This window comes from Oncorhynchus mykiss, chromosome 4 (assembly GCF_057628025.1).
Source record: "Oncorhynchus mykiss isolate SJ-2025 chromosome 4, ASM5762802v1, whole genome shotgun sequence".
In the NCBI taxonomy this organism is placed as follows: Eukaryota; Metazoa; Chordata; class Actinopteri; order Salmoniformes; family Salmonidae; genus Oncorhynchus; species Oncorhynchus mykiss.
Window position 1 is genome coordinate 55,682,307 of NC_143025.1, and position 72,089 is coordinate 55,754,395.

Consider the following 72,089-nt stretch of genomic DNA (forward strand, 5'->3'; position numbering starts at 1 on the left):
GGTCCAGGGCCACCTCTCTTCCTCCACACCGGTCGTATGATTGTAGTATTGATCTCCTTCCGGGAACCACCCCCCCCCCGGGGTAGACTATACTCTCTGTCGGCTCCCGAACGTAAGGCTCTCGAGGATTATTTGTCTGTAGCTCTTGACGCCGGTACCATAGTCCCCTCCTCCTCTCCCGCCGGAGCGGGGTTTTTTTTTGTCAAGAAGAAGGACGGGTCTCTGCGCCCCTGCATAGATTATCGAGGGCTGAATGACATAACAGTGAAGAATCGTTATCCGCTTCCTCTTATGTCTTCAGCCTTCGAGATCCTGCAGGGAGCCAGGTTTTTCACTAAGTTGGACCTTCGTAACGCTTACCATCTCGTGCGCATCAGGGAGGGGGACGAGTGGAAGACGGCGTTTAACACTCCGTTAGGGCACTTTGAATACCGGGTTCTTCCTTTCGGCCTCGCTAACGCTCCAGCTGTCTTTCAGGCATTAGTCAATGATGTCCTGAGAGACATGCTGAACATCTTTGTTTTCGTTTACCTTGACGATATCCTGATTTTTTCACCGTCACTCCAGATTCATGTTCAGCACGTTCGACGTGTCCTCCAGCGCCTTTTAGAGAATTGTCTTTTTGTGAAGGCTGAGAAGTGCACTTTTCATGCCTCCTCCGTCACATTTCTCGGTTCTGTTATTTCCGCTGAAGGCATTAAGATGGATCCCGCTAAGGTCCAAGCTGTCATTGATTGGCCCGTCCCTAAGTCACGCGTCGAGCTGCAGCGCTTTCTCGGCTTCGCGAACTTCTATCGTCGTTTCATCCGTAATTTCGGTCAGGTGGCAGCTCCTCTCACAGCCCTTACTTCTGTCAAGACGTGCTTTAAGTGGTCCGTTTCCGCCCAGGGAGCTTTTGATCTCCTCAAGAATCGTTTTACATCCGCTCCTATCCTTGTTACACCTGACGTCTCTAGACAGTTCGTTGTCGAGGTTGACGCGTCAGAGGTGGGAGTGGGAGCCATCCTTTCTCAGCGCTCCCTCTCTGACGACAAGGTCCACCCATGCGCGTATTTTTCTCATCGCCTGTCGCCGTCGGAGCGTAACTATGATGTGGGTAACCGCGAACTGCTCGCCATCCGGTTAGCCCTAGGCGAATGGCGACAGTGGTTGGAGGGGGCGACCGTTCCTTTTGTCGTTTGGACTGACCATAGGAACCTTGAGTACATCCGTTCTGCCAAACGACTTAATGCGCGTCAGGCGCGTTGGGCGCTGTTTTTCGCTCGTTTCGAGTTCGTGATTTCTTATCGTCCGGGCTCTAAGAACACCAAGCCTGATGCTTTGTCTCGTCTCTTCAGTTCTTCAGTAGCCTCCACTGACCCCGAGGGGATTCTCCCTGAGGGGCGTGATGTCGGGTTGACTGTCTGGGGAATTGAGAGGCAGGTAAAGCAAGCACTCACTCAAACTCCGTCGCCGCGCGCTTGTCCTAGGAACCTTCTTTTCGTTCCCGTTCCTACTCGTCTGGCCGTTCTTCAGTGGGCTCACTCTGCCAAGTTAGCCGGCCACCCTGGCGTTCGGGGTACGCTTGCTTCCATTCGCCAGCGTTTCTGGTGGCCCACCCGGGAGCATGACACGCGTCGTTTCGTGGCTGCTTGCTCGGTCTGCGCGCAGACTAAGTCCGGTAACTCTCCTCCTGCCGGCCGTCTCAGGCCGCTTCCTATTCCCTCTCGACCGTGGTCTCACATCGCCTTAGATTTTGTCACCGGACTGCCTTCGTCAGCGGGGAAGACTGTTATTCTTACGGTTGTCGATAGGTTCTCTAAGGCGGCTCATTTCATTCCCCTTGCTAAGCTTCCTTCTGCTAAAGAGACGGCACAAATCATCATCGAGAATGTTTTCAGAATTCATGGCCTTCCGTCAGACGTCGTTTCGGACAGAGGTCCGCAATTCACGTCTCAATTTTGGAGGGAGTTTTGCCGTTTGATTGGGGCTTCCGTCAGTCTCTCTTCCGGCTTTCACCCCCAGTCTAACGGTCAAGCAGAACGGGCCAATCAGACTATTGGTCGCATCTTACGCAGTCTTTCTTTTCGCAACCCTGCGTCTTGGTCAGAACAGCTCCCCTGGGCAGAATACGCCCACAACTCGCTTCCTTCGTCTGCGACCGGGCTATCTCCTTTTCAGAGTAGCCTCGGGTACCAGCCTCCGTTGTTCTCATCTCAGTTCGCCGAGTCCAGCGTCCCCTCCGCTCAGGCTTTTGTCCAACGTTGCGAGCGCACCTGGAAGAGGGTCAGGTCTGCACTTTGCCGTTATAGGGCGCAGACTGTGAGAGCTGCTAATAAGCGTAGAACTAAGAGCCCTAGATATTGTCGCGGTCAGAGAGTTTGGCTCTCCACTCAGAACCTTCCCCTTAAGACGGCTTCTCGCAAGTTGACCCCGCGGTTCATTGGTCCATTCCGTATCTCTCAGGTCATTAATCCTGTCGCAGTGCGACTTCTTCTTCCGCGATATCTTCGTCGCGTCCACCCGGTCTTCCATGTCTCCTGTGTTAAGCCCGTTCTTCGCGCCCCCGCTCGTCTTCCCCCCCCCCCCCCCATCCTTGTCGAGGGCGCACCTATCTACAGGGTCCGTAAAATCTTGGACATGCGTCCTCGGGGCCGTGGTCATCAGTACCTAGTTGACTGGGAGGGGTACGGTCCTGAGGAGAGGAGTTGGGTTCCCTCTCGGGACGTGCTGGACCGTGCGCTGATTGATGATTTCCTCCGTTGCCGCCAGGTTTCCTCCTCGAGTGCGCCAGGAGGCGCTCGGTGAGTGGGGGGGTACTGTCATGTACTGTCATGTTGTCTTGTCTCTGTCCTTTCCCTTCACCCTGTCTCCCTCTGCTGGTCGTGTTAGGTTACCTTTTCTCCCCCGCTTTCCCCCAGCTGTCCCTTGTCTCCTCTAACTACCCATTCACCCCGTTCCCCACCTGTTCCCTTTTTTCCCTCTGATTAGGTCCCAATATCTCTCTCTGTTTCTGCTCCTGTCCTTGTCGGATTCTTGTTTGTTTGTGTCATTCATGCCTGAACCAGACTGTCGTCATGTTTGCTGTAACCTTGTCCTGTCCTGTCGGAATCTGCCGGTCCATCTGAGCCTACCTATGTTTGGTAATTAAAGAAGCTCTGTTTAAGTTGATTCGCTTTTGGGTCCTCATTCACGCACCGTAACAGTGTCTGACAGCTTGTGCAGAAATTATTCAGTTGTGCAAATCCACAGTTTCATCAGTTGTCCGCATGGCTCGTCTCAGATGATCCCACAGGTGAAGAAGCCAGATGTGGGCTGGCATGTTTACAGGTGGTCTGCAGTTGTGATGCCGGTTGGACGTACTGCCAAATTCTCTAGAACAATGTTGGATATGGAAATAAGCATTCAATTCTCTAGCAACAGCTCTGGTGGCTATTTCTGCAGTCTGCAAGCCAATTGCACGCTCCCTCAAAACTTCAGACATCTGTGACATTGTGTTTTGTGACAAAACTGCACATTTTAGAGTGGCCTTTTATTGTCCCCAGCACAATGTGCACCTGTTTAATGATCATGCTGTTTAATCAGCTTCTTCATATTCCACACCTGTCAGGTGGATGGATTATCTTGTCAAACAAGAAACGCTCACTAAAAGGGATGTAAACAAATTTGTGAACACAATTTGAGAGAAATAAGCTTTTTGTACATATGGAAAACACTTTACATGTTGTGTTTATATTTTTATTCAGCATAGTTGTGTGTTCAGTGATTATGGTTAGTAGTTGTGTGGTTGTGGACAGTAGTCGTGGTCAGTAGTGGTCTATAGTTGTGGTCAGTAGTTGTGCGGGTGTGGTCAGTAGTTGTGGTCAGTAGTTATTGTTACTGGTTGTGTGGCTGTGGTCAGTGGTTCTGGTCAGTAGTTGTGGTCAGTAGTTGTGGTCAGTAGTGACCTTTATTTGTTTTCAGTAGTTGCATGGTTGTGGTCAGTAGTTGTGGTCCGTAGTGGTCTGTAGTTGTGTGTCAGTATTAGTGTGGCTGTGGTCAGTAGTTGTGTGGTTGTGGCCTGTAGTTGTGGTCAGTAGTGGTCTGTAGTTGTGTGTCAGTATTTGTGTGGCTGTGGTCAGTAGTTGTGGTCAAATCAAATCAGTAGTGGTCTGTTGTTGTGGTCAGTATTTGTGTGGCTGTGGTCAGAAGTTGTATGGTTGTGGTCAGTAGTTGTGGTCCGTAGTGGTCTGTAGTTGTGGTCAGTATTTGTGTGGTTGTGGTCAGTAGTTGTGCGTTTGTGGTCTGTTGTTGTGGTCAGTAGTGGTCTGTAGTTGTGTGTCAGTATTTGTGTGGCTGTGGTCAGTAGTTGTGGTCAAATCAAATCAATAGTGGTCTGTAGTTTTGGTCAGTATTTGTGTGGTTGTGGTCAGTAGTTGTGCGGTTGTGGCCTGTAGTTGTGGTCAGTAGTGGTCTGTAGTTGTGGTCAGTATTTGTGTGGCTGTGGTCAGTAGTTGCATGGTTGTGGTCAGTGGTTGTGGTCCGTAGTGGTCTGAAGTTGTGGTCAGTATTTGTGTGGTTGTGGTCAGTAGTTGTGCGGTTGTGGCCTGTAGTTGTGGTCAGTAGTGGTCTGTAGTTGTGGTCAGTATTTGTGTAGTTGTAGTCAGTAGTTGTGGTCAAATCAAATCAAAATCACATTTTATTTGTCACATGATGTTAATGCGAGTGTAGCTAAATGCTTGTTGTGGTGTGTAGTCAGTAGTGGTCTGTAGTTGTGGTCAGTCGTGGTCTGTAATTGTGGTCAGTAGTGTCCTTTATTTGTGGTCAGTAGTTGTGGTCAGTAGCTGTGTGGTTGTGGCCAGTAGGTGTGTGGTTGTGGTCATTAGTTGTGGTCAGTAGTGGTCTCTAGTTGTGGTCAGCAGTTGCATGGTTATGGTCAGTAGTTGTGGTAAGTAGTGGCTTTTTAGTTGTGGTCAGTAGTTGTGAGGTTGTGGTCAGTAGTTGTGGTCAGTAGTGGCATTTTAGTTGTGGTCAGTAGTTGTGTGGTTGTGGTTTCTCTCAGTAGCTGATTATGATCAAGGAATGTTCATGAGAATGGAATTCTAAATGCAAATGTTGAATTACTTTGTAAAATGAATGGATTCACATAGTACATGGCATGAAGCTTAATTAAAAGGCAATACTGACACTAACAAAGCATTATTCTAAGCATGATACGAGAGAGAGAGAGAGAGAGCGAAAGAATACATGGCTTGTGCCGTGGCCCATAGCTCATGGGAGAGAGAAAGAAAATCTCACCACAGCAGGTCAGGAACATAAAGAGAACGAGACAATGAATGTAAGACCCTTTATAACATCCGAGTTGTATGGATTCAAAATCTGAGTTGCTGACCAATAGTATTACTGTAAAGTTAACCTCCAATCAGATATCAGACCCACATGATGTTATCACAACAGAACCTCTGCTTCTTAGAGGTTTGACAATGGGGGGTTGGAGGGATAATACTGAGAATCCTGAATTCCTAAGACAACACAGAGGAATTTCTTGCATACAGTTGATAAGAAGAGTCACTTCGGGGGCTGGGTCGCCCTTCACAGCAGTTGTGGTTAGTAGTTATGTGGTTCAGTAGTTGTGTGGTCAGTAGTTGTGTAGTTGTGGTCAGTAGTTGTGTGGTTGTGGTCAGTAGTTGTGTGGTTGTGGTTAGGGCAGTTTTATGGTGACCGTATTACTATCACACCGGCGGTCACGAGTCATGACATCAGTCAAATTCCATGTGACCGTTTAGTCATGGTAATTAGACATTTCCAAGCTCTGATACTGCTGATGGTCATTAGTATTCTACCAAACGTGCTAACTGTCTGGTATTCAGCACTCTATTGTCCCTCTAATCACTCTGACATCAATGCAAATGTAATTGAAATCCTAATTAAACACATCATGAAAGCCCATAAGCTCATGTTGCGCAACATTTCTATAGGCTATGCAATTGCGTGAGAAAAAGGAGGGATGGCCTCTATTAAAAAGAGGAGGATCCCAACAGCTTTCTATAGGCTAGGCCTACTATATTTATTCTCAACTTCCCTAATGTTAATCACAATACTTCTCCTTACAACAGGAGTACAGCCTACCTGGCTGGCATGAAAACTAACAAAGAGAAAAGCGTCCTCCATTCGCAATTTAAGTGCATAGATGACTTGTATTTTTTTCCCCTGCCCCTGTTTCGAGACAGGTGCATGATAATGGTCCATTCTAAATCAATACAAATTTCACACATACAGTGCATTCGAAAAGCATTCAGACCTCTTCCCTTTTTCCACATTTTATTACGTTACAGCCTTATTCTAAAATGGATTCAATAAGAAAAATCCTCTTCAATCTACACACAATACTCCATAATGACAAAGGGAAAATAGGTTTCTATAAATATTTGCTTATGTATTCGGCCCCCTTGAACTTTGCGACCTTTTGCCACATTTCAGGCTTCAAACATAAAGATATAAAACTGTATTATTTTGTGAAGAATCAACAACTAGTGGGACACAATCATGAAGTGGAACGACATTTATTGGATATCTCAAACTTTTTTAACAAATCAAAAACTGAAAAATTGGGCGTGCAAAATTATTCAGCCCCCTTAAGTTAATACTTTGTAGCGCCACCTTTTGCTGCGATTACAGCTGTAAGTCGCTTGGGGTATGTCTCTATCAGTTTTGCACATCGAGAGACTGACATTTTTTCCCATTCCTCCTTGCAAAACAGCTCGAGCTCAGTGAGGTTGGATGGAGAGCATTTGTGAACAGCAGTTTTCAGTTCTTTCCACAGATTCTCGATTGGATTCAGGTCTGGAATTTGACTTGGCCATTCTAACACCTGGATATGTTTATTTTTGAACCATTCCATTGTAGATTTTGCTTTATGTTTTGGATCATTGTCTTGTTGGAAGACAAATCTCCGTCCCAGTCTCAGGTCTTTTGCAGACTCCATCAGGTTTTCTTCCATAATGGTCCTGTATTTGGCTCCATCCATCTTCCCATCAATTTTAAACATCTTCCCTGTCCCTGCTGAAGAAAAGCAGGCCCAAACCATGATGCTGCCACCACCATGTTTGACAGTGGGGATGGTGTGTTCAGCTGTGTTGCTTTTACGCCAAACATAACGTTTTGCATTGTTGCCAAAAAGTTCAATTTTGGTTTCATCTGACCAGAGCACCTTCTTCCACATGTTTGGTGTGTCTCCCAGGTGGCTTGTGGCAAACTTTAAACAACACTTTTTATGGATATCTTTAAGAAATGGCTTTCTTCTTGCCACTCTTCCATAAAGGCCAGATTTGTGCAATATACAACTGATTGTTGTCCTATGGACAGAGTCTCCCACCTCAGCTGTAGATCTATGCAGTTCATCCAGAGTGATCATTGGCCTCTTGGCTGCATCTCTGATCAGTCTTCTCCTTGTATGAGCTGAAAGTTTAGAGGGACGGCCAGGTCTTGGTAGATTTGCAGTGGTCTGATACTCCTTCCATTTCAATATTATCGCTTGCACAGTGCTCCTTGGGATGTTTAAAGCTTGGGAAATCTTTTTGTATCCAAATCCGGCTTTAAACTTCTTCACAACAGTATCTCGGACCTGCCTGGTGTGTTCCTTGTTCTTCATGATGCTCTCTGCGCTTTTAACGGACCTCTGAGACTATCACAGTGCAGGTGCATTTATACGGAGACTTGATTACACACAGGTGGATTGTATTTATCATCATTAGTCATTTAGGTCAACATTGGATCATTCAGAGATCCTCACTGAACTTCTGGAGAGAGTTTGCTGCACTGAAAGTAAAGGGGCTGAATAATTTTGCACGCCCAATTTTTCAGTTTTTGATTTGTTAAAAAAGTTTGAAATATCCAATAAATGTCGTTCCACTTCATTATTGTGTCCCACTTGTTGTTGATTCTTCACAAAAAAATACAGTTTTATATCTTTATATTTGAAGCCTGAAATGTGGCAAAAGGTAGCAAAGTTCAAAGGTGCCGAATACTTTCGCAAGGCACTGTAAATTTAGCTTAGGTGCCTCTGATTTCCATTGATCATCCTTGAGATGATTCTAGAACTTGATTGGAGTCCACCTGTGGTAAATTAAATGGATTGGACATGATTAGGAAAGGAATATGACTTTCCCAAAGTGGATCCTTTGTTCACACCACCCAGGGTAATTGAAATGATTCCAGAGGCCGACTCAAAACAACGGTGGCAGAAAAGAGGTACTTGGAGCTGTCTTCTAGTCCGACTTAGAAGGTGCGCACACCACACACCGTTTCTGAGTATATTACTTGTAAATGATCAGTCCCTGGATAACAAAGTTGACGAGATCAAGGCAAGGGTTCCTTTCCAGAAAGACAACAGGAATTGTAACAGAAACATGGCTTTCTCGGGATATACTGTCAGAGTCTGTCCAACCATCTGGATTCTCAGTTCATTGCGCCGGGAAGAAGAAGGGCAGGGGTGTTTGTTTCATGATTAACGACTCATGGTGTAATTGTGATATCATACAGGAACTCAAGTCCTTCTGTTCACCCGACCTAGAATACCTCACAATCAAATGCCAACCGTATTATCTCCCAACTTACTATAGTCACGGCAGTGTACACTCCTCCCCCCCCCCCCCCCCCGCAAGGCAATCAAACAGCCAAAACGTCAGTATAGAGACAAAGTGAAGTCGTAATTCAACAGCTCAGACACGAGACGTATGTGGCAGGGTCTACAGAAAATCATGGACTACAAAAGGAAAACCAGCCAAGTCGCGGAGACCGACGTCTTGCTTCCGGACAAGATTAACACGTTCTTTGCCCACTTTGAGGATAGCACAGTGCCACTGACGTGGCCCGCTACCAAGGACTGTGGGCACTCCTTCTCCATGACCGACGTGAGTAAGACATTTAAACGTGTTGACCCTGGCAAGGCTGCCGGCCCAGATGGCATCCTTAGCCACGTCCTCACAGCATGCGCAGACCAGCTGGCTGGCCTGTTTACGAACATATTCCATCTCTCCCTATCCCAGTCTGCTGTCCCCAAATGCTTAAAGATGGCCTCCATGTTCCTGTACCCAAGAATGCAAAGGTAACTGAACTAATAGACTATTGCCCTGTAGCATTCACCTCTGTCATCATGAAGAGCTTTGAGAGACTAGTCAAGGATCCACAGGCGATGCAATTGCCATCACACTGCACACTGCCCTATCCCATCTGGACAAGAGGACTACCTACTGTATGGGGCATACAACAGTCTCAGCTCTGTATATTTTGCTGTGAAGAGACAGAATCAATAGATCATTTATTCTGGTGTTGCCCCTATGTAGCTTGTTTCTGGTGACAGGTTCAGGAATAGCAAAAAAATCACCAGATGCAACTACAATTAACCTTACAAATAGCAGTGTTGGGCGATTTGGAAAGCCATAGTCAGTCAATAAATAATACTCATAGGAAAGGTTGTCATATTTAGCTCACAATCTGTGGAAATGTATAAAAATAATAAAAAATACATCTGCTAAACACTTTTATGCGACCAATAAAATTTGATTTGATGCCATCTGATTCACTCTCTGACAATCCTCCAGAGCCAACCAGGGACACTATATTATCCTAGGAATCTGGATGAGAAATCGGAATGATCCTCGCTCGGCTTGGATGACACCCCTATCAACTGCCAACACCACTACTGCTTTCTCCCAGCCTCAGACAACACCATTCCCCAGGTCACTCCACCAGAAGACCCTTCGCCAGCAGCCCCAATCTTTCTCAAAAAGTTAGCCTGACTCCCAATGGAAGTTGATCCCAGCCATTGACAATGGTCACACGAACTGGTCTGAGCCAAAGCCTACTGAGCGTGTTTCCACCCCAGACAAACAGGACAGCACTTGAGTATCTTTAATTTTCATTGTGAAACCATATGCCCTAGAGCACGGTACAAACTCGACTGGTTAGCCTTTTTTAACTTCCTCTTACCACTGGCCATCTTACTCAAGCAAGGAAGCACTGGCTATACAAGCAGTCAGAAAGTAGTGGGTTTTTAGCAAACACAAATCTTACCCATGCAAGGAAACATTAGCTACACAAGCAGAGCAGAAAGTAGTTAGCTTTTAGCAAACACAAAAACTGATACCAAGACCCAAAACCCTCAAAATCTAGGGGGACAAGTACTCTTTCGTAGTCTTCGTGAGCTTGAAAGGTTTGTAAATTGCGTGACACATTCTTTCTTCAGACGAGGGGGATTCCGAGGGCGGGCTCGGCATCCATTGGCACATTGAGCGTGATTTCTGTTTTATTCAGGTGAATATGATTGGTCATTGACTCCCCATAGTATGTTATACCAGGTGACCCACTGAAAGGGAACCACTTAGACTGCTGAGATCTACTCTGGGTTTCCCCTCCTGCCAACACCTGATTAAGCAACTGTGTATGCCAACAGACTTCTCCTTCCATACACTCTCTTCCAAGTTATATTTCTCTCTTTCAGAATGTAAACACTTCAAAGGCTATCAGTGTTGAGGTATGCCTCTGCGCTTCAGCAAAGAAAGGTAAAGGAGGGGTGCGCAACAACAATGACAGAAATCTTGAGAAGGGCTTACCAAGAAAAACTTCCAAAAGGAGTTACAGCACTCTCTACAAAAAAAGTAGAGATTCATATATTTTAGTTCACTTTATATATTTTTGTTCACTGTACAGGATGCGAAAATGTGACTGACATTTCGTCAAGTCACCTGTTCGCATTTTGGGTCTCTTTCTCTGGATTTAGACACTCAAATATCACCTATTTTATTATATATATTTTTTTTACATTGTTTTGTCTCATTACTTTTGTATAGGCTATAAATAAGAGCTAAGTGCAATGGTCAGGTCAGTCTGAGGAAGACGTCAGCTTGACGTCAAAACGTCAGTCACCTGTTCGCATCCTGTACAATAAATCAATCTCTACTTTTTTTTGTTGAGCGCTCCGACTCGTTTCTACATCAAATGAGTCCGTTTGGAAGTTTTTATTGGTAAGCCCTTCTCACACTTTTTCATTTTAAGTTTTACAGTTATTCAAGCTTTGTTCAAGCCGTGCATCTACTGGCACAAGTTGTATTTTAAAAGGTTTGCTTGATTTCACACACACTAAGCCCTGCGACTGAGTGCCCGGCATACCATTGAAGCTCTAGGTTGATACATGGGCTGCACAAGGAAATAATTAATAACGCAGCTGCACAATAACACTTGTCTTGTTTCTTAACATACAACTTTAAGCTAATGTTTGAATACCCTTTTTAGAAACTACGATATGTCAGGCCACACGCTACACCCCCATAACCTCCCTTCCCCCCTTCTCTCCATTGGAGTGCTCTCTCCTCTGTGGATGAGCACCGGCCGGTCCAACTGATAATGACAGGGGGAGTTGAAAAAGGAGTAACTTGCCATGTCCCCCCTCTCTGATTCATTAATCCGATTTCCACTGAGCTCTGTCCCACCTTCTACACCTTTCACACATTTATTCCCCTAAACTTAATTGATTGAATGGATATGCTCGTTAGGATGTGGAGAAATTGGGAGAAATTAACACCGCTGAAGCGACACGACATGGAGAGAGTTTCTGGTGAAACAATAGTCCTCCTACCTTACTCTTCCTACCTCCTCCCCAAATCCCCTACCCTGTCCACCCAAATATTCAACCCTCCACCCCCCTCCCACATGCAGGCCTTGTCCATTGAGATTTGTATTGTACACAGCTGCACTGATGCCTGGGCAAATGAATGAATGGACAGATTTGGGGGCTGAGGGGTCAGGGGAGATGTGGGTGGAGAGATGGATAGAGGGGGCAGGGGTAGAGGTATTAGAATGGGTGGAAGTAGATTGTATGCAATGGAGTTTGATATAATTAGTGCGACCCTTCTCCTTGTCCGTTCATATCCACCTAGAAGGACTTGCCCCCAATCTCTTATCCCCTTCAGTCCCGCCCATTTCTAACATATACCCGGAAAGTCTAGCCTCCTCTCTCAGTCTATAGGGGTAGAGGTCACAGCTCTTCCAAGCACCTGGAGGAGAGATCAAACGCAGCTTTGATTTGGCCCACCCTGGACGCCGTAATTACTGTTATATTGCTGTTACATCGCGATGAGTAGGAGCAAGGAGCGGGACATTGTCATTGCAGAGAACCCCCCCACACACACGGACACACGAACAAACGAACACACAAACACAAACAAACAAACACACACTGACAAACCTCCTACCCATTGGATTGGAGAGTTTAGGAGACCCCCCCCCCCCCCCCTTCCTCCCTCTAACTCTCTAAACGTAAAGCAAGACTCTGGGAGGGAGGAAAACTTCAGCAAGGTCAGTTGCAGCGGTTATAAAAATGTGGTAGCATAACTTGGTCTGTTTCAACTGCAAACTACACTTGTGGTCATTGATTGCTAATGTAAACCACAAGGAGTGTAGACTGCAGCTTGAACCCTCAATCGGTCTCTCGCTGGATTAACCCTCTACATCTTTATAGCTGGCTGTTTATTTCCTCAGGCTGGGTCGAGTCAGAGACTTACCTAAAAGATGGGTGTAGCTTTCCTATTTAGTAGGTGTTTAGTAGGTCAGAGGACTATTGGTTATAGATTTCCTCCAGTGATACAGCCATAAATCAATCCAAGTGTTTATGTACAAACACAGAAGCAGCAATGTGATTCCTGAAAATAAACACACACAATGGAATATGTACACACACATACACACACATACTGTAAGTGCACACATGAGCATACAGTATATACAGGGCCGGACTAGTGTACAGGTTTTCCAGAGCTGAAACCCCTGGGCACAGGCCCGTAGGGGGCCAAGATATTACGGAATTATATACCGTATACTGTACATTATACTGTACATTGCTGTGCAAAAGTATTTGCCCCCTTTCTGATTTTCCTTATTTTTGCATATTTTTGATACTGAAGGGCGCCAGAGGAGATGGCTGCAGTTTTACGGGCTCCTAAAATTTTTTGCTATTTTGTGTGTTTTTTTGCATTGTTTGTAACTTATTTTGTACATAATATTCATGCCACTGTCTGTTATGAACGAAAGAGCTTCTGGATATCAGAACAGCGATTACTCACCTCGAACTTGACAACGATTTTTTCTTTAACAAGTCGGACGCAAAGGATTTACTCGAGATACCAGGCCCAAATCCCTGTCATTTGCATGAAGAAAAGACACCGATACAGGGGACGCAGGTCGGAGTGCTTTGTGAGAATTGTTGGCGAGTTAGTAACCTGCCTCTACCATCCATCCTATTGGCCAACGTGTAATCATTGGAGAATAAACTGGATGATCTCATTTCAAGACTATCCCACCAACGGGACATTAAAAACTGTAATACCTTATGTTTCATCAAGTTGTGGCTGAATAACGACATGGATAACACACATCGGTAAGATATGACAGCTGCCTCCGGTAAGACAAGGGTTGGCGCTCTGTGTCTATTTGTCAATAACAGCTGGTTCACAAAATCTAATATTAAGGAAGTCTCAAGGTTTTGCTCACCTGAGGTAGAGAATCTCATGATAAGCTGTAGACCACACAATTTACCAAGAGAGTTTTCATCTATATTTTTCGTATCTGTCAAATTTACCACCACAAACTGATGCTGGCACTAAGACCGCACTCAATGACCTGTATAAGGCCATAAGCAAACAATACATTTTTTATTTCCCCTTTATTTAACCAGGTACGCAAGTTGAGAACAAGTTCTCATTTACAACTGCGACATGGCCAAGATAAAGCAAAGCAGTGCCACAAAAACAACAACACAGAGTTACACAAACAATCGTACAGTCAATAACACAAAACAAAAGAAAAATAGAAAAATATATGTACAGTGTTTGCAAATGTAGAAGATTAGGGAGGTAGGCAATAAATAGATCCTAGTGGCGAAAATATTTACAATTTAGCATTAATACTGGAGTGATAGATGTGCAGATGAGGATGTGCAAGTAGAGATACTGGGGTGCAAAAGCTGGGGTGTAAGAGGGTAAGTAATAATATGGGGACGAGGTAGTCGGGTGTGCTATTTACAGATTGGCTGTGTACAGGTACAGTGATCGGAAGCTGCTCAGACAGCTGATGCTTAAAATTAGAGAGATATAAGACTCCAGCTTCAGAGATTTTTGCAATTTGTTCCAGTCATTGGCAGCAGAGAACTGGAAGGAAAGGCGGCCAAAGGAAGTGTTGGCTTTGGGGATGACCAGTGCAATATACAGTGGGGCAAAAAAGTATTTAGTCAGCCACCAAATGTGCAAGTTCTCCCACTTAAAAATATGAGAGAAGCCTGTAATTTTCATCATAGGTACACTTCAACTATGACAGACAAAATGAGAAAAAAAATCCAGAAAATCACATTGTAGGATTTTTAATGAATTTATTTGCAAATTATGGAGGAAAATAAGTATTTGGTCAATAACAAAAGTTTATCTCAATACTTGGTTATATACCCTTTGTTGGCAATGACAGATGTCAAACGTTTTCTGTAAGTCTTCACAAGGTTTTCACACACTGTTGCTGGTATTTTGTCCCCATCCTCCATGCAGATCTCCTCTAGAGCAGTGATGTTTTGGGGCTGTTGCTGGGCAACACGGACTTTCAACTCCCTCCAAAGATTTTCTATGGGGTTGAGATCTGGAGACTGGCTAAGCCACTCCAGGACCTTGAAATGCTTCTTACGAAGCCACCCCTTCATTGCCTGGGCGGTGTGTTTGGGATCATTGTCATGCTGAAAGACCCAGCCACATTTCATCTTCAATGTCCTTGCTGATGGAAGGAGATTTTCACTCAAAATCTCACGATACATGGCCCCATTCATTCTTTCCTTTACACGGATCAGTCGTTCTGCTCCCTTTGCAGAAAAACAGCCCCAAAGCATGATGTTTCCACCCCCAGGCTTCACAGTAGGTATGGTGTTCTTTGGATGCAACTCAGCATTCTTTGTCCTCCAAACACGACGAGTTGAGTTTTTACCAAAAAGTTATATTTTGGTTTCATCTGACCATATGACATTCTCCCAATCTTCTTCTGGATAATCCAAATGCTCTCTAGCATACTTCAGACAGGCCTGGACATGTACTGGCTTAAGCAGGGGAACATGTCTGGCACTGCAGGATTTGAGTCCCTGGCGGCGCAGTGTGTTACTGATGGTAGGCTTTGTTACTTTGGTCCCAGCTCTCTGCAGGTCATTCACTAGGTCCCCCCGTGTGGTTCTGGGATTTTTGCTCACCGTTCTTGTGATAATTTTGTCCCCACGGGGTGAGATCTTGCATGGAGCCCCAGATCGAGGGAGATTATCAGTGATCTTGTATGTCTTCCATTTCCTAATAATTACTCCCACAGTTGATTTCTTCAAACCAAGCTGCTTATTGCAGATTCAGTCTTCTCAGCCTGGTGCAGGTCTACAATTTTGTTTCTGGTGTCCTTTGACAGCTCTTAGGTCTTGGCCATAGTGGAGTTTGGAGTGTGACTGTTTGAGGTTGTGGACAGGTGTCTTTTATACTGATAACAAGTTCAAACACGTGCCATTAATGCAGGTAACGAGTGGAGGACAGTGGAGCCTCTTAAAGAAGAAGTTACAGGTCTGTGAGAGCCAGAAATCTTGCTTGTTTGTAGGTGACCAAATACTAATTTTCCACCATAATTTGCAAATAAATTCATTAAAAAAATCCTATCCTTTTTTTTCTCATTTTGTCTGTCATAGTTGAAGTGTACCTATGATGAAAATTACAGGCCTCTCTAATCTTTTTAAGTGGGAGAACTTGCACAATTGGTGGCTGACTAAAAACTTTTTTGTCCCACTGTACCTGCTGGAGAGCATCTACAGGTGGGTACTGCTATGGTGACCTGTGAGCTGAGATAAGGCGGGGCTTTACATACCTCTGCGAGCTGAGATAAGGCGGGGCTTTCCCTAGCAAAGACTTATAGATGACCTGGAGCCAGTGTGTTTGGCAACAGATATGTGGTGAGGGCCAGCCAATGAGAGCATAGAGGTCGCAGTGGTGGGTAGCATATGGGGCTTTGGTGAGAAAACGGATGGTACTGTTATAGACTACATCGAGTTTACTGAGTAGAATGTTGGGGGCTATTTTGTAAATGACTTTGCGGAAGTCAAGGATAGTCAGTTTTACAAGGGTAAGTTTGTCAGCATGAGTGAATGAGGCTTTGTTGCGAAATAGGAAGCCGATTCTAGATTTAACTTTGGATTGGAGATGCTTAATGTGATTCTGGAAGGAGAGTTTACAGTCGGACCAGACACCTAGGTATTTGTAGTTGTCCACATATTCTAGTTCAGAAACGTCCAGAGTAGTGATGCTAGTCGGGCGGGAGGGTGCGGGCAGCAAACGGTTGAAGAGGATGCATTTAGTTTTACTAGCATTTGAAAGCAGTTGGATGCCACGGAAGGAGTGTTGTATGGCATTGAAGCTCGTTTGGAGGTTTGTTAGCACAGTTTCCAAAGAAGTGCCAGATGTATACAGAATGGTGTCATCTGCGTAGAGGTGGATCAAAGAATCACCAGCAGCAAGAGCGACATCATTGATATATACAGAGAAAAGAGTTGGCCCGAAAATGGAACCCTGTGGCACCCCCATAGAGACTGCCAGAGTTCCAGACAACAGGCCCTCCGATTTGATACACTGAACTCTCTCTGAGAAGTAGTTGGTGAACCAGGCGAGGCAGTCATTTGAGAAGACAAGGCTATTGAATCTGCCGATAAGAATACGGTGATTGACACAGTCGAAAGCCTTGGCCAGGTCGATGAAGGCGGCGGCACAGTACTGTCTTTTATCTATGGCGGTTATAATATCGTTTAAGACCTTGAGCGTGGCTGAGGTGCACCCATAACCAGCTCGGAAACCAGATTGCATAGCGGAGAAGGTACGGTGGGATTCGAAATGGTCGGTAATTTGTTTACTATCTTGGTTTTCAAAGATTTTAGAAAGTAGGGGCAGGATATATTTTGGTCTATAACAGTTTGCTTCTAGAGTGTCTCTCACTTTAAAGAGGGGGATACCACGGTAGCTTTCCAATCTTTGAGGATCTCAGACAATACGAAAGAGAGGTTGAACAGGCTAGTAAATGGGGTTGCAACAATTTCGGCGGATCATTTTAGAAAGAGAGGGTCCAGATTGTCTGCCCCAGCTGATTTGTAGGGGTCCAGATTTTGCAGTTCTTTCAGAACATCAGCTGTCTGGATTTGGGTGAAGGAGAGGGGGAGGATTCGGGCAAGTTGCTGCAGGGGGTGCTGAGATGCAGGGGTAGGGGTAGCCAGGTGGAAAGCATGGCAAGCCGTTTAAAAATGCTTATTGTTTCCTATCCTCAGTGCAGTGGGCAGCTCTTATTCTCCATGGACTTTACAGTGTCTCAAAAATGTGTCCTACAGGAAGCACATTTCTGTTTGAAAAAGCTAGCCTTAGCTTTCCTAACTGACTGAGTGTATTGGTTCCTGACTTCCCTGAAAAGTTGCATATCGCGGGGCTATTCGATGCTAATGCAGAACGCCACAGGATGTTTTTGTGCTGGTCAAGAGCAGTCTGGGATGAACCAAAGGCTATATTATGATGTTAGTTCTACATTTTCTGAATGGGGCATGCTTATTTAAGATGGTACACATGCAGACAATGAGGCAGTGATCGCTGAGATCCTGGTTGAAGACAGCAGAGGTGTATTTAGAGGACAGGTCAGTCAGGATGATATCTAAGAGGGAACCCATGTTTACGGATTTAGGGCTGTACCTGGTAGGTTCCTTGATGATTTGTGTGAGATTAAGGGCATCTAGCTTAGATTGCAGGTCCCAGTTTAGGTCACCTAACAGTACGAACTCTGAAGATAAATGGGGCGTGATCAATTCACATATGATGTCCAGGGCACAACCGGGGGCCGAGGGGGGTCTATAACAAGCGGCAATGGTGAGAGACTTGTTTCTGGAATGGTGGATTTTAGAAGTGAAGCTCAAATTGTTTGGGGACAGACCTGGATAGTATGACAGAACTCTGCTGGCTATCTCTGCAGTAGATTGCAGGTCTGTCCTATTTGGCAGTTCTACCTTGTCAGAAAATGTTATTGCTAGGGATGGAAATTTCAGGATTTTTGGTGGCCTTCCTGAGCCAGGATTCAGACACGGCTAGGACATCTGGGTTGGCGGAGTGAATAAAGCAGTGAATAAAACAAAAACTTAGGGAGGAGGCTTCTAATGTTAACATGCATGAAACCAATACTTTTACAGTTACGGAAGTCAACAAATGAGAGTGCCTGGGGAATGGGAGTGAGGCTTGGGGCTGCAGGGCCTGCTTTAGCCTCTACATCAGAGTGATCATAGGGTCCATTGAGTAGCTATGCAAGCTGGAGGCACGGCAATTCAGACAGCTAGCAGGCCGGGGCTAGCATCAGGCTAGCAGGTGGGCCTCAGAGGGACGCCTCAACGGAAGAGTGTTGAAACCCCCTCAGATGGTTACATCGGCAGACCAGTCGTGATGGATTGGCGGGGCTCCGTGTTGGCAGCAAAGGGTCCAGGCCAATTGGCAGAAGAGGTATTGAAATCCAGGTATTACCTGATGGAATTATTCGGCTAGCCAGGAGAAGGGCCTAGCTCCAGGCTAGTTCCATGCTAACTGGTGCTTGCTTCGGGACAGAAACCCCCTCTGACGGTTAGGTCGGTAGACCAGTCGTGATGGATAGGCAGCAAAGGGTCCAGGCCAATTGGTGGAAGAGGTAATTGAATCCCAGGGATTGCTTGATCTCTTGGGCTAGCCGGGAGATGGGCATAGTTCGAGGCTAGCTCCAGGCTAACTGGTGCTTATGTCGGGATAGAGATGTTAGACAGGAGTAGCCACTCGGATAGCATCTAGTAAGCTGTGATGATCCAGAGTAAAGGTTCAGAGCTTGCGGTAGGAATCAGGAGATGTGTTAGAGAAAAGCAGTCCGATACGCTCTGGGTAGATATTGCGCTGTGCAGGCTGGCAAGAGATGCCATGGCTGAGGCTGACAGTCCGAGGTAACAGTGATGACCGCTAGCAGTGGCTAACTGACTACTAGCTAGTAGCTAGATAGTTGGCTAGCTTCAGAAGGGGGTTCCGGTTCAAAAATGTAAAAATAGCAGATCCATACCACATTGGGTGAGGCGGGTTGCAGGAGAGTATGTTCAGTCTGTAGATGGAAAATGTTATTTAAAGAATATAATACATATACAGTATAAACAAAATATATACGAAGAAAAACGATATATATCGGGACAAGATAGTCAAAACAGACATCCTCACTGCTACGCCATCTTGGACAAAAAAAAAGATGCTCATCCAAGTGCAGCGCTCCTAGTGGCAGGGGACTTTAATGGAAGGAAACCTATTTCATTTCTACCAGCATTTCATTCATTTCTACCAGCATGTCACATGTGCAACCAGAGGAAAAAAGGCCTCCCTCGCCCTCCATTTGGCAAATCTGACAATAATTATATCCCCCTGATTCCTGCTTACAAGCAAAAACTAAAGCAGGAAGTACCAGTGACTCGCTTAATACAGAAGTGGTCAGATGACGCAAATGCTAAGCTACAGGACTGTTTTACTAGCACAGACTGTAATATAATCCGGGACTCACCCGATGTCATTCAGGAGTATATCACATTAGCCACCGGCTTCATCAATAAGTGCATCAAGGACGTTTTTCCCACATTAACCGTACGTACATACCCCAGCCAGGGATTACAGGCAACATCTGCACTGAGCTACTGGAGGCTTCTTGCCATGGATCATCACTGCTTCGTGCATGGATCGCCACTGGAGGCTTCGTGCCATGGATCATCAATGGAGGCTTCTTGCCATGGATCATCACTGGAGGCTTCGTGCCATGGATCATCACTGGAGTGGAGAGACGCACAGGAGGCCTGGCTCTGGAAGCAGGCACAGGACTCACCAGGCTGGGAGCCATAAAGGAGGCTTAGTTCTGGGCGCGGGCTTTGTCCTTGGCAGATGCACCGGATACACTGGGCCGTGGAGGCGCACTGGAGGTCTAGAGTTTGGAGCCTGCACAACCCGTCCTGGCTGTGTGGTTATCTTCACCCTGCAAATGCGGTCAGCCACCGCATAACACGGTGGCTGACCAGTACGAGGCTCGCCACAGTAAGCATGTGGAGTTGGCTCAGGTCTCCAACCTGACTCTACCACACTCCCCATGTGCCCCCTCCCAAAAAATGTTTGGGGGGGCTGCCTCTCGGGCTTCCTTGCTACCCGTGTTCCCTCATAACGCTGCTGCTCTGCTTTATCTGCTACCTTCGCCTTCCTCTCTGCTTCTACCTGCTCCCAGGGCAGGCAATCCTTCCGGCCAGGATCTCCTCCCACGTCCAGGATCCCTTGCCATTCAAAATGTCCTCCCACTTCCATTCCTCCTTACCACGCTGCTTGGTCCATTTGTGGTGGGAAGTTCTGTCACGGGTGTCATTGGAAGAAGAGGACCAAGGTGCTGCGTGGTGAGCGTACATTTTCTCTTTATTTGGAAAATGACGCCGAACAAAACAATAAATACTACTAAAACAAACCGTGAACCTAAAGGCTATGTGCCCTAAACAAAGTCATCTTCCCACAAAGACAGATGGGAAAAGGGCTACGTAAGTATGGTTCTCAATCAAAGACAACGATAGACAGCTGTCCCTGATTGAGAACCCTACCCGGCCAAAACATAGAATACCCACCCCAAATCACACCCTGACCAAACCAAATAGACATAAAAAGGATCTCTAAGGTCAGGGCGTGACAGCTCCTGAGGTATTGATGCAGTTTTAGCACATTTTGGGATTTTGAGCATTAAAAACACCAGAATCATTGAGAAGAAACATTTCTTGCCTACGCTGACTGCACGTCCATTTCTTTGTTTATTTGGATCCCCATTAGCTTTTGCAGAGGCAGCAGCTATTTTTCCTGAGGTTCACAAAAACATGACAAGTAACAAAGCACTGGTACACTAATAGACAAGGATAGTCACACAAATGTAAAATACAATATGTAAATAATAGAACCTGAACAATATAAGATAATAACAATATAAACAATACAACTAAAACAAATAATGTGTGTGTTAGTGTGTTTGTGTGTGCATGTGTGTGCCCTCACAGTCCACGCCTTTTAATATTTTTTTAAAGATAATTTTGCTGTTTGCTTGAGCAATTAGAGATGGAAGTGAGTTCAAAGCTATCAGCTTTCTGTATAATACTGTGCATTGCCGTGAATTCATTTTGGACTGTGAAGAGACCCCTGGTGACATGTCTTGTGGTGTATCTATGGGTGTCTGAAGAGACCCCTGGGGACATGTCTTGTGGTGTATGTGTGGGTGTCTGAAGAGACCCCTGGTGACATGTCTTGTGGTGTATGTGTGGATGTCTGAGCTGAATGATATTTGATTATGCAGACAATCTGGAATTTTCATTACAGTAATACTCTCATAAAAAACGTCACTGGCCCACACACCTGGGTTGTGTTCATTAGGTTACAAACAGAATGAAACCTGTCCAATAAGAACCACTAACTTTGTATTCCATTTTAAACCATTTTGCTACGTTGTGCCCAACTGAACCAAGCATCCCAGTTCCTTGATTAGAAGCAAAGAAGGAAAGTTGTTAACACTTTACACATAGCTTGAATTTGTAAATGATTTATAAAGGGGTTATTAAATTATGTTATTAACGGTTATTTAATCATTTGTAAAAGCATTATAAACCATTAATAAACGGTTGTATCGAATTGGGCAAAATAGTGCAATAACTGGTCAGTTTTTGCCAAATAGTGAGCCAATATTTACCTCCAGTTATTAACCATTTATACGTGTGCTTACAAATGTCCATAAGATGAACCCTTATGTGTCATCAGGCAAACTTATTTTCAATAGATTTACAGTTGAACAATAGATCTTCACTTTTGGGTGTGATGCATTGTTGCTCTGTCGCAGGAACAGAAGAGGTTGGTTTTCATGATGTGTCTTGATCGACCTTTGAAACCCTTATGCCCTGGCCAAGTTTACATCCAAGAGGACATTATTCAATCATTGTTACCCCTTACCAGATTATATCAACACACACTTACCACTTCTCTGTGATAGTCCAAGTATGGTGAACGCTCTGGTGTGAAATTGTAACCGTAATACCTTTAGTTGGTGATACAGTGGAAAAGGTATCCTCGCACAAAGTTGAATGTTCTGGTATTCATACCTACCATTAATTAACTGAACATGATTAATAACAAAGTGTTGAATCTTCTCTCATTAATATAGTGATCAGTGGTGGTTGGTGCCTTTTAAACAGCTAAAATGAGGAAGAACGCTTTTTTCTTCTCATGAGCAACATACATACACTTAGGTTGGAGATATTAAAACTCATTTTTCAACCACTCCACAAATGTCTTGTCAACAAACTATAGTTTTGGCAAGTCGGTTAGGACATCTGTTTTGTGCATGACACAAGTAAGTTTTCCAACAATTGTTTACAGACAGATTATTTCACTTATAATTCACTGTATCACAATTCCAGTGGGTCAGAAGTTTACATACATTAAGTTGACTGTGCCATTAAACAGCTTGGAAAATTCCAGAAAATGATGTCATGGCTTTAGAAGCTTCTGATAGGCTAATTGACATCATTTGAGTCAATTGGAGGTGTACCTGTGGATGTATTTCAAGGCCTACCTTCAAACTCAGTGCCTCTTCACTTGAAATCATGGGAAAATCAAAAGAAATCAGACAAGACCTCAGAAAAAAATGTGTAGACCTCCAAGTCTGGTTCATCCTTGGGAGCAATTTCCAAACGTCTGAAGGTACCACGTTCATCTTTACAAACAATAGTACACAAGTATAAACACCATGGGACCACACAGCCGTCATACCACTCAGGAAGGAGACGCGTTCTGTCTCAAAGAGTTGAACGTACTTTGGTACGAGAAGTGCAAATCAATCCCAGAACAACAGTAAAGGACCTTGTGAAGATGCTGAAGGAAAAAGGTACAAAACGATCTATATCCATAGTAAAACGAGTCCTATATCGACAGCAAGGAGGAAGCCACTTCTCCAAAACCACCATAAAAAAGCCAGACTACGGTTTGCAACTGCACATGGGGACAAAGATCGCACTTTTTGGAGAAATGTCCTCTGGTCTGATGAAACAAAAATAGAACTGTTCGCCATAATGACCATCGTTATGTTTGGAGGAAAAAAGGGGAGGCTTGCAAGCCAAAGAATACCATCCCAACTGTGAAGCACCGGGTTGGCAGCATCATGTTGTGGGGGTGCTTTGCTGCAGGAGGGACTGGTGCACTTTACAAAATAGATGGCTTCATGAGGGAGGAAAAATATGTGGATATCTCGAAACAACATCTCAAGACATCAGTCAGGAAGTTAAAGTGTGATCGTAAATGGGTCTTCCAAATGTACAATGACCCCAAGCATACTTCCAAGGTTGTGGCAAAATGGCTTAATGACAACATAGTTGTCACGACTCCCGCCGAAGTTGGATCCCCTGCCCGTTCGGGTGGTGCTCGGCGGTCGTCGTCACCGGCCTACTAGCCGCCACCGATCCCTTTTTCCTTTTCTGTTAGTTTAGTCTTATTAGTTGCACCTGTTCCTATTTGTATTTTCTTGATTTGCTCGCCTATTTTATCTTGTGAAGACCGCTCTTGTTTGTGCGGGATTATTTTATGTTCACGTTTGAGTTGGAGGTGTTGTTGTGCTCCGGACCGTGTTACCCTGTGTTTTGGGTTGGTCAGTGTTTTCCAACCTGTGTTTGGGCATGACCATTTTGTGCCGGAATAAATTGCCATTTTTCCTTGAACCCTCTGCTCTCTGCACTTGATTCCTACCTTCCATTCCTAGTCAGCCGTGACAATAGTCAAGGTATTGGAGTGGCCATCAGAAAGCCCTGACCTCAATCCCATATAACATTTGTGGGCAGAACTGAAAAAGTGTGTGAGAGCAAGGAGGCCTTACAAACCTGACTCAGTTACACCAGCTCTGTCAGGAGGAATGGGCCAAAATTCACCCAACTCATTGTGGGAAGCTTGTGGAAGGCTACCTGAAACATTTGACACAAGTTAAACAATTTAATGGAAATGCTACCAAATACTTATTGAGCGTATGTAAACTTCTTACCCACTGGGAATGTGATGAAAGAAATAGAAGCTGAAATAAATCATTCTCTATTATTATTCTGACATTTCACATTCTTAAAATAAAGTGGTGATCCTACCTGACCTAAAACAGGGCATTTTTACTCAGATTAAATGTCAGGAATTGTGAAAAACTGAGTGTAAATGTATTTGGCTAAGGTGTATGTAAACTTCCGACTTCAACTGTACCTATCCTCTTGCTCAGTTGTGCACCGGGGCCTCCCACTCCTCTTTCTATTCCTGGTTAGGGCTAGTTTGCACTATTCTGTGAAGGGAGTAGTAGCGTTGTACTAGATCTTCAATTTCTTGGCAATTAATCGCATGGAATAGCCTTCAAGAATAGACTGACGAGTTTCAGAAGAAAGTTATTGGTTTTATTCCTTCTTTCAGCTGTGCTAACATAATTGCAAAAGGGTTTTCTAATTATCAATTAGCATTTTAAAATTATAAACTTGGATTAGCTAACACAACGTGCCATTGGAACACAGGAGTGATATTTGCTGATAATCGGCCTCTGTACTCCTATGTAGATATTCCATAAAATAATCTGCCATTTCCAGCTACAATAGTCATTTACAACATTAACAATTTCTACACTGTATTTCAGATCAATTTGATGTTATTTTAATTGACTTTTTTTTGTGCTTTTCTTTCAAAAACAAGGACATTTCTAAGTGACTCAACTTTTGAACGGTAGTGTATGTATTGGCACTGTATGTAGGCTATGTGTGCCTTTTCTATGCATGTAGTTCTCTCCTTGAGCTGTTCTTGTCTATTAATTTTCTGTAATATGTCATGTTTCATGTTTTGCTTGGACCCCAGGAATAGTAGTGGCTGCTTTCGCAACAGATAATGGGGATCCTTACATTATAACCTAAAATGCTGAAACATGGAGCCGCTGATATATCCTCGTTTAGCTGCTTACCAATTTCTTTTCTTATGTCCTCAATCCTTCTTATTATGATTGTCCAATAGTTGTAGTCCTTTTATTTGCTTTCGAGTTGCATTTTTGTTTTGTATGTAAACATACATTGTTTTTTGTCTTCAGCAGAAACAATACATGCATCGGTAAAGGCCTTCTAAGATCCATGCAATCTCATATGTCAATTTATCTGCAGCAGCATTTTTCAGAAACCAGCGAACCTCACCAATAATATGGCTTGAGATCTTGAGATAAAGTCTTTATTCTTGGAATAATTAAGTTTACCAAAGAATCGTCATGGTTTCAAACATGGGACAAGACACATCTTGGGAGTTGACTATGGTCTGAAATATAACCATTTCTGTTCCTGGGACAGAGCAACAATTTATCACACCCAAAAGTGAGAAAATAACTATTGATTAACTGTGCAACCATTGAAAATAAGGTTGAATGATGATACATAAGGGTTCAATATTATACACATTTGTAAGTACATTTATAAATGGTTAATAGCTGGAGGTAAATAGTGGCTCACTATTTGGAGAGCACTGACAGGCTATTTCAATATTTTGACCAATTTGTTACAACCCATTTATTAACGGTTTATAACGCATTTATAAATTATTAATAACGCAATTACAAACCCTTTATAAACCCTTTACAAATGGAACCTTATTTGAAAGTGTTACCAGAAGGGCAGCAGTACATCGGTCCTCAAGGGCGGTTGTTGAAAGTGACCTATGAGATGATAGATAAATCATAGTGTCATAGTATTACTGTACTGCTGTCTGGCAGTAACAGCCGCTATTCCCTACATGGTGCACTACTTTTTACCAGAGACCTATAGGCCCAGGTTAAAAGTAGTGCACTACAGTATATGGACATTTGGGATGCAAACATAATGACTAACAATGACATTGACACATTTATAGAACTGTCTCAATGGTGAAACATAAGAGGTGAAACACAATCATTGGCTGTCATGTCCCATAGGAGCTTGGGGAGTGACACACAATTTGAGGGACACTTAGCCCAGCAGGCTAACAGCCGTTAGCTTCAAAATGCAACAATGGCTTCAAAGCATAGCCTGGCTAATATAAGAGGCCTCCGATCGCATGAGCAACAATGGCATTCAAAACTCACAGGGACAAGAGAAAGAACGACTTGATGGATGGATGGTTGGATTATTCCATATAAACATGCAATGCTTATTGTTCTTTTCATTCTCAGATACTAGTTGATACATGCCCTCTAAACCCATCTGTAAAGGCCCTATTCAGATGGGGTTGAGAAGCTTTTCATGACATGAAATGAGGTTTATCATTGTGATTCACTTGATTGAAGTTGGAACCACAGTGAAACTCAATACTAGTGGAGTGAAGGAAGAGTCCCACAGAATAGGCTTTGTCCCGTCTAGTAATTCTATTTCTATGGGCCTTACATTCGCCACCTTCACCTTTTCTTTGAACCTACTTGATCAGGATTCTCTGGACGCTTTCCCAGTTCTTGGAACTTCAGCATGAAGTCCTCTCTCTCTGTCTGTTTGTGTATCTACCCTCTCTCTCTTTATCTCTATCCATCTCTCTCCTTCTCTTCCTCCCTCATGCTCGCTCCCTCTCTTTTTTCTCTCTCTCTCTTCCCCACTCTCTATCTCTCTCAATCCCTCGCTCTCACTCTGTCTCTCTGTCCTTCGCTGTGTGCTGTGGCCAAGGCTTTTTTCCCTTCAAAACATCCACTTGAAAGGCTATTCAAGGCTTTTTTCAATGAGTCCGCTCTGCCACTGTGCGCACACATGAATGTGTGTGTGTGTGTGTGTGTGTATGAGAGAGAGAGAGAGAAGGGGAGGAGAGGAAAAGGGAGGATGATGTTTTCAGGGCCGTGCTTCAGTACCATCTGTATGCTAATCTCCTCAAACTTTGGTAAACTTTAATCAAATGCTCAGAGGCCTCCCTCTCTCTTTCCATCTCTCTCTCTCTCATTTTTGCTTTCCCTCCCTGCCGCTCCTCTTTCTATCCCTCGCTCGCTCTCCCTCTCTCTCCCATCCTCTCTTCTTCTCATTTTCTCTCTCCTTCTCCTTTCTTATTACAAACATGCACTCTTTTGCTATCTCTCCCTCTCTCCCTCCCTCTTTCCCCCTCCTCCCTTTTCTGTGTGCACAGCAATTACTGTAGCTCCACCGCCCTTTGTGTGGGCCACATATTTTACCCCCTATATCAACAGCAGCAGGCAACCCTTGAGTAAACCCCCCCAACACTCAGTGCCCACTCCCTCACCCTCACCTCCACTCCCCACCCCAAAGCTCACCCCCAAACAACCTCTCCCCCCCTCCTTAACACCGTCCTGCTTATCCCTTCCATGAATACCCCCCCCCCCCCCCCCTCCCCTCACCCTCTACACACACAAACACACACACAAATCCTCCCTCAGCACCTGCGACTATATTGCCCTGACCCACAACAGATGGATACCCCCTGGCATCAATGGCAAGGCCCTTGGCAAACAGAGTCAGTCGTGGCACAGTGGGCATGCTTTGTCTGGGCAGAGCTTGGCCACGTCTCACGGATTTAAATAACAAAACAATAACAAAAAATAGTAGCTCCTGAAGATGGCATTGGAAAGAATAGGAATGGATCATTTTAACCCATCACACACGTTCACACACAGGCGTGCGCAGGCACACTCATATAGTAGGCACACACACAGACAGACACACACACCGTACCTACTGTACTGTTCTGACCATATGGAGGGGTTGACATGCTGAATACAGATTCAGTGTCTCTGCAGTACAGTGAGATGTAAACAGTGTTGTCAGTGGTGCAAGTCGTAAAGAAGGTATAAAATGGATGTGTGAGACACACCCCACTCACACATCCCACCCCACATGGTGTATATGTATATTAATCAGGAAGAATCCCTGGCAATATGTCTGCTTAATGCAGGAGACTGCTGGCCAGGGACTGACAGCTACAGAACATTAACAATTAGCCTCATTTCAGGAGCAGGGCAGCTTTACAGTAGAGCAAGTTTGAGGGTACAGTGGGGAGAAGTGTGTGTGTGTGCGTGTGTGTGTGTGTGTGTGTGTGTGTGTGTGTGTGTGTGTGTGTGTGTGTGTGTGTGTGTGTGTGTGTGTGTGTGTGTGTGTGTGTGTGTGTGTGTGTGTGTGTGTGTGTGTGTGTGTGTGTGTAATAGATTAGGACATGGGAAATGCAATGCATGCCAGTGCTATATTAGAGTTCTCAAATGTACAGTATTAGTTTTCATAATCCATGCAGTCCCATGCAATTGTATTTGTTATTGTCCCTATTTTTTTTCTCTGATAACCAAGCATGATAAGCTATAAACCGTTAGGCAGATGGTAAGGGGTGACTCCCATGAAGACACACACACACGTGTATGCAGAAACACACATACAAAATCATACAAAGACACCAGACCCCTGTTATGTAATCCACCAGACAGTAATACTCCCTCCCATTAACGCCCCCACCCCCCTCACCCCCAGGTGGCTCAATCCCAAAATGGCCAAATCCAAAACAGAAGTCATTTGTTGACATAAGGCACTCTTATTCAGGTATGCAACAAGAGCATTCAATACCTAGTCAAAGAGGGATAACTTGACACACAAAGTGCACAAAGACACAAACAAATATAGAATTTAGACTTGTGTCTTGTTTTATGACAGTGCCCCTATCCTCTCCAAAATATGCATCCCTTTCTCTCCATCTCTTTTCTAACTCCAACGCCCCCTCAGTCTGGAGCAACAGATTTCTCTTTCAGAGCACTCCAGCGAGAAAGACTCCTGCCCATTCCCCCAGAGTGTGTGGCGTGTATGTGGCACGTAGTTGGCTGAAGTACAGCATGGAGAGACGGAGGGATGGGCGAGAGGAGAGGGTGGGGAAGGGAGAGGAAAGGGAAGAGAAAAGGAGGGGATGAGAGCCATGTGGTTGATGTTAGTAAACAGTATCCAGTGTTGTTTTGGCATTGTGGTGGAGAGGAGTGGAGCGATATCAGTGGGGACAGGCCACACACGAGCAGGGATACAACAAGCAGACAGACACACACACACACACACACACACACACACACACGCAGACAAATAAAAGAAAACACACACGCTCGCTGTCTGCCACTTTGCAGCTGCACCAGTTTCCATGGCAACATGGTGAACAATGTAGGAGGGTGTTTGTGTGTGTGTTCATATCCTCTTGGTGGGTGTGAGTGCGTAGGTGTGTGTGGGTGGGTGTGAGTGGCTATAGGGAGGGGGATATAGCTGTGGGGTGCTGAACTGTGGATTCTAAGGACACACACACCCACACAAACTCTGCTCGTTTTCTTTTGTGAATGAGAGACAGACACTAGTCTACCAGTGCAGAGAGAGACAGAGAGTGAGGGAGAGGGAGCACACACAAAGAGAGTCACGGAGAGACAGACAGAGAGAGACAGAGATATTGTTCACAGTATCAATGGTGATGATTCATGTCCACACTGAGAGGTAATTATTTTCCATGTCTATTTATTTGTCAAAATGAGGTATTTCAAAGTGCTATGAGTTGCAGCACTAAATGTACATTATAAGAATAATACAGCCAACATATTATATCTGTTCCCCAGTAAGTTCTATGCACCAATACTTACAAATACATAAACAAATGGGAAAAAAAGAGACGTAAAAAGGGTCAGGTACATGATGATAGAACACATTTCTGTACAAAATAATTCACGTTGAATAGAGGGAAGAATACGAAAATGATGAGATAAAAAGATATCTACCAAACGCTAATTTTCTTACAAAAATATAAGTAGCAAATTTTTCAGGATCACACTAAAGCGTAGCAACGATGTGTAGAATTAGTATCATGGTACAACACAAAGCAGGAAGATAGAAAAAACATGAAAACAATATGTTGTTATATTACAATGTTTTGAGGCATTACAGTACTTTTTTTTTTAAGGTATAACGTTTCCAGTCTATTAATTTGCAGCTTTTGGACAAAATGTATAAAAAATCCAAAGAAAAAAATGTATATAAAACAAGGCAGATTCTGAGTGTATTTCTGTTATTTACAGTAATGTTATTTACAAAAGTGTCAGCTAGAAAGGTACATAGTTATTACATCCATTGACTTGGGGCGCTATTCAATCTGTATCGCTGGTCATTTCCCATTGAGCCGATGTATGCAGCGTTTACCATGAATGCAGTCTCCACTCATTTCAATCACCTTGTAACGCTGAAGTTCTGTGAGACGGATTGAATAGAGCCCTTAGTTTGAGCACCAGTGCAAGAGAGGAGGAACAAGAGGGAGAGAGAGAGAGGATGAGAGAGAGAGACACCAAAAATTCTTGACATCATAGTTGTGAGCCAACGTGTGACAGCGTTACAGTCTTTGTTATATCGTGGTTTTACTAGTGTCTTCTGTTTGCAGTGGTAAAGGCATAGAAAGCGTACTCTTCTCCTAAGTGAGAACTTTGAACTCTGAAATACACCATGCCCGGGGTGTATTTATTACGCGCACAACGGTAGAAAATGGACTGAAACAGGGAGGGAATACCTGAACTTGTCCATTGAGAAATGCGGGTTTTTGCTTTCCGTTACAACGTGATTTGCCATGGTGGCCCTAATAAACATGACCCCTTTGAAAGTCACTAGGTTTGGGGCTATGTAAGTGTCACATTCAGTTAAAGAAAACAAGGTACAAAAAGAACAAATATACAAGAGAGAGCACCCAGAGAGGCTCCTGCTCTCCTTCCTTTCACATCCCTCCTTTTCTCTTCTTTTTTTTTTTCCTGAAAAATGATACAAAAGAGAGAGGGCCCAGAGAAGCATGCTCCTGCTCTCCTTTCTTTCCCCTCCCTCCTTCTTTTCTCTTCTTTTTTCACCTGAAAAATGTAAAACTCTAAACATTCTTAATGTCAACAAATGTGCAAAAAAAGTGGCGGAAGTAAAAGTCCTGTTGTGTCCCGGCCACCCGCCTCCCCTGTGTCGCTCCAAGTCTGTGTGTGTTTTAATTGAGACAGAGAGAAGGGGTTAATCTGGGTTTGTGTGTGTGTGTGTGTGTGTGTGTGTGTGTGTGTGTGTGTGTGTGTGTGTGTGTGTGTGTGTGTGTGTGTGTGTGTGTGTGTGTGTGTGTGTGTGTGTGTGTGTGTATATGAGTGTGTATATATGAGTGTGTATATACGAGTGTGTATGTGCCTATGTTTGTGTGTACGTGTTTGCGTTATGTGCCACTGACAAGTCTTAGCGAGTCCTGGCCTGCTCCAACCTCCTGATCAGCTGTTGCCTCCGCGCCTGCAGCCTGTCCTTCTCCTGCGTCAGCCGCAGCTCGTCCACCTCCAGTGACGACACATACTCTGCCGCCTTCTTCAAGATCAGCACCTTAGCCGCCTTCTCGTTCCTCGCCAGCTCGGGTACGTGGTCGCGGAGCGTGAGGAAACTGGAGCGTAGATCGTTGCGCCGTTGGCGTTCCAGGATGTTGTGGTTTCGCCGCCGTTCGGAGTCTTCGGAGTCGGAGTTACCAGAGGAACCGCCGCGCGGGCTGCTATCACCGCTGGCGTTGCGTTTGCGTTTGGATCCTGCCATTGCCATTGTGAAGGAGCCAAATGACGTTAAGGTCGACGACGATGATGATGAAGAGAGGGTGCGGGAATTTTGGCGAGGAGCATCAGAGGTCTTGTGTTTCTTGGAGGGGGGTGCGTGATCATCGTCAGAGGCGTATGGCGAGGGAGCGGCGTAGTTGTGCTGCTGCTGGTGGACCGAACTCTGCTTCAGGATCAGCTCCTGACCGTACCCGTTTGACCCCGCTGATCCCCGGTTGCTAACGAATCGGCTCATGACACCAGATGAGGCCACGCCCCCGGAAGCGGCACCCGTCTTCGGCCGTACTGAGATGGTGACCGTGCCGGTGGCCAAGGGCGACAAGCCGCGCCGCTTCTCCACGGTGACCACATCGATCTCTTCGCCGTCCGAGTCATCTTCGCCCTCCTCCTCATCTTCGTCCTCCTCTTCTTCATCATCGTCTTCATCTTCTGGGAAAGGAAAACAGAAGAGTGAGTTAGGTAATTGTTCTGACTCACCAACTGTGGGAACTGTCACCTGTGTGTGTGTGTGTGTGTGTGTGTGTGTGTGTGTGTGTGTGTGTGTGTGTGTCTGTGTGCGTGTCTTTCTGCCTCCATGTGTGTGTATGCCTGCATGCATAAATGCATCTGTATGTGTGTGTGTGTGGGGGGGGGGGGGGGGGGGGGGGGGGAAGTAGTGAAGTCATTACTAAACTCTGCTCACTGCACAAAGAGAGTACTCTTCATGCTTATTGTCAGTCACCTGTAGCACTAATCTAGTCCACAGGTTTTACATGCTTCATCTGACTGACTTGTAGACAGGTTGTATTCTTTGTTTTCAGTCCTACAACCCTTATTTGGCCTTTCCTGCTCATCTTTACCCACTACAGAAATGTTTGAGTTGTGTCCATGTTCTCTCTCTCTTGAAAAGGTTTTGACGTCACCAGATAGGCAGTTACTGATGATGAAATGGGATACGCAAAGCATTTAAAAAGTCATAATTCCTGATCGGTGTTAACTTTAAGGATTTCAAAACAAAATATTTTGCTATTTTCATAATTTATCGCCTTCTTTATCTTAATTTCACCTAAGCTGGTATATTACTGCTGCTACTTATCACAAGAAGTAAATAAATAAATAATGTGTAGACTTAAATAAATAATAATAATAATGGGTAGGCCTCTTTGAAGCTGCAAGAAGAGGAATGCAATCGTAAGCAGTTAGTAATTGAGGTGGCAGCCCCAGTTAAAATGCCTTTGTGATAATGGCTATCATTATCAGCTTACTCATTCGTAAAGCAGTGTGGCATTTTACAGCTTACAGTAACCCACTTCTGACGCCTAGACCCTCCGGAGGCCATCTAGCACGCACGCACACACGCGCACACACGCGCACACACACGCACACACACACACACACACACACACACCTATACACACACACATACACACACTGAGAAGTTGGCACAGGAATCAAAACAGAACCACAGCACAGACTCAGCTGGGTGGTAAGGGGGTGTGTCTCGCTTCTCCCTGTCTTTTCCCCTTACCCTCTCCCTTCCCTCTGTTCTCCCCCCTCTCTCTAGACAGACCACATGTGAAGCTGAGATAGCCTGGGTGATATGATATCTGGCTCACTGGGAAAGTGGGTCATACTAGTAGTGAGTGTGTTCTAGTGAATCTCCAAGGTGTAAATGTCAAATGTCTAAAGTGACATCCTCTCCTCGTCTCATTTCCTTTCCCTACATTGATGTGAAAGAGATGGTCTGGTGAAAGCCAGCACCTGGTTGTCAGATATCCACCATATTGCTCAAAGCTCCTTTATTTTCCAAAAGATCAGCGCAGATAAAGTGGAGATGGTGAAGAGAGGACTTTATATGGAGGTGTATCCTTCATTGTTATAAATAAATAAAGTACAGATACACATGTGACAGGTGCCTTTGGCTTCCAGGCAAACTGTAGGTTTTCTAATAAGTGTTGTATGAATCAACATTTGATCAGGAGGCCTATTCTGTGTCCATAGGATTTGAACATGGATAGGATATATGTTGGTATCTATAGTGACAATGTCTAATTCTGCCTTTCAAGTCTGCAGTGCGTCTACTACTCTTTTTGATGGCAAGGGGGGGAAAGCGCGTAGAAAAAAAAGCGAGAGATGCGACTTAAAGCTGTGAGCAGAAGAAGAGGTCCATGCAAACGGTTTCATCTGCAGGCTGGCGGGGCGGGGGAACGTGGTGTGATTGGATCACCGGCTTTAAGCCGAGGCGCTGGACCGGCGCCAGAGAGACAGCTGTCGAGATGGGAGCGCCTGTTCAAAGCTGTCAGCCCCCTAAAGAAACAGGCCCTCCTCCTCTTCTCTCCAGCTATCTTTCTTTTGCCAGCGGGCCGGTTGGAGGGGGTGTGCTTTTGGCAAGGCTCTATAGCTCAAGCTTCCAGCCGGCGCTGCCCAGTTGGAGGGCTCCTTTTTTTACTACCGCTTAGCAGGCGTCACAAAGAGCTCTAGTAACGACTCACGTGAGTTATTCGTACCGTGGTTCCATACCAACTGCCAAACGAAGGTTGGGCTATTTAGGGTGTTAGAAGAACCTATTATCCTGTTATTACAGAGGTTGCATTTTCCACTTTGTTGTTATCACCGACCCCGTTTCCGAAACACACTCACTCACATATTCAACACTAAACACTATACATGGCTTTTTACATAATGCTGTCTAATTCATGCTGGCATGAATGGCATTCGTTGAATATGTAGGAAGCAATTTCACACCCACGGAGCCCTAGTTAATAATCCCAGCGTAAAGTGTGTAATCATAGCATCCAACGAATCGTGAAACAAGGCACTTTATCAAGTAGTCCGTTTATTTAGCACGTTCTAGATTGGGACTATCTGACTGCGCCAAGTACATCGCCCTGCACAACCCGTGTGTCTAGATGTTCGGTGTAAACTGGATCTAAATTCATAATGCACACAATCCTCCAATTTTACTGCCATCTGCCGGTGAAGCGTCTGCCTATTACACAAACCCTCTCATTCACTGTGGCCCAACCACTCACTACCGTTATCACCGTGTGTGTGTGTGTGTGTGTGTGTGTGTGTGTGTGTGTGTGTGTGTGTGGAATGTAACAAGGTAATCCTATTCTGAGCCAGTCATTTGAACTCTTAACTTCCAATCGCCCCAATTACCATTACCCTAACAAGACAGTAATAATAGCAATAGCCTAATAATAATGCCATCTCTTATTTGAAGCAGAATGATATCAATTCAACAAACTAAAACTGGGTTTTAGCATTAGTATTGAGGTTTTAGGCTATTAGCTGTTGTATTGTAGGTTACTGTAATCAAAAGGAAGGGTATTTTGCGTATGCATCCTCGCCGAAGGTATTCGCTTACCAGAGTCGCTCTGAGTTTCCTTGGCGCTACAATGGGCAGTAGAGGCGGGGACTGTACCAGGTGGACATCTGCTGCTGCTGCTACCGTTTCTTTTGTTGACAGGGAAGGGGAAGACTATCGTGGGGTCCACACACTCCGACACGGAGCGGCTCAGCTCAGACGCCTTGGTAGTGATGACAGCGGCAGTAGTGACATTTTTACTAACTCCACAGGCAGCCGCTGTGGAAATGGCTTTGCTTAGCTTCTCTGTGACCACCCTCTCTAGCTTTTCCCTGGCAGAGAAGCCGCTCCACATACAGTCCTGAATGATGATGGAGTTGGGGTTATTATTCAAAGCGGAGCCGCCGAACAGGTCTCCATCCGACGCACCCCAAATATCTTCCTCGGGCAGGAGCAGCAGCTCCGAGGTCCATTCGCACCCCAGCGGGTCGCCTAATCCAAAACTCATGGGACATGCTGCCGAGTCGCCCCAGTCCCCCACGGACGCGGAGGCCAGCTCCCCGGGTAGCGCCGCTCGGCTCGGGGAGAGGGGCGGCGTAGGCAGTAACTCAAATTTCTTCCAGATGTCCTCTCCAGGAGGCGCAGAGTCGGGACCGCAGAAATAGAAGTCATCCTCGTCTGGATAGAAGCAGGGTTGTAGTGAGTCAAAATCCATGTCGGAATTTTTACTTATAATCGCCGGCATTCTATCCCACACTTGGAAAGCCTGTAGAGAAGGACACAGAGATAGTTTAGACACAATGGAATAAGGCAGACACACATCTCCATAAAGTTCCTATTGTAAAGCCCAGATAACCCTACACCATTCTACAGCCAGCCAGGCAAGTGCTCAAAAGTATTGCAAGTACTTTGGAAAGAACAGAGGCGAGTGTGGGTAAACTCACATGAAGTCACTTTTTCCGCTACGATGGTGTTCTTGGCATATTATTCAAACAACATTAACCGTTTAATTTTTTAACCTTTATTTAACTAGGCAAGTGTTAACAACAAATTCTTATTTACAATGACGCCTACACCGGCCAAACCCGGACAACGGTAGGCCAATTATGCGCCGCCCTATGGGACTCCAAATCACGACCGGTTGTGAGATAGTCTGGAATCGAACCAGGGTCTGTAGTGACGCCTATAGCAATGAGATGCAACGCCTTAGACCGCTGCGCCACTCGGGAGCAATGATAACTATTAAAAAGTATATCTACTCTAAAAGTCCCATGACATTCGTATTCGTTTACAAGGTGACCATTTGGGAGTCAAAACAGAGTCAATAAAATAAGCGACACTTTCACCCCCCAAAAAAGAAAGATGCTCACCTCGCGTTGACTGAGGTTGTGGTGTGAGTCGTGTGTTGTCTCGTCACTCTCGCAGTTCAGTTGTAAACTCTAGGAGCACACATGTACTCTCGTGTCGCGCAGACAGATCTCTGACACATTGTATGGGCTGCGGAGTGTTATAGCCTACACTCCAATCTACTGTGTGTGTTGGAGGGGAGCTCCGCCCACCGAGGGCGGGGCCGGGCTTGGTGGACGGAGTGAGGCAGACGGCCAGGCAGGTTGGCTGGCTCGCAGCGCAGCCTCCTGTAGCTCACAACAGGCTTTAATCCCTCCCCAGAGAATAAATATTACATTATCACCCCTTATCCTCCTTATGGCTAATTTCCTCCCCTTTTCAGAAATGGATAGAGGTGAACTATGGGCAAATGCACAAAATACACATACTTTTATGTATAAAACCTCCAATAATCTATACCATAATTATTTCTTATCCAACCTCTAAAATACATTTGATGTAAATTCTATTTGTTTAAAGATAAGCATATATGCTGTTATAGTGGCTTGTTATAACAGGGACCTCACGATGGCCTGGCGCATTGCTCAGTCCTAGAGCGGAACCCAACTATCACCATTGTGTGGGGGCATTGAAGTAACCGCATATCTGGATCAAACAGTCGGGATCACTGCGCCCTCTTGTGGGCACGATTAAAACATAAACCTGAGCGTTTCAACAGATGAAGTGCTGTTGTAGGTTATCTGCTGTAAATTGTCGAACCATGAGTTGAAAGCGAAGTACAGATTTAGTTCTTAATAGTGAATAATTAACATGTTATTTATAACCATTACTTACGCTAAACACACCTATAGGCCTACATTGAATTGATAGGCTACACTTTTAAAGCAGTCATCATAACGTTCTTTGTCTTCTTTGTCTATGCACCTCCGTGTCTCAGAATCAGCTGTGCTCAAGCCTTTTTATGTAACTCCACTGGCAGTGGTTGATGTAGAAGACATCTCCATTTCCTTACTCTAATAACAGGCTTGCAGGAATGTACAATGCATCTGGAAAACATTCAGACCTTTTGACCTGAGAGACAGGTCAGGATTGAGGGAAAGATGAACGAAGCAAAATACTGCGAGATCCTTGATGAAAACTTGCTCCAGAGCGCTCAGTACCTCAGACTGGGGCGAAGGTTCACCTTCCAACAGGACAATGACCCTAAGCACAAAGCGAAGACAATGCAGGAGTGGCTTCGGGAATTGTTGAAGAGTTGTGATCAGAAGCAGTGGTGGGAGATGAGAGGGAGGGTGACGACTCACAGCTGGGATCAGTGCAAGAGGACCGGGAACTATTTGTGAGGGACAGGGTTCAGTTTCCTGGGAATACCAACCCGGAACGTCGGATCCCTGCTCCGACTTGTGACCCAACAGGAACAGCTTCCTGTGTGAGAGCAGCGAGGACAGAGAGTGGGAGTGAGAACCGAGAGAGAGGGAGAGAGGTAAAGGGAGGGAGAGAGAAAGATGGAGAGAGAGAGAACGAAGGGAGAGTGAGAGAGAACAGACAGAGAAGAGTGAGTAAGGGAAAAGGATAGAGAGACAGAGAGAGAGAGAGAGGGGGGGGGGGGGGGGAGAGTGAGTGAAGTCATTTTCCCAAGGGAATGGGAGAGGGAAGCAAAGAAGAGTATAAACTAAAGTTGCATGGTTCATATGGTCCAACAGAGAATGGAAGGAAAGAAAGATGGAGGAATAGCGGACATCGATCAGCCCCTTTGGGCTTTCTTGGCATAGCAGAAGGAGTGTGTGTGTGTGTCCTCGCCATGGAAAGGGGGCGGTGGTGGTGGAACATCTATAATTTGGGTTATGCTGCTACACATCCTCATTCACCTCATCAAACAATAATCACAGACGGCACTCTTGTACGTCATATGATTACAATGTTGGGCTGATCTTTGAATTTGATTTGAATATATGCTATTACATAAATAGATACTATTTCATGTCTAATGCAGGAATCAGACTGGTATCTCTCTCTCTCTCTCTCACACACACACACACACACACACACACACACACACACACACACACACACACACACACACACACACACACACACACACACACACACACACACACACACGACCGGAGGGCCAAGTCTAGGTCCAAAAGGCTCCTTAACAGCTTCTACCCCTAAACCATGAGACTGCTGAACATTTAATCAAATGGCTACATAGACTATTTGCATTTACCCCCTTTTGTTACACTGCTGCTACTCGCTGTTTATTATCTATGCATAGTCACTTTACCCCTACCTACATGTACATATGACCTCAATTACCTCGACTAACCCGTACCCCCGCACATTGACTCACTACCCGCACCCCCTGTATATAACCTCTTTATTGTTATCGCTTGACTTTTTGTCATTTAAGTTTATTTAGCAACTCTTTTCTTACTCTGCATTGTTAGTTAAGGGCTTGCCAGTAAGCATTTCACAGTAAGGTCTACAGCTGTTGTATTCGGCGCATGTGCCATTTTTTATTTATTTGATTTGACAACATATCAGAAAATCCACTTTAAAAACAGCTCAGACTCATGGATGGTTAAGCCATTGGGCCAGTTTGTGTAAAAGATTCACAAGTCAACGTGTTTAGAAGGAAAAACAAAAAGCCAACGACGTGACATCCGGCTGTGATGGCAAGGAGAGAGACCGTGTCCCAAACGGCACCCTATTCCCCTATGTAGTGCACTACCTTTGATGGCTCTGGTCAAGGGTACTGCACTATGTAGGGAATAGGGTGCCATTTGGGACGCACAGTTCATAAATAAGACAAGACCGGAACAACTGGTTATGTTTTTAGTTCAGGGACCATTTTGGGGTTGCTGTTGTCTCTCTCTCTCTCTCTCCTCTCTCTCTCCCCTCTCTCTCTCTCTCTCTCTCTCTCCTCTCCTCTCTCTCTCTCTCTCTCGACTATGTGTAAAAAAGGGTCTGAAGCAGGTTAAAGGTTTCTATGACATCAGACGTAGGGCTAGCACACAATGTTACATTCATTCAGGTCGGGAACAGGGTTTCAAACATGAGCCACAGGTCTACAAAAGCAGGGCTAGAAGTTATCGTTATAGTTATAATAGTAAGGCATTTTATTGGCATTCTTTGAAGTGCACAAGGTTAGGAGGATTCCACACCATAGACAGAGCCCAGAGTGCATGAAGTCTGGGAAACACATTAGGACTTGCCTTCTTCTTTAATCATTTGGGCTGTCAGATTCCACAGTGGCATCTCCCCCTTAAAACAAACTAGTCAAACAAGGCTCTTTACTTTACTCTGCCGCCACACACCATTAGATTTCAGCCACTCCCACGTGCGCACGCATAGAGTCACGCACACTCACACCAAAATGCTGAATATTTCTTATTTTTCTTCTTCTTCATTAAAGGGAAGACTGCAGAATGATGTTGCTGTTATAAACATTCTGATTGGTTTCATCCCTCCAACTAAAAGTCCCAATACGACATACAGTATCACTTTACATTTGTATTTTGGTAGAAATTGGTATTTGTGACCCGATTCAGCAAACTAGGCATATGTCACAAGTCACGACTTCACACGAGAACTGTTTGAAAGTTAAAAAAAATATATTTTTATCAAAATGTGTTTTCTGGGAGAAATGTCTTCTCGAAAATGTGAACTTTCCTGTGCCTTACAGTTTTTCTCATTTGCTAAAACACAATTTCTGAAACCTTGCTCCATTTCCTGAAAACATTACACACTAAACCTCATCTTCAAGCACTATTTACATAACCTCTGACTCCTCTCGCAAAATGAAACATTCGCCTCAAAACAGTTTTACCTGTGTTCAAAATCAAACACTTCTCTTAAATCAGAAACAAAGTGATCAAAATGGTATACACTCTCAAGCAGTCAGTAAACAATACACCGAAAAATAGAAAACACATTGTTCAAAACATACAATTCTCAGGGAGAAGTACATTTTTAATCTAAAAAAATATTCATATATTTCCGTCATTGTCTTTTGATGAACGAAAACATGTTCTATCATAGTAGCTCAAAATTGATAAGAAATTACTACTCTGCTTTGCTCTTTGCAATTTTGTTTTTTGTTCTTCCTCCTCCTTGTACCCCTATTTTTACAGTACTGTACCCTGCATCTCACAAACGTGTCCTTTGTCTCTGTGATACTGTAATTCTTGTTCTTTGTTGATATGAACCTGCAACCAGTCAAAATCTATTGAGCAGTCAGTACTGTTAATAAATGGAAAGCACAATGTTCAGGGCCATAGAATTTGTCCATTGTACAGTATACAGCCTACAGTGCACTGTACTACAGTATCCATTCTCAGACTTTCTCCTTCCCACCTTCAACAACCTATTTGCTTTCTGAACTGGCTTATATTGGTTGTGTCGCATCATTTGAAACAGGTTAAATCAATTTTGAGTGGTTGTGTTCAATCAATGACATGTGTTCTCTATTTGTATTTGATTGTTGCCACTTGTGTTTACCAGTATGGATGACATGTGCATTAGAGTGCAGAATGTGTTTTGAGAATGAGAATGTGTTTAGAGTTTTGCTGAAAAGTCTAAGTGAGATCTGCAAACTGTGTTTTACCATGTGAAATGGTTTAAGGTATTGACAACAGACTGCATAATTAGCTAAACGAGTCCAGGCAACTGAGAACTTTGTTCAGCCAATGGGTTTTAGTGTTTTAGAAATTGAGAAAAACTGTAATATCAAACTTGTCTGTAAATACAACTACAATTGTTAAATTACGAGCCTAGTTGGTTTAGCCACAGAAGAAGAGAGCAACCTGGATTACATCATCAAACTAAGGAAAACCATGCATAGCATCAGACAGGAGGCGCGTCGAACCATGATGTATACTGGTAAGATAGTCTAGCTAGTTACATTTTCAGATATTACACATTTCTAATTTCGACAGAAAGGGGTTTCATTTCAAGTGTACTGTTAGCTAGCTAACGTTAGCTGGCTGGGTCGCTAGCTAACGTTATGTACATGATCTTATTCTTCGTATCTCAGACACATTTGCTTGACTAGTTATAGCCATAGCACCTGGTTGGTTAGCTACCTGCAGATTCATGCAGGGTAGTAACGTCATGGGTTGTGATTATGGTCCATTGTTTAGCCAGCTGGCTAACTACATGTCTTAACAAAAGATTTTGACCAAGTATTTTCATTTCAAGTTAGTGTACTGTTAGTTATCAAGCTAACGTTAGCTGGCTGGCTTGCTAACTAACGTTACGTCATTTGTTCATTGATTCATTGTTTACCTAGCTAGCTATCTTGCTACATTTCTTAACCAACAACTCTCATCTTAGTGTGCCAGAGTGCAGAATAACTGATTCATTTTTGAACACTCAACACCCGTTGAATATCAATCAATCAAATGTATTCATAAAGCCCTTTTTACATCAGCCGAAGTCACAAAGTGCTATACAGAAACCCAGCCTAAAACCCCAAACAGAAAGCAATGCAGATGTAGAAGCACAGTGGCTTGGACAAACTCCCTAGAAAGGCTGGAACCTAGGAAGAAACCCAGAGAGGAACCAGGCTCTGAGGGGTGGCCAGTCCTCTTCTGGCTGTGCCGGGTGGAGATTATAACAGAACATGACCAAAATGTTCAAACGTTCATTGATGACCAGCAGGGTCAAATAATAATAATCACAGTGGTTGTAGCGGGTGCAACAGGTCAGCACCTCAGGAGTAAATGTCAGTTGGCTTTCATAGCTGATAATTCAGAGTTAGAGACAGCAGGTATGGTAGAGAGAGAGTCGAAAACAGCAGGTCCGGGACAAGGTAGCACGTCTGGTAAACAAGTCAGAGTTCCATAGCGGTGGTCAGAACAGTTGAAACTGGAGCAGCAGCAGGTGGACTGGGGACAGCAAGGAGTCATCAGGCCAGGTAGTTCTGAGGCATGGTCCTAGGGCCCAGGTCCTCTGAAAGAAGAGTGAAAGGAGAGAGTTAGAGGGAGCATACATAAATTATGTCTGGTGTCAGTAAATGTCCGGTTTCAGTAAACGTCAGCAACAATGTCAATTGTCAACAAAGTCAATTGTTTCCAGCAGCACAGTTGCAGACAGCAACGCTCTGGATAACATGAACACTGCCTAACCAGCTCTGCTAGGGGGAGTAAAATCGTCAGAGTGGATGTTCTCTCATTATGAGTCTGGAAGTAGCTAGCCAATGTTAGCTTGGGTGCTTGACTGTTGGCCAGAACGTCCAGTGTGCACTCTGAACACAAAACACTCTGAATTTAAAAATGGACAATCTGACAGCAGAGTTGTAGTCACCAATGCTCTGAATAACATAACAGTCTAACCAGCTCTGCTAGGGTGAGTAATGTTCAGTGAGCTGTTCTCGCTCTCTTACATGTCTGGAAGTAGCTTGCAGAACGCTCGGTTCAACCCTTAAAGAGATGGGTGGGGCTAAGGCGTAAGAGGGTGTGAACAATGCTGAATGAGTGTAGACAAAGAAAGTCTCTCCAATAGTAGTACAAAAACATTGAAAGCAGTTTTCTCAAGTGAGTTTACAAGTTGATCAACTTTCAAAGCAGAATTACTTTCTCATTGTTTCCTCAAATGCTGTGTATGATATACCATTTTGTAGGTCTGAGTCTCTACTTTTAACCAATGTAAAAAAAAACATTGTATCACATCACATTGTATCAGAATTTGACCGAAGTCATGTTGGGAAAGTATTCTGAAAAGTGACTTCAAGAGAAGAACACAAGTGAATACACAGCAGGGTTGAGGCCACTGTCCACATAAGACTGTAAAGACCCACATCATACCGAGTTCCAATTGTTTTAGAACAAATATTTTGGCACTCTGAATAAGGCCAACTTATCATCTTACCAAATACTGTGATTTATTTTTTCTGTATAAGCAAAAACATGTGTCATCACTTGGACTTTTAGCATAGCCCCTTCTCCACCCCTGCTGGCTTACACCTACTAGCTAACCACTAGCAGCCTTGAAACAAATCACTTATTAGCAGTTCGGCATGTCAGCATTTCTCATACTTTTACACAAACCAAGTTAAACCTTTACCATCATAGTAGACATTTAACATCTATAACCAAAATCGTTATAACTCTGTTGTTAGCCGATGGTAGCTTTAGCTAGTCACATGCTAACCTGAGTGCTAACGTTACTAACGTTGGCTACCAGTTACATCGGCCAATTTTCGATCGAGCAGTTCAGCAAAAATAAAGACATAACTTGAAATAAACAATGACATTAATACGTTTGGTATTTAACCCTTCATTTCTGCAAAACGTGCAGTGTTGATGGAGTTGTTGTAGATTGCCTGCTAGCTAGCTTATTCCATCGTCAAACACCATGCTAGATCAGTTTGTTTTTCATGGCCTATCACCGAAGCCACGAGCAGGCTGTTCTTTATTTACCTCGGAGCGGCATTGTATTGTTGGTATATGAGCTTTTGATCAATATTATTCAATTTGCGACAAAATAAGTGTATAATATATACTTTTGCATTAAGACTATTTAAATGGAATACATTTATAATCAATCTACGTTGTTAGATTTGGTGAATATTTATCGTGCAACCTTTCCTTTAAGAATGTAGGTTAGTAAGGAACCTGGTCTTTTTTGTTAAATATATATTTATAGAGCGTTTGTACTTTTGGCATTATTTTATTGTTGAAATCTTATTTCAACTACCAACTTCCTAGGTATCCAGTTTGGAGGATGAGTTTGGCAAAAACATTGCATACATGTCAGAGGAGTTCACAGTCACAGGTTCCAAACGCACCAGGATGTGATTACAAAACAGTGATTCATGGGAAAAGCAGTTTTTTGGCTTGATTCGTTGCCAGATATGACTTCACATGGACTGCGTCCCAAATGGCTACTATTCTCTATATAGTGCACTACTTTTGACCAGAGCTCTATGAGTAACAAGAGAGTAACAAAGCTGTCAGGATTTTAACGACCTGTAAATACTGTATATTATTGTATGATTCAGTCTTTCCTTAGTAATTCAATGTAATAATTCAGTGTTTGTGGAGAGACTGATATGATAGATATCATTGATCTAGAAAAATGTTGCTTTCCCATCTAGTTTATTTTGGGATGCTTGTTTCCCATCAAATCAAGTTTATTTTGGAGGAATACACTTGGTGAGAAACCAGGCCGGTGGTCAGAGAGCATGTTGAAGTATTGTAGTCAGAGGTGGGTGTGTGTGCATGCGTGTGAGTATGTGTGCATGTAATAGTGATGCGTGGGTCAGCTATTTGTTCACCCACACCTACCGTCAATTGCTAGTAACCCATCCGCAACTGCCCAACTATATGTGATCAAGTTTAAATCTGAGACCAGCACCTGACCCTAACCCAAAATATAGAAAATACTCTGTACAGTCAGATACGGCGGAACGGTTTGTAGATAGGCCTATGTTTCGGGTTCCTATGTCCAACATTTTGGAAGGATATCTGTTAGTGTATAAATAGATATACAGTATGTCTCGGTTTCTAAAGATACTGTATCTTAGAAACCGAGATTCCATTTAAATAGTCTTAATGCAAAAGTATATATTATACACTTATTTTGTCGCAAATTGAATAATATTGATCAAAAGCTCATATACCAACAATACAATGCCGCTCCGAGGTAAATAAAGAACAGCCTGCTCGTGGCTTCGGTGATAGGCCATGAAAAACAAACTGATCTAGCATGGTGTTTGACGATGGAATAAGCTAGCTAGCAGGCAATCTACAACAACTCCATCAACACTGCACGTTTTGCAGAAATGAAGGGTTAAATACCAAACGTATTAATGTCATTGTTTATTTCAAGTTATGTCTTTATTTTTGCTGAACTGCTCGATCGAAAATTGGCCGATGTAACTGGTAGCCAACGTTAGTAACGTTAGCACTCAGGTTAGCATGTGACTAGCTAAAGCTACCATCGGCTAACAACAGAGTTATAACGATTTTGGTTATAGATGTTAAATGTCTACTATGATGGTAAAGGTTTAACTTGGTTTGTGTAAAAGTATGAGAAATGCTGACATGCCGAACTGCTAATAAGTGATTTGTTTCAAGGCTGCTAGTGGTTAGCTAGTAGGTGTAAGCCAGCAGGGGTGGAGAAGGGGCTATGCTAAAAGTCCAAGTGATGACACATGCTATCTTAGTGACGCCCCCCCCAGCAAGCACGCGCACACACACACACACACACACACACACAATCAGTCAAACCTTGCTGTCGTCCACCTGATTCAGGACCCCACAAACTCACCAAAGCAACAATATGCTTGTAAAGCTGTCTCCCCGTGCAGAATATACATGCTACATTATAAAGTCAGATGTAATGTTTACCCCAGTTAAAAGGATGTTTTTAAAGGGGACATATTTCACCGTGACACAACATCTAACTTAGACTAAACGACTGGAGAAAAGCTGATTGAGAAGCTTTCTCTTTCAATTTGACTGAATATGATCTGGGAGCATCTGGTAAACCTGGATCCGATGGCAATTTCTCCTCTCAGGGTGTTAATCCATCACTGTTATTGATCTCTCATTGACCGTAGACCGGGCAGTCTAATGACGTTCACCTTCAGGGCCACCGCCATTGATTCATTGTCGATTCACAGTCCGACCAGATCCATAACTTGGAATGTGACCCAGGATCTAGAATCCAACAGGAACATTGCATGATTACCTCACATTTCAGTCTTCTGGGAATCGGAAACAAATCAATTAAATGAATAAATAAGCACAATCCAAAAAATACAAACCTCTTCAAAATAAAATGTAAGAAAATAATCTTGAATCATAAAAATCATAAGTCATAAATCTTACATTATTGAAAATATCAACATTTACACAGATAATGGTTAAATTAATACAATGTTTTTTTTGGTATTTTAAGACATTGGCTGCAATTCCTATGTGGTCATTTTTTGGGGGGCTTACATAAGTTTTATTATCTAGGAAATTGACACGATTTAATGCCGGAAATTGCCTCTGGGGTTCCATTCCATCTTAAACAAATGATCAGGACTCCGTAATGGGATATCACTTTCCATTCTCTTGAGAACAAACCAACAGACCCATGTAGGAGAGATCCCTCATTGGACCCCTCTTCGTGCCAATGTCATTTGGTTGTGTTTATGAAGGTGTTAGTTAACATTAGAATACGAAATGTAAATACTTGAAATATAATAACATTTTCATTAGTTTGTTACTGTAGGCTATATGTAAAAAAACACTAAAAATAGAATAGAAGGGGAAGGAGTTTCCCTACTGGAGTGTTCCTGGGTGGATTTGGTTTGGGCACATATGGAACAGGAGTTGACATAACGAGTGACGTCCTGTGCCAAGGTGGGCCACCAGTACTTCTCAGCGATGGTGCGAGAAGTTCCTGGATGTCTAGTGACGACAGCTGTCTGTGCCCAGGTTAACCGTCGATACCTTATCCCGTGGGAACGTAGACGTGTTCGGGAGGAAAGTTAGTGGGTGTGGGCTCCCTCTCCAGATCCTGGCGAATGTCCACATCTACGTCCAGACCACAGGAGCTACGACTTGGGAGGATGGGATTATAGGTGCAATCTGGACAGGACCCTCTCCTGAATCGTAGAGAAGGGACAGAGCATCAGCCTTGGTGTTTTTTTTTAAACCTGGCAATAGGTCAGCATGATCTCGAACCTTGTGAAGAAAAGGGCCCACCTTGCTTGGCGCGGATTCAGCCTCCTCGCTGTCCGTATGTACTCTAGGTTCCCGATGGTCGGTGAGGATGACGAATGGTTCCTTGGCGCCCTCCAGCCAGTGTCTCCACTCCTCTAATGCCAACTTCACCGCCAGCAGCTTTCGATCACGAACGTCATAATTCCTCTCTGCATGGGACAGTTTCTTAGAATAATATGTGATCCGTTTCAGGTAACTAGGTGTATGTCACAAGTCACGACTTCACAGGAGAGACATTTTAATGTAGTTTTTGTATTTTTATCAAAATAGTTTTTTTTTGCAGAAATGCCTTCTGGAACATGTTTACTTTTTTTGTGCCTTAAACAACATGGCTCGTAATTTAACAATTGTATATGTATTTGCAGATGGCATACAGGTTTGTTATTAAGGCACATTATAGTTAGCAACCTTCCAACTAGCCATGATAGGCTGAGATAAGGAGTGGGCTGGACATGAAGAGAGAGGAGATCAGATTGGTCTGCCATATAGAATGCTTCTGTCTATTTGAGCTGGTCAGTCTTCGTTGGTAATCCTGTCGAACATCGCTTAAAAAAAAAAATTGTGTAGTGAAGCTGCATCAGTGTTGCTCTCCACTTTCTGAAGTATCAAGTTTTGAAATCAGTGGAATTAGAGTATGATAGCTAAAGAGATGGAGAAAATACCTGTCTCTTCAAACTAAGGGCAACCGTGGCATGGCATCCGTGACAGGGAGAAGCGTACATCATGCATGATGATGTATGCAGGTGTCACGCCCTGACCTTAGAGCTTTTTTATGTCTCTATTTGGTTAGGTCAGGGTGTGATTTGGGTGGGCATTCTAGTTTTTATATTTCTTTGTTGGCCGGGTGTGGTTCCCAATCAGAGTCTATCGTTGTCTCTGATTGGGGATCATACTTAGGCAGCCTTTTTCCACCTTAGGTTTGTGGGATCTTAACTATGTTTGTGTGTAGTTGCTTTCTGCACTGCATGTAGCTTTGCGTTCATTTTTGTAGTTTGTTGTTTTTTCGGATGTCATTTAAATAAAAGATAAATGTACGCCTACCACCCTGCACCTTGGTCCAATCCATCTTTCAACGAACGTGACAGCTGGTAAGATAGTCTAGCATTAGCTAGCTACATTTTCAGATATTACACGTTTCTAATTTTGACAGAAAGTGGTAGGTTGCTAGCCAGCGTTAGCTGGCTGGCTCCCTAGCTGACGTTATTATTTGTATCCCAGAGCTGTTTGCTTTGCTAGTTAGCACCTGATGTTAGCTACCTAACATTGGACCTGGTTGTTTAACTGCCAGTGTAACCGATCTAAAATGGCTAGCTAGTTGGCGGTGGTGCGCGCTACTAGCGTTTCAATCGGGTGACGTCACTCGCTCTGAGTCGGGGCGAGGAGAGGGATGGAAGCTATACTGTTACATTGGTGCCGTGACCCGGCTCACTGGTTGCTGCAGAAAAGGAGGAGGTCAAAAGGGGGGTGAGTGTAACCAATTTTAAATAGCTAGCTAGTTAGAAGTGGTGCGCGCTAATAGCGTTTCAATCGGGTGACATTACTGGCTCTGAGACCTGAAGTGGTTGTTCCCCTTGCTCTGCAAGGGCCGTGGCATTTGTGGCGCGATGGGTAACGATGCTTTGCGGGTGACCGTTGTTGATGTGTGCAGAGCCCGGGTCGGGGCGAGGAGAGGGACGGAAGCTATACTGTTACACCAGCATATTCATGCAGTGTGGTAACGACATGATTTAGCACTATGTTCATTGTTGTTTAACTCGCTAATGTTAGCTGGCTGGGTCATTAGCTAATGTTACATCACAATACTTGTTTGATCTTGCATGTTGTTTACCTAGCTAGGTTCATTGTTTACCTAGCTAGCTAGCTAGCTACATGTCTTAAGCTAAAGTGTACTGTTAGCTAGCTAGATAACATTAGCTGGCTGGATCCCTAGCTCACGTTATTATTCGTATCCCAGAGCTGTTTTCTTTGCAAGTTAGAGCCTAATGTTAGCTAGCTAACATTGAACCTGGTTGGTTTACTCCCAGCATATTCATGCAGTGTTGTAACAACATGATTCGGCACTATGTTCATTATTGTTTGACTAGCTAACGTTAGCTGGCTGGCTAACATTACGTGACATGTGTGATCTTACACATTGTTTACCTAGATTGGTTCCTTGTTTACCTAGCTAGCTAGCTACTTGTCTTAAGCTAAATTGTACAACACCAGTTGAATATGGCCGGTGTCAGTAAACGTCTGCAAAAAGCGTAACGAAATTGTTGCCAGCAGAGCTGGTTAGGCTGTTTTCATGTTATCCATAGGTAAACAAATCATCAGCCAGAGCGTCAAGTGTACACTCTGAACGCTCCAAAAGAAAAGTGAGATAGCTGTGGCTAAAACGGGTGTGAATGCTTATGTGAACGATGCTGAATGGGTTTAGACAAAGAATAGCTCTTCACCAGATGCCAAAACATTTAAAGGCCATTTTCTAAAAAGTGAGTTTACAGGTATATCAACATTCAAAGCAGAATAACTTCCCCATTGTTCCTCAAAAAACGCAGTGTATGGTCTCTACTTTTATCCAATGTAAAAAAAAAACACAATTTCAAATTTTGCTCCATTAGACCGAAGCCAGGTGGTGAGTCACAAATGCACACAGATACTATTTCAGTGGATTAGCCTGTCGTTGAGACAGAACTGCCCCCACACCCACCTCTGAAGCATCCACTTCCACCACAAAGGATCTGGGTGTTTGAGCAATGGGGTGGAGGTGAAATGTCCCTTGAGTAGACAGAAGGCCTCATCACCACCAACCTACGTGGACCACACTTCTTATGGTATAGGGTACGCTTGCGTCCCACTTGAAAAAAACCTCAGGGAAAATGCAGCGCGGCAAATTCAAAAAATGATATAAAATCAAACATTCATTAAATCACACATGTAAGATATTCAATTAAAGCTACACTCATTGTGAATCCAGCCACAATGTCAGATTTTAAAAAGCTTTCGGTGAAAGCATTAAGAAGCTATTATCTGATGATAGCACAATGTCAATGAAGAGGGTAGCATATTTCAAACCTGCAGGCGCTACACAAAACGCTGCAATAAAATATTTTTTGTTGGCACTCCAATATGTCCCAATATGTCCCATAAACATCACAATTGGTCCTTTTTTTTAAAATTAATTCCATCCATATATCCCCAAAATGCCCATTTATAAAGCGCATTTGATCCAGAAAAAAACAGCTTACAAAAACACAACGTCACTACAAAACATTTCAAAAGTTGCCTATAAACTTTGCCAAAATATTTCAAGCTACTTTTGTAATATAACTTCAGGTATTTTTAAACGTTAATAATCGATCAAATTGTAGACGGGGCAATCTGTATTCAATACAGCAAGTAAACAAACCATGCTCCTTTTTACATCTTGCGCAACTATCAATAGTGTAACGTTGTTCCAGGATGTGCTTTTTCTTCGTTGCACAAATGAATAACCTCAACCAAATTCCAAAGACTGGTGACATCCAGTGGATGTGGTAGGAACTAGAAAAATGGTTTCTATCAAATATCCCTTGGCAAAGACAACTGAGGGAGCAGTCAGAGGCAAAAAAAATAAAATCTGAATAGTTAGTCCTCAGGGTTTTGCCTGCTACATAAGTTTTGTTATACTCACAGACATGATTAAAACAGTTATAGAAACTTCAGAGTGTTTACTATCCACATCTACTAATAATATGCATATCTTATATTCCTGGCATGAGTAGCAGGAAGTTGGAATTGGGCACGCTATTTATCCAAAAGTGAAAATGCTGCCCCCTATACCTTAAAAGGTTAAGGAGTGAGGTGAGAGGAGTGGCAACGGAGCTGAAGTTCCTGATGAAACGGCGATAGAAGTTGGCAAACCTAAAAAACATTTTTACCCATTTATGGTGGTTGGGATTGGCCATGACCTGACCGCATCTACCTTCTTGTCATCCATCCTCAATCCCCGTTGGCTGATTTAGTAGCTTAAGAAGGAGACCGCCTTCTGATTAATTTGGCACTTCTCAGCCTTGACGAAGAGGTGGTTAGCCAGGAGGTGTTCTAGGACTGCTCGAATGTGAGTGATGTGATCCTCCAGGGTAGCCGAGTAGACCAGGATGTCATCGATATACAAGACCACCTGGCGTCCGAGCATGTCCATGAACACTTCGATAACGAATGCCTGGAACACTGAAGGAGCATTGGCTAAACAAAATGGCATCACCAAGTATTCGTAGCGACATCGTGCTAAACGCAGTCTTCCATTCACCCCCCTGCCGGATGCAGATGAGATTGTATGCACTCCGCAGGTCCAGTTTGGTAAAGAACCCCGTGGAGCTGTTCTATGGCTGCTGGCAGCAACGGGACCTCGTGGTGATTTCATTGAGTCCTCTGTAATCTGTACATGGATGTAACAGTCCATCCTTATTGGACATCCCTCTTGGATGTAATCCACCATGACCTTGGTCTCAGCCACCGGCAGAGGGTAGATGCCAGCAGGTCGATGGCACAGTCCCAGGGGCGATGAGGAGGAAGACAGGTGGCGCAGGTCTTGGAGAATGCAGGTCCTGGTAAACCTCTGGGATGTTGGGCTGAAGGGCAACCGATGTGGAACCACAGCAGATTTTTATTTATTTATTTAACCTTTATTTAACTAGGCAAGTCAGTTAAGAACAGACTACCAAAAGGGAAGAGGCCTCCTGCGGGGATAGGACAAAATGAGGAATCAAGTCCTCTGGCATTCAGGTGACCAGTCTGTGATTCTCATCCTCGACCATGATATGGTGGGGTTATGGTGTTGAAGCCAAGAGAGGCAGAGGATGATCTTGTGAACTGGTGCACTGGTGATGAATAAGGGGATGTTCTCCTGATGAATGGACTCCAGGGTGAGGGTGAGGGGTTGGGTGATGTGTGTGATGGATACGGATCCTAATGGTCAATTATCGTGGGCTTGAACCGGGAAAGGAGAGCGGGTATGAGATGATGTTAAGAGAGGAGGCAAGGGTCTGGTCAATAAAGTTCCTGGTGCCCTCCTTGATCACAATACAGACTGTCTCTCTCTGCATCGCTCCGCTGCGGGGAGGCGTGTGACCCCTACCTCCATGGGTTCAGGCTCTAATACAGAGTGCTCACTGAGGGAGGGAGAGAAGCGATGAGAGTACTGACGCTCCCATACAGATGGCCATCGCAATGAGTGCATCCAAGGAGAGGTTGCCATCTCGACAGGCCAGTTCCGTCTGGACCTGCTCGCACAAACCCTTTCTGAATAGTGTACGAAGCGCCGGCTCATTCCATTCACTGGATTCTACTACTGTCTGGAAGGTGAGCGTGTAACCGCTAACCGTAACCTCTCTGCCCTCCGGGGGATGATCGAAGATGCACTTGAACAGAGCCATGAACCATGACTCTCCTCCTCTCCTCTCTCCCAAATGGCCCTAGCCCATTCCAATGCCTACCCAGTCAGCAGAGAAATAAAAGTGGCAACCTTGGACCTCTCCGTGGTGGGGGCTCCCATCTGGTGTGTAAAGTAGAGGGAGTACTGAAGTAGGAAGTCACAGCATTTAGATGCCGTCATATTTAACCGGTAGGGATAAACCGGCATCGCTGACCTGAGCGGGTTGCTGAATGGGCTGTTGTGCTGGCTGGCTGCGTCAACTGGTTTTAGAACATCCTCCGCTAGTTGACGACAACGCCTCCCGGGCATGTTCGAGACGTTGCACCCTGCGACGGACCTCTTCCACAGCCGTCCCCAGTTGTGCCAGCTGGTCATGGTGTTGAAGTAGAAGGTATCCCTGCTCGTCGACCGTCTGGAAGATATTCAGTTTTACTGCTTTTTCCATTTTTGAAGTCAGTATTCTGTAACGTATACGCTGGGAGTCGGAAAGCAAGTGCAGTTTAGTAATAAACGGAACATCGAAAAATAGTAGCATATAGACATGAAACACAAACAATACTGACTGGCGAAAGGACCTAAGGGAGTGCCAGGTAAACACGAGGTAATAAGTGAGGTAATGGAGTCCAGGTGTGCCTGATGATGAAGTGCAGGTGCCAAAATGATTGATGCCAGGTGTGCGTAATGATGGATCCCAGGACTGGTGGTTAGTATACCGGTGACATCAAACACCATCATAGTGACAAGTATGGTGTGCATCATCATGCAACAGTTGAATCTCCTTTGTGACCCGTTTCAGGAAACTACGCGGGTCACTACTTCACACAAGAGCCATTTGAACCAAGTGTTACATTTTTTTTAAATGTTTTTTGGCAGAAATGCCTTCTGGAACATGTGAACTTAAATACGAATAATATGGTTAAATTACAAGCCTAGTTGGTTTAGCCACAGAAAGTCAGCAACCTTCCTGCTAGCCATGATTTGCTGAGATAATAAGTGGCCTGGACATGCCGAGAGATGAGTTTGGTCTATTTAAGCTGGTTAGTATGTGTAGGTAATCCTGTCTAACGCATTTTAAAAATATCTATATTGCTTAATGGAACTGCATAAGCGTTGCTCTCCACTTTCTGAAGGACCGAGTTTTGAAATCAGTGGAATTAGTGTATGATAGCTAAGGAGATGAAGAAAACACCTGTCTCCAGATTAAATCTTCAAATTAATGACAGCCATGGCATCCGTGACAGGGAGAAGCATCCAACCATGATGCATACAGGTAAAATAGTCTAGATACCTACATTTTCAGATATTACACGTTTCTGATTTTGACAAAGTTATTTCCATTTCAAGTTAAAATGTACTGTTAGCTAGCTAACGTTAGTTGGCTGGCTTGCTAGCTAACGTTACGTGTATGGTCTTATTATTCGTATCTCAGAGCCATTTGTTTGGCTAGTTATAGTCTAATTTTAGCTAGCTAACATTGAACCTGGTTGGTTAGCTACCTGCAGATTCATGCAGGGTAGTAACGTCATGAGTTTGGGATTATGGTAAATATTTTACCTAGCTAGCTAGCCACATGTCTTAACAGAAGACTCCAGTAGGCAAGTAACCATTTCGGGTGCGTTCGTACATTTAGTCTGGCCATCTACTCCGATTTCAGAGCGGAGTAGATGTTGCCAGCAGCAAAGTTAGTCACCAACGCTCTCGATAACATAAAAACAGCCTAACCAGCTCTGCTAGGGCGAGTAAAATGTTCAGAATGAGCTGTTCTCTCATATGTGTCTGGAAGTAGCTAGAAAGCTAGCCAATGTTAGCCAGTTAACTTGGGAGCTTGACTGCCGTTGTGAGGTCAGAACGTTCGGATCAACCATACTCATCAGCCAGAGCGTCCAGTGTGCGCTCTGAACGCTCCGAGAGCGAAACGCTCTGAATTTACTAATGGACAATCTGACAGCACAGTTGCAGTCGCCAATGCTCTGGATAGCATAACAGCCTAACCAGCTCTGTTAGGGTGAGTAGTGTTCATTGAGTTGTTCTCTCATTTATGTCTGGAAGTGGCTAACAAGTTAGCTTGGGTGCTTGACTGCTGTTGTTAGGACAGAATTATTTATATTTTAACTTTTGAAACCAAATACTTTTAGACTTCTACTCAAGTAAGATTTTACTGGGTGACTTTTACCTGAGTCTTTTTTTAAAAAGGTATATTTTCTTTTACAAAAGTATGACAATTGGATACTTTTTCCACCACTGCTTAAAAGCAAGTTTACAAGTTTATCAACTTTCAAAGCAGATTACTTCCCCATTGTTCCTCAACTGTAGTGTATGATATACCATTTTCTGGTCTCTACTTTTATCCAATGTAAAAAACACAATTTCAAATTTGCTACATATTTGAACCGGTCGGTCACATTTAGCTCTTATCCCTTGTCCTAACAGTCACCACAAATCTTTCACTTGATTGCAACACTTCCCACAAACAAGTGCTTGCTGCTGAAACAAGTGTCCTTGGTTCTGTTCCGAGTGCTTCTGCCCATAGGGGCCACAGCCCACAACCCAATATAGCCTTTCGGTGGACCTAAACACGATGTGGTTGGGAGGACCCCCTTCCTCACGGCAAAACATTTTAGTGTCCCCCCGCTTTACGGCCGAGATACATATATTTTATTTCCTGCAATTCTACTCATTGCCTTGGGGCGGAGAGTACATTTCGTAATTTGATAACAAATAAAATGCAATTCTACTCATTTTGCCATTGGGTAGAGGTGAACAATTTTGTAGTTTCACAGCTCATTCCCTGCAATTGTAACAATTTTTCCCGTTTGGTGAAGAGAGATCTTTGCAGTTTCAAAGCTAATTTCCCCAAATTCTACACATTATGCCATGCCTTATGTAATTTTAATATGATATCTGAGTGAGAGTGACTAACAAAATCAACGGGGCCCCCCTGGAGGTCAGGGCGCCTTTGCACGTGCCCTATTTTTGTAAACTACAAGGTGGGCAGACGGGGCTGGCTCCAGTCATAAGCGACCGCTTATGCCCACCTTGCAGTTTGCGCAATGGCTCGAGTGGAATCTTGCTGCTGCCTTGGCCCTCACGTCTCTCACTTAGCCCGTGTGCCAGACTCATGATTAAGTCTATCCTGCTCATGGTGTTTGTACAACACGTGTGCGTTGGTAGCAGCCAAGGACAGCATGTTGTAGGACACAGCAACAGGCCAGAATCGAGTTCCTTTCAACTAGTACAGCCATCTGATCTGAAACATTATGCGACACTCGCAGTATGATATGGACCTTTTCCCAGATATGGAAACCTGTTCAGCATGAATAATAATTATCAGTGATGTCATGATCCAGTTCTTCACAGCCGTCTGAGTCGTTTTCATTCAGATCTTGCAGCACAGCATGTGCATCCATTCGACTTGGTCTTGCCATTGTAAATTATGCACACTCTCACTGTGTAGCCTACTCCAAGTAGGCCTAGAGTAGACTAATGAAACGGCTTGGATTTGGTGAACCGATATAGGGTACACCATTTGCAGATTATCATTTGAATAGATGAATACAATAGAATGGCCCCGTTCTTTATTCACAATTGGTAATTATGCATTGCTTACCCTCACTCATAAACTCACCCATTCTTACCTTTTTTCGCCCATCGTACTATACTTTATTCATTTCATCTGTTGTTATGTCTGTGAAATTAGTTTAGATATATAAACTCAGCAAAAAAAGAAACGTCCTCTCACTGTCAACTGCGTTTATTTTCAGCAAACGTAACACGTGTAAATATTTGCATGAACATAACAAGATTCAACAACTGAGACATAAACTGAACAAGTTCCACAGACATGTGACTAACAGAAATGGAATAATGTGTCCCTAAACAAAGGGAGGGTCAAAATCAAAAGTAACAGTCAGTATCTGGTGTGGCCACCACCTGCATTTGGTACTGCGGTGCATCTCCTTCTCATGGACTGCACCAGATTTAACAGTTCTTGCTGTGAGATGTTACCCCACTCTTCCACTAAGGCACCTGCAAGTTCCTGGACATTTCTTGGGGAAATGGCCCTAGCCCTCACCCTCCGATCCAACAGGTCCCAGACGTGCTCAATGGGATTGAGATCCGGGCTCTTCGCTGGCTATGGCAGAACACTGACATTCCTGTCTTGCAGGAAATCACACAATGAACGAGCAGTATGGCATTGTCTTGCTGGAGGGTTATGTCAGGATGAGCCAGCAGGAAGGGTACGACATGAGGGAGGAGGATGTCTTCCCTGTAACGCACAGCATTGAGATTGCCTGCAATGACAGCAAGCTCAGTCCGATGATGCTGTGACACACCGCCCCAGACCATGACGGACCCTCCACCTCCAAATCGCCCCCGCTCCAGAGTACAGGCCTCGGTGTAACGCTCATTCCTTCGACGATAATTGCGAATTTGACCATCACCCCTGGTGCGACAAAACTGCGACTCGTCAGTGAAGAGCACTTTTTGCCAGTTCTGTCTGGTCCAGCGATGGTGGGTTTGAGCCCATAGGCGACATTGTTCCCTGTGATGTTTGGTGAGGACCTGACTTACGACAGGCCTACAAGCCCTCAGTCCAGCCTCTTTTAGCCTATTGCGGTTAGTCTGAGCACTGATGGAGGGATTGTGCATTCCTGGTGTAACTCGGGCAGTTGTTGTTGCCATCCTGTACCTGTTCCGTAGGTGTGATGTTCGGATGTACCGATCCTGTGCAGGTGTTGTTACACATGGTCTGCCACTGCGAGGACGATCAGCTGTCTGTCCTGTCTCCCTGTAGTGCTGTCTTAGGCGTCTCACAGTATGTACATTGCAATTTATTGCCCTGGCCACATCTGCAGTCCTCATGCCTCCTTGCTGCATGACCAAGGCACGTTCACGCAGATGAGCAGGGACCCTGGACATCCTTCTTTTGGTGTTTTTCAGAGTCAGTAGAAAGGCTTTTTTAGTGTCCTAAGTTTTCATAACTGTGACCTTAATTGCCTACCGTCTGTAAGATGTTTAGTGACTAACGACCGTTAGAATTATCTTTGAAAGACAGGGTCCTGTAAAAGGGAGGTTTCTTTTTTTTTGCTGAGTTTAGTTTTAGGTTCAGTTTTGAGGCAATTATTGTGTGATTATCAACCGGGCATGGCATATTCAACTATTGGAGGAGGAGCTGAGCAGGCCGGGGGTAACCATACAAAAAATGAAATGTATTTCAAAAGAACAGAATAGCATGTTTTAAGTTGTGTTTATATGTGCTTAGTAGCCAAGGCTATGGGTTGTGTCTTGCCAATGAAATCAAATTGTTTGTTTAGCAGACATCACAGGCTTTGCCCTAACACAGTCAACACACATATATTTTACAGTAAGAATATAATGGAATATCCCAAATTGAAAGTAGCCTACTCACAAGAGGAATGCATGGAACCACGGTTATTCTAGGAAGAAGTTCTATTTTGATACAGAGACCATCCTCTCAATTTGTACAGTTATTTGGCAGAAATAGGTTCATTAAAAACCTTGGAATCTCCTCTTTCTGATAGGGTTCATCAATCAATACGTCTGGCCTGTATGGACTTCTGTAGGATTATATGGAAGAAGTGCTATTTGGTAAGCTCCTTGCTTCTTTATCAATGCATGCTGCCAATGTACAGTATGCTGTGCAGGTTATCAGTCTCTTCTCTATTTATTCTCTATTTAACCATTTATAATATTGTCACCCATCAGACTATTGTCAATTTAATGTTGTCTTTAGGCCACATCTATTATTATTATATGTTTGGAATTAGTTTTAATATATTTTAGGTGTAGTTTGGATGGGCCAGCTGAGCAGGAAACTGTTCTCTTACATTCAGAAAATACAGTATCATCTTATTTTGGTATTTACAGTCCATGCACTTCTGGATTAATCAATACATTTTCTGACTGATTACAGTTTGAATTTAGTCTGCTGAGGTTTCTTATGACCTATTTCATCAAAATAAATGCATTAATTTAGCAATTTATTGGTTATTATTGTATATTTATACAATTGAAATATCAACGGTCAGAATGACCGGCTCACATACTACTACGCTTGGCTAGCCAGGTTAGCATGACACTGTGGCAATGCTGACAAGAGGCAAGGCTACGCTGGTCCGCACCATAAACCGTACATTTACTATAGCCCAATGGGAGCCATGTTGAGTTCAATGGATTATCATGCCAACTAGTTGAACAGCATCAGTACTGTGTTAAACTTAGAGTTTATATGCAATTTTCTGTCATATCCAATTCGTTTATGATGTTTCAATATTGTGAACCAGCATATATGGTAATTTGACGCACACACACACACACACAAGAAGAGTCTTTGGATCTACTTAATTACATTTAGAACAGTAGTTACACCTAATGTGAACAGGTCATTTTTTACATTAAATTATGAATACAGATCTACTTAATTTAATAGTGTTGTTTAAAACTATTGAATTGAGAAAAAATAATTAGAAATGATTACGTCAGATTGACAAAAAATTGAGGTAATCATGTTTCAACTCAATTAGAAGAAGTACCTCCCAAATGAATCAATTGCGTCAGTTCAATCTCTTAGAATTGTGTTAGTCCTAACTACTAAGTGAAAAAAAACACCTTTACATTCACAACTTTTCTTTCCTATTCATCTTAAGATAGCTAGGTGGGACAACCACATATGTGACTTGTTTCAGGAAAGCAGGCATTTGTCACATTACTTCTCAGGAAAGAAATATGAACGTAAACATAATTTTTTTTATCAAAATGCGTTTTTTGGCAGAAATGCCTTCTGGATTATGTGAACTTTCATGTGCCTTCATAAGAAATGTGTATGCCATCTGTAAATACAAATACAATGGTTTATTACGAGCCTAGTTGGTTTATCAACGGAAAAAGACAGGATCCTTCCCACTAAACATGATTGGCTGGGATAATTGATGGGCTGGACATGCCAAGAGATGAGTTCAGATTGGTTTGCCATATAGCACTCTTCTATCTATAACAAAGGGTTTCTCAGTATGGGTAGCTAATCCTTTCAACTGCAGCTTTTTTGAAGGATATCACAAATAACTGCAAAAGTTTTGCTCTCCACTTTCTGGAGAACAGAGTTTTGAAATCAGTGGAATGCTCGGAGGAGCAGAGTATGATAGCTAAGGAGATGGAGAAAATTCTGCCGCTTGATTGCAAGTATGCGGAGGGAGTCAAAAAGAGAACACACAGAAGGCTGTATAAAACACCTGTCCCGGATTACATCTTAAAACTATGGGCCATGGCATCTGAGACAGAGAGGGAGAAGCATTCATCCATGTATGCAGGTAAGAGATCCTAGTTAACAACATTTTCAGATGTTATACATTTCTAATTTTGTCAGTCTGTTTCATTGTATCACAGAGCAATTTGCATTGCTAGTTTTACCCTAATGTTAACTAGCTAACTAACATTGAATCTAGTTGGTTAGCTACCTGCAGATTCATGCTGCCCTCCCATAGAGGGAGGAGGCCCAAGAGACGGAAGGTGCCAAAACAGAGTACTCGGGTTGGCGTGTAGGGTTTGAGCAGAGCCTGAAGGTAAGGAGGGGCATTTCCTCTCAAGTACCATGGTCTTGTAGTGGATGCGAGCTTCACTGGAAGCCATTGGAGTGTGTCGAGGCGCGGGCTGATATGGGAGAAATTGGGAAGGGTGAACACCAGGCGGGCTGCAGCGTTCTGGATAAGTTGCTGCAGGGAGCAGGGAGCCCAGCCAACAATGTGTTGCAGTAGTCCAGACGGGAGATGAAAAGTGCCTGATTAGGACCTGAACCGCTTCCTGTGTGATGTAGTACAGCATGAACCTGCAGGAGCGAGTTACTGTTTTGATGTTTGAAGAGAATGACAGGGTGTTGTCCAGGGTCAGCCCAAGTACCGTGGAGTTGTCAACCATGATTGAGAGGTCTTGGAGAGGGCAGGCCTTCCCCAGGAGGAAGAGCAGCTTCGTCTTTTCGAGGTTGAGCTTGAGGTGGTGGGCCGACTTCCAAGTTGAGATATCTGCCAGGCACGCAGAGAAGCGTGCTGCCACCTGGGTGTCAGAAGAGTAGAAGGAGAAAACCGCATAGCATGATAGGAGAAACCATGTGAAGATATGTTACAGAGCCGAGTGACTTGGTGTATAGAGAGAAGAAGAGAGGGCCTAGAACCGAGTCCTGGGGGACACCAGTCGTGAGAGTACATAGTGAAGACAGAGATTCTCTCCACGTCACCTGGTAGGAGCAGCCTGCCAGGTAGGATGCAATCAAAGAGTGTGCAGAGTCTGAGACGGCCAGCCCTGAGATGGTGGAAAGGAGGATCTGATGGTTCACGGTGTCGAAGAGCAGAGGAGAGCAGTCTCGGTTGAGTTACACGTCTTGAAGCCTGACTGGTTAGGGTCAAGAAGATCGTTCTGAGAGAGACAGCGAGGGAGTTGATTAGAGAGAGCATGCACAGATTTTTGGAAATAAAAAAAATAAGGGATATCATTTTTGACATCAGAGGGGTCGAGTGTTGGTTTCTTGAGGAGGGGAGCTACTCAGCCCATTTTGAAATCAGAGGGTATGCAGCCAGTGGTCAGGGATGAGTTGATGAGGGAAGTGAGGAATGGGAGAAGGTCTCCAGAGATAGTCTGGAGAGGGGATGAGGTTGAGCGGGCAGGTTGTTGGGCAGCCAGACCTCACTAGTCGCAGGATGTCATCTGGAGAGAGAGGGGAGAAAGAGTTCAAGGCGTAGGGTAGTTCTGTGTGAGTGGGACCAGTGGACTTAATAGGCTGAGTGAATGAGGATTGGATGTTGTCAGTCTTCTTTTTAAAGTGGTTGACAACGCCGTCTGCAGACCACAGGAGGTTGGTGGCACCTTAATTGGGGAGGACGGACTCGTGGTAATGGCTGGAGCAGAATTAGTGAAATTGTATCAAATACATCAAACACATTTTTCCATGTGTTTGATGCCCTTCCAGTTGTTCACTTCCAGACATGTATATGAGCCGTCCTCCACCCAGCAGCCTCCACTGCTGCAGAGAGAGAGAGAGGGAGGGAGGAGGGACGGGAAGGGGTGGAGGACTAAGCAGGGAAGAGTGGAAAATAGTTTCCTAGGGTATTTTTAAGTACTGTGGTGGCAGCATCATGTCAGTTTTTCATGATCAAAAGGAAAATGAAAGGAGCAAAACCCAGTTATAAAGTTATAGGAACCTAACCCTGGGATAGTTTTATTTTTCAGCGGGACAAATACACACATTTTTTATGCCAGAAACACACAAAATGACTTTCCAGGAGGTGTTGAGTGTTCCCGAATGGTCCGGTCTCAGTCCTAAGACATAAATCTGCTTTAAAGTCAGAGACAAGGTTTGAATTTTGCTGTCCGTGTAACAAACTTCTTCTTCATCTGATGAGGAGTAGGAAGGGTTGGACCAAAATGCAGCGTTGTAAGTGTCCATGATAATTTATTATATCAGAACACGAAAAAATACAAAATAACCAAGTGAAGGAAAGAAATTAAAATCGAAACAGTTCTGTATGGTGAAAACACAGACAGAAAACAACTACCCACAACCCATAGTGGGAAAACAGGCTGCCTGAGTATGGTTCTCAATCAGAGACAACGATTGACAGCTGCCTCTGCTAGGGAACCATACCAGGCCAAACACATAGAAATATAACACACAGAACAAAACATAGAATGCCCACCCCAACTCACGCCCTGACCAAACTAAAGTAGAGACATAAAAAAGGAACTAAGGTCAGGACGTGACAGTCCGTCAACGATTCCCAACTAAATTAACTGGGTTTGAGCAATTTTCATAAAAACAATGGATATATGTTGCATATATGAATTTGGAAACGTTTCTATAATTGTATTTTACTTTGAAAACGTGGAGTAGGTTGTGTAGATCAGTAGGAAAAAATATAATCAAATACCTATTTAGATAAAAATTCAGGGCAGCAAAATGTGTGCAAAGGGTGTGTAGACTTTCACTAGAAACATACCTGCAACCTCACACGCACAAATGTCTGCATAGACACTGGTGCATGCACACACACACCACCCATCTACACACAACCCTTTGCCCCTCGTGAACCCAAGGTAGCCCTCAAAAAGGTCAATGGGCCCCTTTTAGAATCCCTCCCTCCCTTATTTATCGCATTTGTTTTGATCCTGGGGGTCATTTGCCCAACTAAACGTTTGCCCCGCTCACAAAAGGGGAGATGGCTAATGTGTTTGAACACATCCATTTGTCAGGCCCTTGTCTCTGCCGCGCCGAGCGTGAAAGAAGAGCTCTGCTACTCTGAACTGGCATTTCAGGATTTACAAGCATTTCAACACTTCCTGACAGGAATGCATATAGTTGGGGTTGGTGTGTGTGTTAGGGTATGTGTGTGTGTGCTGGTGGGTGGGTGGGGTAATGTCTATGTGTGTGTGTGTGCGGGTGGGTGGGTGGGGTAGTTTGTGTGTGAGTGTGTGTGTGCGGGTGGGTTGGTGGGTGGGGTAATGTCTGTGTGTGTGGGTGGGTGGGTGGGTGGGGTAATGTCTGTGTGTGTAACACAGTGCTGGCACTCGATATGCATTCCTCACAGAGGGTTGGATTGTTCCCAACCTTCTGGTCGATATATCAAGCCTGATATCATCAATGTTTCGTTAGAGGAGAAAATGAGTCAAATGGAATATTCCTTCAACTTTCTACAAACATGCCCTGTCCTGCGCCCATCATATTGAATTGCTTACGACAATGAGGTGGGGGAGAGAGCAGGCCTCCTATGGTGTCAGATTGATGATTTTTTTGGTCCTGTCTGGACTGGCTTCCACGTCCACGGATGTTGGTGTTTGGACGTCTTTACGCCTTTTTTTTTTTTAACCTAAATTGCACTTAACTTCAATGTCTAGAAATTAGAGTTTTTTGTCTGGGGTGACAGAACGGCCCGGACCGGCCATGAGAGAGAGAGAGAGAGGTGCAAAGAAAGAAAGAAGGAAAGATTGAGAAAAGCATTCCATTACCGAAGAAAAGCGAGAACTAAATCATATTTTGTGAGTGAGAGGAAAGCCAATAAATTAACGAGGGGGATGTTTGAGTTGACAGGAAGGAGTGCTGTTGGCACCATTTGAATGGCATCTCTGCTGATTGGCTGAACCCTGGCTTAAAAAGGAAGAGGCAGTAAAAAGTGAAAATGCTGTTTTTGTTTGGGTTATCATCACTGGTCAGGGGATCCATTTGTCTGTGTGTTGATGGATCATTTCCTCCTGTTCTAGACCTCTCAGTGTGTTGGGTCTTCAGAGCCCTAAGTTCTGCAGTTCCGGCCATAATTCTAGGCCTTATGGTGTGTCACATCGCTCACACACACACTGCATTCGTGACCTTAATCATGCTGTTTGAGCATGTGTGCACGCTTGTATGTGTGTGTGTTATAGAGTGTGTTTTAGGGAACCAGTTACTAAATGGATTATGTGAATGCATCATACTTTCTGTACATGACATTGTACATGAGCACATAAACACACGTCCGTGAGTGTGTGTAATTGAGTGGAGAATGTGTGTACGTAACAACTCGCTTTAAAAGACTGCTAGGAACCCCTACCTCCTCCCCCCCACCCCCTCAATCAAATCTAATCAAATGTTATTTGTCACATACACATGGTTAGCAGATGTTAATGCGAGTGTAGCGAAATGCTTGTGCTTCTAGTTCCGACAATGCAGTAATAACCAACAAGTAATCTAGCTAACAATTCCAAAACTACTACCTTATAGACACAAGTGTAAGGGGATAAAGAATATGTACATAAAGATATATGAATGAGTGATGGTACAGAGCGGCATAGGCAAGATACAGTAGATGGTATTGAGTGCAGTATATACATATGAGAGGAGTATGTAAACAAAGTGGCATAGTTAAAGTGGCTAGTGATACATGTATTACATAAAGATGCAGTGGATGATATAGAGTACAGTATTTACATATACGTATGAGATGAATAATGTAGGGTATGTAACATTATATTAGGTAGCATTGTTTAAAGTGGCTAGTGATATATTTTACATAATTTCCCATCAATTCCCATTATTAAAGTGGCTGGAGTTGAGTCAGTGTGTTGGCAGCAGCCACTCAATGTTAGTGGTGGCTGTTTAACAGTCTGATGGCCTTGAGATAGAAGCTGTTTTTCAGTCTCTCGGTCCCAGCTTTGATGCACCTGTACTGACCTCGCCTTCTGGATGATAGCGGGGTGAACAGGCAGTGGCTCGGGTGGTTGTCCTTGATGATCTTTATGGCCTTCCTGTGACATCGGGTGGTGTAGGTGTCCTGGAGGTCAGGTAGTTTGCCCCCGATGATGCGTTGTGCAGACCTCACTACCCTCTGGAGAGCCTTACGGTTGTGGGCGGAGCAGTTGCCGTACCAGGCGGTGATACAGCCCGACAGGATTCTCTCGATTGTGCATCTGTAGAAGTTTGTGAGTGCTTTAGGTGACAAGCCGAATTTCTTCAGCCTCCTGAGGTTGAAGAGGCGCTGCTGCGCCTTCTTCACGATGCTGTCTGTGTGGGTGGACCAATTCAGTTTGTCTGTGATGTGTACGCCGAGGAACTTAAAACTTACTACCCTCTCCACTACTGTTCCATCGATGTGGATAGGGGGGTGTTCCCTCTGCTGTTTCCTGAAGTCCACAATCATCTCCTTAGTTTTGTTGACGTTGAGTGTGAGGTTATTTTCCTGACACCACACTCCGAGGGCCCTCACCTCCTCCCTGTAGGCCGTCTCGTCGTTGTTGGTAATCAAGCCTACCACTGTTGTGTCGTCCGCAAACTTGATGATTGAGTTGGAGGCGTGCGTGGCCACGCAGTCGTGGGTGAACAGGGAGTACAGGAGAGGGCTCAGAACGCACCCTTGTGGGGCCCCAGTGTTGAGGATCAGCGGGGTGGAAATGTTGTTGCCTACCCTCACCACCTGGGGGCAGCCCTTCAGGAAGTCCAGTACCCAGTTGTACAGGGCGGGGTCGAGACCCAGGGTCTCGAGCTTGATGACGAGCTTGGAGGGCACTATGGTGTTAAATGCCGAGCTGTAGTCAATGAACAGCATTCTCACATAGGTATTCCTCTTGTCCAGATGGGTTAGGGCAGTGTGCAGTGTGGCTGAGATTGCATCGTCTGTGGACCTATTTGGGCGGTAAGCAAATTGGAGTGGGTCTAGGGTGTCAGGTAGGGTGGAGGTGATATGGTCCTTGACTAGTCTCTCAATCCATACCTGGTGAGATGCAAATGACTGAGGGGGATTGGGATGGGGTAAAAGGGGATGTATCTGTATCTCTGTATCTCTCAGCAGGAAGATCACTCCAAATTCAAGTCGAAATGTGACATTTTTGAAGGGCCACAGGATATCGAGAGACTCCTTAAAAACCGTACACAAAGGGCAAAAAAAGATAAAACGAGTGCCCGGAGCTGGGATTGTACTTGGATCTAAAAAACAGGAGATTCTTGCTTAAATCACTGCACCAAGGATAGCGTAATTCAACCATGATGTGTTAGCAAAACAAGTCTCATTAATTGGCTAAACTTAACCGTGGAGTTGTTTCTCTGTTTATCCCAAATCTTAATTCTTAATTTAAGCAATCAGGAAATGAATGCATGAATTGTTAACCAATCGGAATTAATGCCTGAAGTTAACGGTAGAGTGGTATGTATCCTTAACCTTAACCCTTCATTTAACCTAAATGAATTCATGCTTTAACTTAACTGTAGAGTTGTTTATGTGTGCCTAACATACCTAAACCCTAATACAACCTAAACTCTTAACTTAACCCACATTGCCACTAGAGGCAACCGCTATTACCATCAAGTAGGCTTGGGTTTTGCTAGGGCGTTGACAACGGGGATGGTGGATGGGTGTAATCCACACACTCTGCAGACTCCAGATCCAAATGTGATGTTTAGAGAAATGTGGACACACGTCTAATTTTGCTGTGAGACTGTGAGAGCTTGTAGCGCTCAGTGGGGTGCCCCCCACCTGTGAAGTCCTGATCTGGGGGTCTCCGGATTGCTAATTCGATGCCCTGTGATCACCCCGCCCCCTGCCCCCCACACCCCTGGATTGGATGTGATTGTAGGCATGTAGCAGCCTTATCCTCCTCCTCTTGCGCCTCCTCAAATTGTACTTTCCTCTACCACCCCTTTTTATATATCTCCCTGAGTTTCTTTATCATTAAGCCAAATTACAGATATCTAATACACTTTTCACATAGGATATGCCTGAAAAAATTATATGAGCATTGTTTACACTCCACAAAAGTAGTGGATTCGGGTATTTCAGCCACACCTGTTGATGACAGGTATAAAATCGTGCACACAGCCATGCAATCTCCATAGACAAACTTTGGCAGTAGAATGGCCCATACTGAAGAGCTTAGTGCCATCCAACATGGCACTGTCATAGGATGCCACATTTCCAAAAAGTCAGTTGGTCAAATATCTGCCCTGCTAGAGCTGCCCCGGTCAACTGTAAGTGCAGTTATTGTGAAGTGGAAACGTCTAGGAGCAACAACGGCTCAGCCGAGAAGTGGTAGGCCACACAAGCTCACAGAATGGGACTGCAGAGTGCTTAAATGCGTAGCGCATAAAGTGTCTGTCCTCGGTTGCAACACTCACTACCGAGTTCAAAACTGCCTCTGGAAGCAACGTCAGCAGCCTAAGATCACCATGTGCAATACCAATGTCGGCTGGAGTGGTGTAAAGCTCGCTGCCATTGGACTCGCTTCACCATCTGGCAGTTCGATGGACAAATCTGGGTTTGGCAGATGCCAGGAGAACGCTATCGGCCTGAATAAGTAGTGCCAACTGTAAAGTTTGGTGGATGAGGAATAATGGTCTGGGGCTGTTTTTAATTCCAATGAAGGGAAATCTTAACGATTCTGTGGCAACAGAAATCTTAACAACTTTGTGGCAACAGTTTGGGGAAAGCCCTTCCCTGTTTCAGAATGACAATGCCCCTTTGGACAAAGCGAAGTCAATACAGAAATGGATTGTCGAGATTGGTGTGGAAGAACTTGACTCGCCTGAACAGAGCCCTGACCTCAGCCCCATCGAACACCTTTGGGATTAATTGGTACGCTGACTGTGAGCCAGGCCTAATTGCCCAACATCAATGACTGACCTCACTAATGCTGTTATGGCTGAATGGAAGCAAGTTCCTGCAGCAATGTTCCAACATCTAGTGAAAAGCCTTCCCAGAAGAGTGTCGGCTGTGATGGCAGCAAAGGGGGACCATCTCAATATCAATAGCCATGATTTTGTAATGAGATATTCAGCGAGCATTTTGACCATGTAGTGTATATGATCCCCTTTCAAACAGTCCCATTTTTACCGTATTCTTGCCAGCCTTTTATACATCCCAGCCTTTATACAGCCGGTGACGATTGGGAGGGGTGTGCAGATGTAGGTGGGCATCTATTTTAGTAAATCCATTGAAAATACACCATCACAAAGACATCCATTATTCATTCATTTAGGCTGGTCCTAAAAGAACAATATAAGACTAATACAATTCATTTTTTTATTATATAATATGATATTTTTAGTTCAATTATGTTACTGGTCTGTGCAGCCTATAGGGTACATGGCTGCACCATGCAAATTAGATCAATCATTTGTTCATTTGCTCATTATACAGACAAGACACACTTGCATTCCCCTGCACTGATCACAGTCAACCCATATATTTTTTTTGTGCGAATATAACGGAATATAACAGAATAAAATAAAAACTATATTTTTCCCACACAACTTGAGTGTCATGGTAACATGTCTGTCATATACAGTGGGGCAAAAAAGTATTTAGTCAGCCACCAATTGTGCAAGTGCTCCCACTTAAAAAGATGAGAGAGGCCTGTAATTTTCATCATAGGTACACTTCAACTATGACAGACAAAATGAGAGAAAAAAAAATCCAGAAAATCACATTGTAGGATTTTTAATGAATTTATTTGCAAATTATGGTGGAAAATAAGTATGCTTAGTGATGGGCTACACAACGTGATGGAATGGTAACAACCAAGGTAACAGCCTAGTAACGGACGCTGCCTAGCAAACATCAAGAGTGTAAGAGCGTAGTGCATGCCAGTGCAGCTTCGTCATTAGGCTACGTTTCATACTAAGCCATAGGCAGAACTTTACTGCAATCAGGACTACCTCAGTTGGTGGAAATACAAGTACAGGCTTTGTTACCGGCAATATCTTTCAGCTATAAAGAAAAGGCAAATAAAAGTTGCCGGTATGTGGCAAAACGTATTGGTATGTAATGGGTATTACTGACAGGAATTAATTGGCTAAAACATCAAACAAAGTCACCCTTGAAAGACTAGAGATCGTTGAAGAAGCCATAGGGAAATACTTTATTTGGTCAGTCCATCTGTAGATGCTCTACAGGCTATCTACAAACTATCAGAAATATTTCACTGAACTATCGAATAACACTAGCTCTAACCCTAACCTTAACCCTTATCCTAACCCTAAACTTAACCCTTATCCTAACCCTAACCTTAACCCTTATCCTAACCCTAAACTTAACCCTTATCCTAACCCTAAACTTAACACTTAACCCTGAGACAGGAGGGGTCTCCTGTCCCAGACCTGCTGTTTTTAACTCTCTAGCGACAGCAGGAGTGGTAGAGATACTCAATGATCGGCTATGAAAAGCCAACTGACATTTACTCCTGAGGTGCTGACTTGTTGCACCCTCGACAACTACTGTGATTATTATTATTTGACCATGCTGGTCATTTATGAACATTTGAACATCTTGGCCATGTTCTGTTATAATCTCTACTGTTTGGGGTTTTAGGCTGGGTTTCTATGCAGCACTTTGATATATCAGCTGATGTAAGAAGGGCTATATAAATAAATACATTTGATTTGATTGATTTGATTTACCCTAACCCTAACCCTTATTCTAAACCTAATCCTAACCCTAACCTTAGCAAGCAGTTGCTTATCAACAGATAGTATGACAATCTGTATAGCATCTACAGATGGAGAATCCAGACTATCCAAGTACGTGTGACCAGCCATTGCTAGTGTGAAATGATTTATGCTCAGAACAATTCAAATAAACATCCTTCCAGGTCACTCTGCAAGTGAACCAATAATTATTTATCCAACAGATTGAGAGGAATATCTGTATCGCAGGTGTCATGCTTTTGTGTGTTCAGAGGACAATTGTGAAAGGTCAAAGATGGAATGTCTGGAGCAGAAATACCCACTAGATATATGTAGACATGCTCAGTATGCAGCAGACATAGTTGTGAGTCTGTGCTGCCTGGGCCAGGTCAAAGGCACAATCTGGGAAGTGTTGATCTCACAGACCGTCAGTGCTTAGTTGCATCCATAGATACATCTATACATTTGACAGTGGTCAAATGGGGAATACATTTCCCCAGTCTCAGCCCCTGAGACAAAAACTCAAGATTGTGGCTTAAAATAAGTGCTTTAGCCTTTGTTACAGAGGGACTAGGGAATGGAGTGGCCTGGCCATTGAGTTCACACTACACACACACACACACACACACACACACACACCACACACAAGTTCATCCCAGCAGAGGTGAGGAAACCTGCCAGACACAAAACACTTCTCCATCTGTCTACACTGGTCCAGGTAAATGTGTGTGTGGTGAAGACACACACAAATGGGAGTTAGTGATGATCCATGTCACCCAGCTAAGCCCAGGCAGATCGCACAAGTATGACTTGTGGACGTCTATCGATGTGCTGAGGCCCTAGGGTAAACCCTTCAAAACATTTGTGGACTCACAAGGTTATTGTGTGCTAGGGGAAACAGGAAACACCGTATTACCATCAAGTAGGCTTGGGTCTTGCTAGGGTACTGTGGCTGAGGTTGGCTGTTGGGCATGATCCCATGACTCTGGATCAGAAGGTTGTGTGTTTGATCTCAATGACTCTGGATCAGAAGGTTGCGTGTTTTATCTCAGTGATTGGATCAGAATGTTGCGTGTTTGATCTCAGTGACTGGATCAGAATGTTGCGTGTTTGATCCCAGTGGTTAACACTCATCATGACTAATCCCATGACTTTGGATCAGAAGGTTGAGTGTTCTGTCCCGGTGATGGTCAATTATTTTTATCTTAAACCTTACCTTAAATAAGAACATATTCTTATTTACAATGGCGGCCTACACCGGACAAAACCGGGTGACAAAGATGAAGTGCTTTAGTCCGCTGCGCCACTCAAGAGCTCCAAATCAATTAAGCCACACGTTGTTGTACATTCCTCTGGTGTGAGGTCATATCAGAATGTCCCCCGATTCCTTTTCCCTCCTTCTCTCATGCACAAACATTGATGTCGGGATTGTGGGAGTCTCCCTCTTTCTGTTTGTCTGTCTGTCCCTGTTTCTGTCTGTCTGTCTGTCTTTCTCACTGTCTGACTGTCTGTCTGCCCTTCTGACTGCCCGACTTTCTGACTCTCTGTCTGCTCTTCTGACTGCCCGACTGTCTGACTGTCTGTCTGCCCTTCTGACTGCCCTGACTGTCTGACTGTCAGTCTGCTCTTCTGACTGTCTGTCTGCCCTTCTGACTGTCTGATGGTCTGTCTGCCCTTCTGACTGCCCGACTGTCTGACTGTTTGTCTGCCCTTCTGAATGTCTGTCTGCCCTTCTAACTGTCTGACTGTCTGTCTGCCCGTCTGACTGTCTGTCTGCCCGTCTGACTGTCTGACTACGCTTCTGACTGCCTGACTGTCTGCCCTTCCGACCGTCTCTCTCTCTCTCTCTCTCTCTCTCTCTCTCCCCTCCCCCAATTCATTCTGGGAGTCACAAGGAGAGGGCGAGGAATGGAGGAATGTGTTTCCGACCTCAACAGTGACTCAGTGTTGCAGCAGAGTTCCAGGCTATTGGGTGATTCTCACGAAATCTGGATCAGAAGGTTGCATCAAACATGAAATCTTTAATCTTTTTTTGGCATTAATTACAAGGTCTGAAGTGTTTGTGAGCATTAATTTAAAAACATTTACTGACAATTTAACACCTTTTAACATATTTTGCAAAACAAGTCCTTAAAAATCTCATTACAACGGTGAAAAAACGTCAAGACCATTTGGAAAGCTAATACATTTTCACATTTAAAAAAAATGGATTATTAACAGTCATGCACAGTTATTTGAAACTCAAATTATATATATTTTTTAAATGACCATTTTTATTTGATTTGACTGATTTCTTTCATTACCTCAACACCTTCCACAATCTACAACCTAATATTTTTGATATTTCATTGAAACCTGACATATTTTCAAAATGATATGGCAAACCTGAAAGAACGTAACGTGTAGATTCTGCACATGTATTTTAAAGCAAACATAATGGCTTACTGACTGTGTGTGTACAAATCCTATAGTAAGGACTGATTGGTTTATAGACTGTGTGTGTACACATCCTATACTAGAGACTGAATGACTTACTGACTGTCTGCACGTATCCTACAGTAGGGACTGAATGGCTTACAGACTGTGTGTGTGTGTGTTTGTGTGCAGCCTATAGAAGGGACTGAATGGCTTACAAACTGTGAATATCCTGGTTTGAAGAAATCAACTGTGGGAGCAATTATTAGGAAATGGAAGACATACAAGACCACTGATAATCTCCCTCGATCTGGGGCTCCACGCAAGATCTCA

At 44.0% G+C, this 72,089-nt stretch overlaps 1 protein-coding gene across 1 annotated transcript; it reads right to left on the bottom strand.

The window, feature by feature from the left end:
• Nucleotides 1-29,558: 29,558 nt before the first annotated feature.
• On the bottom strand, nucleotides 29,559-37,620 carry LOC110521996 (N-myc proto-oncogene protein). The gene is made up of 3 exons (XM_036975522.2): nucleotides 36,316-37,620; nucleotides 35,006-35,711; nucleotides 29,559-32,085 (listed from the first exon to the last, which is right to left on the bottom strand). The coding sequence occupies exons 2-3, from the start codon at nucleotides 35,688-35,690 to the stop codon at nucleotides 31,298-31,300; spliced, it is 1,473 nt and encodes a 490-aa protein (XP_036831417.2). The 5' UTR covers nucleotides 35,691-35,711; nucleotides 36,316-37,620; the 3' UTR covers nucleotides 29,559-31,297.
• Between the last annotated feature and the right edge of the window lie 34,469 nt (nucleotides 37,621-72,089).

What these genes read in the sequence shown, in the direction of transcription:
- LOC110521996 (XM_036975522.2), bottom strand. Translation starts at nt 35,690, where the DNA reads ATGCCGGCGATTATAAGTAAAAATTCCGACATGGATTTTGACTCACTA. An exon ending in GGAAACTCAGAGCGACTCTG is followed by an intron (nt 32,086 to 35,005) that starts GTAAGCGAATAC and finishes TTCCTTTCCCAG; the next exon opens with AAGATGAAGACGATGATGAA.